This window comes from Perna viridis, chromosome 12 (assembly GCF_037379345.1).
Source record: "Perna viridis isolate PV_CMFRI_1.1 ecotype Kerala chromosome 12, ASM3737934v1, whole genome shotgun sequence".
Classification (NCBI taxonomy): domain Eukaryota; kingdom Metazoa; phylum Mollusca; class Bivalvia; order Mytilida; family Mytilidae; genus Perna; species Perna viridis.
The window spans coordinates 1,773,082-1,844,315 of record NC_142456.1 but is presented as its reverse complement, the minus strand read 5'-3'; the positions used below and the strand labels follow the sequence as shown (position 1 = coordinate 1,844,315).

The window sequence follows — 71,234 nt, the reverse complement described above, 5'->3', positions numbered from 1 at the left end:
TTAACATGCATAATCAGTATACGAAAATAGATACAATGGTGAATTTGTCAACTTCCTTTATGAGCTTGTACGCCGACGGATCAAATCATTTCAAATCTGAGCAGCAGATTTCCATTTAGAATTATAGAAATTACTTCATGTATACATTACAAAACAAAGGTTGGGGTAATTTCTACAAAATGTCCGCTATTTATCTTTTGAAATATGCAATCAGATAAAATGCCTGACTTCAATATTTTCCGAATTTGAATGAACTATCAATAACTGATATAAAGCGATAGTCTTTCAGTCAACCTTTTGTTAACTTCCGACGTTAAATCGGTACCGCCAAAGTGACAAATATTTGTTTTATCAGGTCCTCTTTACGTGGGATATGGTTCATAGAATGTTTATTTTTTTTAAATCAAAACAAGAAGACAAAAGACATGTCGATCTGAAATACCACAGACCGATTTTACAGCGGTTTTTAAACATTACCAAAATGATAATCTGTTATAAAATCAAGCAAAAATTATTATTTTAAGTAAAATTCCGGAAGTAATTAATATAAAATATGTCATTTGTACGATGCTAAATCAATTTACAATAGGCTTACGGAACAATTAACATTGTTTGTTGAGGGAGAGGGGAATGCTCATATTATATTCTCTAAACAGTCTGACAAAAGCCAAATATTCAGTACAGGGTTAAGGAAGGAAAGTTAAATGTTTTTTTCACACATTCCTTACAAGTCATCCCCATACCCATCCCTATTCCATTGAATGGAAAGTTTAGTTTACCTCGTACATGTCCTGTATTAGTAGCAAGATATATCGAGCTGAATGCAAAAATGGTAATCAAGGGAATCCGAATTCGAGCGAAAATCAAAGGAAAATAACAAATACTATACAGTATCTTTATTTTGATCGATTTCTTTTCAAATAATCATCCAAAATTTTCAAACAATTATGTGCAAATTCAACAAAAGAAATTCATGTTTCTATGCATTGTCTTATTTTAATGCAGAATAGTACAAAAAGAGATTTAGAGCGTAAAATAACTACCATTATGAATAAATGATTGTAATAGATATGCTATTGTGATTTATATTTCTCTCCCTATCCCCATTATTAATATCGTTCTGCCTTAGATAAAAAAAAACAAACAAAAAACAAAAACGCGAGATGTTACTTTGATCTTTTTGTCTGGTTGAAATCATAGACAAATTTCACTCTTACGTATGCACATTTAATTGATTAATATAATTTTTTTAATGTAGATTTCATACATTGACAAAAAGCACCTAGTGAATTTATCAAAATACATTAACCGGATAATACATGTTTCAGTGGTTTATCTGAACAAAGGATATATTATTCATTCTTATATATTTCTATATCATATATTTAGATCAAAATATATTTTCTGTACATACATAATGAATGATTGTTTAAATCTTATATCATTTACCCTTTATCACATACCCTACATCACACCCAGAGACTATATGGCATACCCTATATCACACCTCTAGACTATATCGCATACCATATACGACACCCCTAGACTATACGGCATACCCTATATCACACCCCTAGACTATACGGCATACCCTATATCACACCCCTAGACTATATCGCATACCTTATATCACACCCTTAGACTATATGGCATGCCCTATAACACACCCCTAGACTATATCGCATACCTTATATCACACCCCTAGACTATATCGTATACCCTATATCACACCTCTATACTATATCACATACCCTATATCACACCCCTAGACTATATGGCATAACCTATATCACACCTCTAGACTATATCGTATACCCTATACGACACCCATAGACTATATCACATACCCTATATCACACCCCTATACCTATATCGCATACCAAACATCACACCTCTAGACTATATCGCATACCCTATATCACACCCTTAGACTATATCACACACCCTATATCACACCCCTATACCTATATCGCATACCAAACATCACACCTCTAGACTATATCGCATACCCTATATCAAACCCCTAGACTATATCGCCTACCCTATATCACACCCCTAGACTATATCGCATACCCTACATCACACCTCTAGACTATATCACACCCCTAGACTATATCGCATACCCTATATCACACCGCGAGGCCTATATCACATACCCTATATCACACCCCGAGGCCTATTTCGCATACATTATATCACACCGCTACACAGAACACATATAATGTTTAGTTAAAACAAATGATATAAAGAACATGACATGACAAAATTTGTAACACATTCCGGTGGCCAAAGCGTTGATGTAGGAATCTAGTGTTCATACGGCGTGTGATAAAGATCTTGTCATGTACTATTCAGTATATATAACTACACATCATCTGATTTGAATATATTATATTATAAAAATTATAGATTCAAATTATGTAATAAATGATGTGCAATTTTTTTTTTAAAAATACGGACAATTTAGAGTGATGTTAGGTATTATAGAGACTGACTACAGGCAAAAATGAATATGTGTCAGATTAGGAAGTTTCTGATATTCTGGTACAAAAATAAATTCCTGATATGATTTATTCAAGGTCTGCTTTACAAAGTTGGAAGTTCGTCGCATTCTAAACCAAACTAATATTACGATATTTATTTCTATTTTTTTACACAAATTCTTAGTAGATGTATAAAGAATATAATACGACCGAATATCCCCCCTTTTTGTTCGTAAATTTAGAAATTATATCCCACGTAAAATGCTGAATATGATTCCATTTTCACAACTTTACATTTTAATCGCACATTGATTATATATAGCTTGCTAAAATCACCAAAATAAGCTCGCCAAAATTTCACCAAAAAATTTTTCAGCTACAAAATTTAAAATTGTTGCTTTTGAACGGGATTGTCCTGAAGTTTGATTGACCTAGTCAAAATAAACTTCCGCTCTTTTATTTAGTCGAAGTGAAACCATATAGTACGAATGGTCATTGTCTGCGTTAAAAAATGTAAAATCAACTGATAATATTTATTCCGTTCGCTACATTGTGTATGTGGATCGTCTTGTTTTCATGTGTTCACGTTTTGGCCATGTTTTTTTTTTAGATATTCCCGTATTTGAATCATTGTACTGATGACGCTTCGTTATTAGTGTCCATATTGTGGAAAATCCCTTCAAAATCTAATATAAAACAGCATTGTAAAATTGAATTAAATTTTCCTTGTAAACTTTACTGCACAAGTTTTAAAAACAAATTAATCAATTTTCAAAACAATATCAAAATTACTTTAAACTATGTTTCTGCTCTTCTTGTCCAGATTTCAAAGTTTGTCCAGACGCTGCTTCGGTAAATACACTACATCATCAATATGCTGCGTCGGTCTATACGCTGTATCGGTAAATACACTGCGAAAGAAAAATATTATGTGTTGTGCCTCACGCTTGAAACCAAATTGTTCTTTGCCATTCTTCTTTGAATATTGGATTAAACCATTAATTCAAGTTCTATTTTGTTTGTTATTTAGAGTTTCATCAATGATAATTCCTATGAAAACTGATTTATTCAACGGGTCATAGTTTTCCTTTCCTCGTTTGTCTACCCCGGACTTGACTTTTATAAGCAATTCGGCGGGTGTTTCTATAAAAGCAGAGGACGCTTACCCTACCGGTGCACCTGGTCCATGCTCCCAGTTTAAAGTGGAGTCCGAGTTGCTCATTTGCTTTTGTTACTTTGTATGTATGATTTTAGTTACTTTATGTTCTTTGTTGTGTATGTCTGTTTTCCATGTCTGGTCTTTGTCCCTGGATTACATTCTTTTGATTACCTTGGTTCCCTTGATTACTCCTATAACAGTTATTTCAAACAATTAACTAATAGGCGATAGAAATAATCAAAAACATGCTTATACTGTTAACACGCACATACACACCTGAAGGCATGGCACATTTTATGTCAGGTGAAACATAGGAGTAAAGTGTACTAGTAAAGCAACAGTTGATTGTTTACTACCTGCTTTTCCAGGATTAATCCATATTGTAGTATGATACATTTTTGACACATGTTTACTTATTTTTTTTTAATCAAAACTCTATCGAAGGTCATTATGAAATTACTTTGCAATATTTTATTTACTATTCCAGACTCAAATCTTGCCAGTTGATCTTGTTAAGCATATATCGGCAAACAATACTAAACGTCAGGAGATAATTCAAATACCTTAAAATCACCCGTTCCTCAAAAAACGCTTGCACTTATAGACAAGAAATGAAGACGATTTATCTGCATATTGTAGCGAATCGAATAATAGAAAACACACAGAAAAATTAAAACATCAGCAATATGAACTCCAACAAAATCTGGGGTGCTTCAGAAAGGTAAACATGCCCCACCAGAGGCACCCGCCATATTTGAGAGGTCAGGCATTACTTTACAAAGAATAAAATTAAAACAAGATTTTGTTTGTATGGATATGCTTGGATACAAGTGTACATGTAATATGTAATTGGTTTTGTTTCAGCGCTTCAACTCTATAGTGCGTTTTATAAATATATGTCTAATAATAGTGTTGTCCATGGCCAACAACAAGACTATCTAGTATGGTGATTTATCACGAAAAAAAATATTTAGATATCCGCGTGTTAAAATTATAATGTAGATTGATTTTAACTTATCACATTTCAGGATTTTAAAACATTTTTTTTTTGTACATGTATGCAAGCAACATGCAAATATTCTAATTCTACTGAAATCAATTGAATGTCCATGCCATTTATTTTCCCGACAATTATCTATTCTGTAAAAATGTGAATAATTAATGTCATTTATTTTTATTTGCGTTCTTGCTCCTAAAATTAGCAAACAAAATATCGTTGGCAAAGATATGGTGGTTTAAATTTTTGTCAAGTGGAAAAAAAAAGCTTATGTTTACTTTGAATTATTTAAAAATATCTACGCTTTGAAAGTTATCACATAAGAGATGATTAAAAACCTTGCCACACAAAAGGAAGTGTTAGGTTAAGTGTAAATTTTGTAAAAATCAAGCAAAATGGAGACAAAAGAGCAAAAGCATGCATGTAAAAAAAACAAGCTGAAAATACAAGTTAAGGATGCTTTTGCTACTTTAAAATGCCATTATTCGATCTCCACATCAATAAATTTAGTTTGAAAAGCACTAAAAATGAACATTTCAAGGGTAGATAACTAAAAAACCGCATTTTTCTAACATTCTGTTGAAACGATTCTGAGCAAAGGCAGTGATGCAGAGATCAAATGATAGCATTTTTAAGTATAGAAAGCATCCTTGAGTGTATTTATATTGCCAGATCAGTGGGTTTTTGACATGCATTTTTCTGATTTTCCCAATATGTCTGATTCTGAGTTGCTCATTTACTTTTGTTACTTTGTATGTATGATTTTAGTTACTTTATGTTCTTTGTTGTGAATGTCTGTTTTCCATGTCTGGTCTTTGTCCCTGGATTACATTCTTTTGATTACCGCTATAACCTTGGTTCCCTTGATTACGCTTACAAACACCCACGCTTAAGTAATGTCGTTTGGCGTTTGTTATTAGTTTTTTTTTCTATTTATCTTGTTAATTCGTTGTCCCTCCTTTAACTAAGTATATTAGGATATAGGTTTAGCATCATATGAAATGTAATCGTTTGTTTAAAGAGTCCACTAAAATCGTTTTCTTGTCTGTATTAATATTAATGATTTTATTTTTTCTTGACAAGACAATCAATTTATGTTTTTTTATTTATTTTTTTTTTTTTTTGTTTATAAGGTATTAGCTATAACAAATCATCTGTTAAGTACCATTCTGTGTAAGATTCAGGCGATGAGTGGCTCATCATTTTTTTTCTCAATATGGTCTTTTTTGCCTCAAACATATTCAATTACATCTCGAAAACAACTGAAAAGCTATTTAAATTTATCCCGAAGCTTTGGTGACGTAGATATTACTTCACTGCTTAGATAAGGAAAAAGTTTGGGACACTATACTTCTAACATTCTTCTAACTGATAAAAGCAACATGTTACCCCTCGATAAATTTTAAAATTGAAGTGTTTTGTAATAAAAAGCCACAGCAGGTCGATAAAGGTCCACTTCCAGAATTTATCGCATTCCTCTTCGTCAATGTTCGGAAGCATAAGCACACACTTTTCCGGCAATTTTCGAAAACGAAATTAACAAAAATTGTTAACAACAAATTTCCAAAAGAATTACCACAGCTGGCCTCAGGGAAGATTAGTGTATTTACTAACTTTGTTACCCTCTTGAAATAAATTATTATTATTATTATTATTATTATTATTATTATTATTATTAAAGTGCCATTCAACCATTTTAATATACTGGATATACATCACAGCAAACATTTACCCCTCGATAAATGTGAAAAAGCCAAAAAGGCCGATAAAGGTCCATATCCGGAATTTATTGCCTCTTCGTTACTAAATTGCAAGCAATCAAACCATTTTCTGTTCATTTCCTGAAAATTCAAAATTGTTAATATTCATCTTTCCAAATGAACAGTCGCAGCGGCGGGCGGGCCGATAAAAGTGCACGTCTGGAATTTATCTTTGTGATTGTTCGCAAGTTATCATACCTTTTCCGGTCGTTACCGGATAATTCAAAATGGTTTTCAAACGACGAAACAATTGAGGCAGCCTTCGTTTATGTTTTTTGAAATATTTGACTAAGTTTTGGCGTATTTAAAAACATATTTACACATAGTATTTATCAACATATATGCCCTGTAAGTCCTCAGAATGTTATCATCACTCGAGCATGACGGCTCTCTGGGCTGATAATATGACAACGGGCTAATAAAACATTTTATATCTAATATCCTATGTAATAATCTATATGTATTGCATACATCTTCGTCATTGATCGGAAGTTTTTATCAGCCTCTTTTTCGGTCATTTCCGAAATCAAATCAAATCAAAATCAGTCACAAACATGGATATTATGCAGGCAGCCCTTGTTATTATGCAGTTAAATCCCGTTACTATGCAGACAGCCCTCGTTTATATTCCAAAATATTTGACTTAGTTTTAGAAGATATGATTAAAAAATATTATCACATAGTATTTATCAAATAATACGCTTTATCAACCCGCGTTCATGATATCGTACGAAATGACTCTCGTGGCAGGTTACATGACCTCTGGCTGATATAGAACATGGTATGAAAAAATGTATTTCTTGTTTGAGATGAATCTACTGTACTTGTTGGACTGTATTATTATAAATTAATGATAGAGCAATGCAGAAAAAAAGGGAAATTGTGCATATGATTTATTAAATAAATGCTAATTTCTTGTTTGCGTTCCATTTAGGCTTTTTCGCAAATAAACCGATGAGTTGTAGTGCAACTGTTTACTGCTAGCCATCTGTTTGCCAGACCTATGTGAAGAGCACATTTTTGTGTTGAAATTGTAGGAGTTATCCAGTTTGTGTAAACAAACGGTTCATTATTTAACCAGATCCAGTTAGGTCCCAATCGAAAAGCTCCAATCCACCATTCCGCTGTAAAAAAAATAGAAAAAAAATTACGCGCCAAAAAAAGTATGGTTTCAAAAAACTAAAAGAAACGAAGTCATCTTAGAGTATACATAGATATATGCAATGGATGCCTTATCGATTGCTCTTAATGACCCCATTTTAAAGGGTTATGACAAACTACTGAAGATTTATCACGATGTCGCTGCACTATAAATGAAAATCGATGACCTTACATTTTTTTAAATGTGTTGAACCGGTAAACGTATTTATATAATGTAGTTCTGGAACAATATAATTTTGGGGCAAATTCACTTGCAGTTAAATTTTAAGCATTTATAACTTTCTTTCCCAGAGCTGAAAATTTGTCTCTGTAAACAAACTGTACTAGTAAAATCAATGTAGGTGTAATTAACTATTCTTACGGCTATATTATGCCGTTTAGTTTGTTGCTATACTCTTTCGAACTACATTGTCGCCATATCGGTTTCAAGTTGACTGGCTTTCTTGCATGTATAAACAATCTGAACAAGTTCATGCAAGTACGAACTTTCTAGCAAAGTCGTTCTCGACCAATCAAATAAGGTTATATGCATGAAGAATCTCATGATTAGAATAATTTATCAATGGATGCTTAAGACATGGAATGAATACATTCTTTCGGATTTCTGAAGCTCGAATCTACTTCTATTTTGAATCAAAATTGTAGTTTGATAAAACAATTATATACGTACTGTTAGGACTTATTCCATTAGTAGCAGCATTGATGAGGTTCTGTTCAGAAGCTGACGAAATACTAACGAGTGCCATGTTCATCTGACTACAACAAGTCTGAAAATATTGATCAATATTTGATTTGAATATTCATAACAATATCACGAGAATCAAATGATAATCAGTACCGAATCAGTGCTATGTTAAATCTTCAAGCGTTCTTAGCATGTATAAGCAATTACATATTTAATACTTATCAAGGAATTATTTTTATTATGAAAACGATTTTCAATTCTTAAAAAAAAATATTTTTTACTGTGATCCTTCAAATATTCATGAAATATAAATTTTACCTGAGCGTCAGTGAAGCTGAGCTTGATTGAACTGAATGAATATAGCTTGTTATTCAAAGTTCTCTCAGTTTTGCCTGCGTCCTTACCTACAAACACAATAAACATTAAGGAGGTAGATCTAGGGTAAGAGACACAACTCTTACAAATCATTGGAACGTTTGTATTTAGCATTTTACATCAATGTCATGTAAGGATCAAAGTAACTTGGAATGATTTCATCCTGTATCAAATGAAAGCTTGATATGCTTTGGTGAAAATAAATACGAAACAAACATATCATTGGTTTCAAGAGTAATGTCTCTTACCCTAGGTCTACCTCCTTAAGAGTATATGATACAAATAACAATAATGATAACAATAATAATTATAATGAATATAAATGCCTATATGATTTTGTAAGATGACAAAATGAACGCTCTATTTAATAGGTATCTACTACCTTAATTTTAGTTTATCTCCAAACAAAGTACATATAGGTTTATATGAAATCAAATAATGAGACAAACAGATACCCATTCTGTGTTCTGATATTTGAGGAAAATATTTGTTTCAGATTTTTGCTAGAGAGTCCCGATAACCATGCGTTTTGTATAGACTTACCGAGGAATAAGTGTCGTTATACAATGAAACATGTCTAAACCGATTCTATTTCGGAATTTAAATTTATTCGGTTCGGAAAGAGTTCGGTTTACCCAGGTTAAAAATACAATACAACTGATACAAAGGGACTTCAAAAATGTATATTTTAGACAGGTTTTCGGATTATAAAGGGTTTGGTTCGGACAGGTCTTCTTATTTTTCGGAGTTCTGTTTAGACAATCTTCACTGTATGACATTTTGCAGCAATGTGTAAAAGGTCTGAAAACATGTTTTTAATTGTACAAAAATAAGCACGGTTCAAAAGTTTAAACTCTTAATATGACCAATTAAAATTCAATTCCAAAATCATTATTTAAGACAATCCATTAGTATTATTCATGACAAAATTTGATAAATAACAATACAAAAATTTAATGTCCAAATGTATATGTTATATAACATGAAACATACATTTATCAGAAACAGTTGTCCCTTTCGTAGTAGTCGTAGTAGGCTTCGTAGTAGTCGTAGTAGGCTTCGTAGTAGTCGTAGTAGCCTTTGTTGTTGTCAAGCGATAGTACACTGGCTTTCGTGCTACCACAGGTGGTCTACGAACTCCCCATCCCCATCTATTATTACCCCAGACTCTATTTCTGTTCCATCCCCATGGTCTTCTTTGTCCCCATGTGTTCCAGAGGCCTGTATATTGTGTTATACACGTAAAAGTTAAATACGTTTTGTCCATATTATTAAGAAAAACATTTCACTACAATGTTTACAACTGGTATATTAATGGCTTGCAGAACTTTTGTACATATAAAATTCAGACACTGCCAATTGATTCATGATTTTGGAAGATTGCTTTTCAATCTCCTTAAGCATTAAGCACAACATTAAATGGGCCTGAAAACAAAAATGATGACTTACTGTTTTAAACATATCAGAAACATACATGAAAATAACACATTTTATCTGATATTCAAACCTTATCTTACTCTTGAGTAAGCATAAAGGCTCATATATGTGAAAGTAAACTCTAGTTGTTTAAAATATTTTTTAGACAAAATTTACTTACAAAATAGATGAATTCTTACCTTCGACAAGCCCAACACTTAGTAGAACACATAGAAGCAGCTTCCACATCATGATATCTTGTGTTAGTAAATGTCAGCCAATGATCATTTTTATTTTAAAAAATTCAGTAACATGTGTTGTAAAATGCTCTATAGTTGACACGTTTCCTGATGCATTCTTGAAAATTAAATTCATATCTATATCCTGAAAGAAATCAAGATATATTGACCTTTTTTTCTATTTTCATATATACTTTTTTCCTATGGTCCTCGTCTTTTGTTACTGCAGGAAATTAACTTTATCGGTTGGGGATCTCACAGTTATGTAGATGTTTAGGGAATTTACCGTATTTGGTTGGTGAATGCCCTATGTTCACCTACAGGGTTATCGTATTCTGCGTTAAAGGATTTAGTTATGATTTTTTGCTTGTATTTTCAATTTTTAATTTGACAGGATATGTATAGGCATAGCCTGTTGTCCAGTTCATTTGATTTAGATCAATGAAATATTTAAAATTATAGAATTGTCAACCACTCATAAAATGTTCCGCCTCAGGTAAAACGAAAGCAAAAAACCATATCAAAGCATCCGTGAACAATTATTGTTTTTAGTATACGATGGTTTCAGGCGTGAGTTGCTAAATCATATATAACAAAATAGAAAATTGTTTAAAAATAGAAAAAGTTTTACTACTGAAAATTGTTTGAATTGCTCAATACAAGAAAAGTATAAAACTTTTTTATGAGTAACTAGGTGGGTGTTTCTAGAAAAGCATAGGACGCTTACCCTACCGGTGCACCTGGTCCATGCTCCCAGTTTTTACTGGAGTCCGAGTTGCTCATTTGCTTTTGTTGCTTTGTATGTATATTGTTAGTTACTCTGTTGTGTATTTTTCCATGTCGGATCTTTGTCCTTGGATTACATTCTTTTGATTACCGCTATAACCTTGTTTCCCTTGATTACTCTTTCGCAAGTCACAAACACAACATCATACAATACTTTTAGTAGTTATGGCCTATTACAACAGATAAAAAACTCATACAGCTAGTATCTATGGTAACAGATAGAAAACTCATACAGTTAGTAGTTATGGCCTATTACAACAGATAGAAATAGTACAATAAACATATGACGGGTAACTGTAATATTCAAATAGTATATTTTTGTTATTTTTACATGAATTCGATATTGTAGTCTTATAACTATAGTTTTAAAATAATTCAATACGAATGTGGAGTACATTATCAGAAAGTTGTTGAATTGCTATTCAAAAGAATACTTATTTTAGATAAAAAGCTAAGTTTCATATCGCCAGGTATGATTAATTCATTGTATTCATTGGATTTGATTTTCGTATTCACGTTCTTTTTCTATCAAAGAATTTGAATGTGAACATGTCCGTATTTTAATAGCAACACGTTGAGCTATGTTCTCTATATTGTCTACACATGATGGTCTTTTTCCGATCTCGTATGTGTTTCTAAAAAATGAGTTTTGACTTTGTAAATTTTGAACCATAAAAAATCGCATTTCAATATTGTAGGAAAGAGTAATCAAAGGAACCAAGGTTATAGCGGTAATCAGATTAATGTAATCCAGGGACAAAGACAAGACATGAAAAACAAATATACACAACAAAGAACATGAAGTCTACTAAAATCATACATACAAAGTAACAAAAGTAAATGAGCAACTTGGACTCCACTAAAAACTGGGAGCATGGACCAGGTGCACCGGTAGGGTAAGCGTCCTCTGCTTTTCGAGAAACACCCGTCGAATTGCTCATAAAAAGTGAAGTTCGGGGTAGACAAACGAGGAAAGAAAAACAAAGTAAGAATTTACCTTCGGAAGTTACTGAATCAAATCGATAGTTCATTGTCAATACTAAACTGAGCATTATCTAACATTTTAACAATCGTCTACATTTCACAGGTTATACGTTCATTAGAAAGCAAATTCTCACTTTGCATTAATTATCTAATTGCATATAGTACCTGACGGGTTCCTATATATGATAAACTAATGTAGTTGCATCAACATATCATTAAAAAGTGACCGTGAGAACACTATGTAAATACGATTGTATGTGTATTTTGAACCAATGTTTTGACCTTCATACGTTGTAATATAAGATATTGAATTATCAAGATCCTTTAAAAATTTATCAAATATATACCGTTCTTCATATTTATGTTCCCCTCTTTCAACTAATGCCTAGCACATGCGAAAAACACACTTGAAATTATTTAATTAGACATTTGTAAACATAAATAAATGTGTATTTACCAGTTGCTTAATAGGAATGCTTAAGCAAAGTAAATATTTACCAATAGTATCATAAAACCGCCTAAGCATTGTACAAACTGAAGTGGTTAATTTGATGGAAGAGGTAGTGCACTGTTCTGATACTGTCGTTGAGATGTCTGTGACCTCGTTGTAGTTGTGGTAAGATGGTAATATGGCTTTCGTGCTACCACACGAACACCCTACACCAATCTAACAGAAACAAAATTTCTGTTACTGCCACAAAAGAAGTCTATACATACTTTAGTGTTCAACAGTCCTAAACATTTATTTTAACTGTAACAATCATATGAAGTAAAAGCATTCTCGCTATTTAATTAATACAGAAAAAAGACCCTCTGCCGTATTGTTTTAGTAAGCGCTTTCGGAAAGTACCATTCACTTATGAACCGAAAACAATGCGTGTACAAAATGATATTGATACAAACGAAGCATTAAATATCATGATTTATATCTGTCAAAGCTAATAATAACACTAGAAAAAAGATTACATATTAATGTAAAAAAAAAAAAGATGAACTTCATCTATTCCAGGTATTCTGTAATGTAATCATGTAAAAAAAATCTGTTTTAGCAATTGTACTCTCCCGTGGTGGCAAAAAGGTTTCAGCTTACAATAGCAAGTTCGTTAAACATCCATGAAACTGCCGAAAATTTGAATGATAAAATGTGTATTCAAAGAACCAAATACCAGTACAAAATGATCGAAGCATTAAGACAATACAGATAATCTGAATATATGGCTAGGAGTAATAAAGGGAACAATGGTTCTATCGTAAATCAAAAGAAGGAAATCCTGGGTCAAAGACTAAACAGACATGCACAACAAAAAACATTAGGTAACAAAAAAAAAAACACAAAAAATCAAAAGCAAATAAGCATATCAGACTCCACTAAAAACTGTGAGCATGGGTCAAGTCCGGGTAGAAGAAAGAGGAAAGGAAAACTATGACACGTTGAACAAATCAGTTTTCATGGCGCAGATGGATACACCGTAACGATCCACTAGTTCATGATGACGACCATAAACTTCTGTAGTGATTACTTCAATCTTGTAGCAATCTAACCCTCTTCAAGAAGCCTATTTGTTAGAGAGATCCACATTTTCATCCCCTAATGTGATACAAAAGAACGATAGTACAGTTACTATTCTGTTCTCCTTTTCTATATAAAAAAATATACTTTTGTATTTTGCATACATACGTGAAGTTATTAAGAGCTGTGTCTCCTGGTTGGACGACGACAATGTTGTGAAGTTCTGACAAAGTCTTCTCAATTTCGGGAACGTCATAAGTTAAGCATTTAATTATGTTGTCACCTAACTTTCTCCCAAGTATTGTTAACGTAAATGTACATAACTAATAGCAGACCTCTTGTCCAAAATGTTGTCATGAATTATCATCATGTAGACAAATTTAGTACCATAGAACTTGAGTTTTAGTTACAAAACATTTTTTTTTTCAAATGAAGTATTCGAGGTTATATAAAGTCATTTGTTGTGTTCTAAGTATGTAATGAGAGGTAACACTAATATTTTTATATGTTATTTAGAGTGTTGATAATGTCGCTACATACTTTTAAAATGAATAAAAAGTTTTCTTACTAGAACTTTGATGAACAATTTAACAAATTTTACCCTATGTCATAAATTTCTTTTATGTCAATATTTCAATTGATTTAAAAAAACCAATATAAATTCCATTAAAAACAATTAATTTTTCTATATGTTGCTACAAGATTGAAATAATCACTACAGAAGTTTTATGGTCGTCATCATGAACTCGTGGATCATTATGGTGTATCCATCTGCACCATGAAAACTGATTTATTCAACGGGTCATAGTTTCCCTTTCCTCGTTTGTCTACCCCAGACTTGACTTTTTATGAGCAACTCGGCGGTTGTTTCCAGAAAATCAGAGGATGCTTACCCTACCGATGCACCTGGTCCATGCTCCCAGTTTTTAGTGGAGTCCGAGTTGTTCATTTGCTTGTTTTACTTTGTATGTATGATTTTAATTACTTTACATTCTTTGTTGTGTATGTCTGTTTTCCATGTCTGGTCTTTGTCCCTGGATAACATTCATTTGATTACCGCTATAACCTTGGTTCCCTTGATTACTCTTGCAAAACAATCAACATAACAATTTCCAAAGAATCATAGACAACGTAGTGAGTTTGATAGTGAAATATTTCAATATCTAATTGATTACTTTTGCAAAAAAACACGCAACTGATTGAACAGAACCGATATCGTATGTCTTTCTTTTTTTTTGCATTTGGTATCATATTATATAGGAGTGGATATTTTCTTGTTATTACCAATTATAATAGAGTTAACAAACTAAATTAGAGTTATTTTCCCAGCAAAAGGTAACAAAATAGTCCTGAATTCATTCATTATATAGCCTTTCCTCTAAGTTTGAGATTATTCAGATAAAAAAAATATAAACAAGGAAACAAAAATGATATTTTTCTAGGGTGATTTCATGTTTTGAAGATCTTGGGCTAACTCTATATATTTTGCATCATTCTGCTACGAAAATATTAAGATTAGTCATGTTTTTTTGTGTGTTGGGTTCTTTAATACGAATATGAAGATAAACCACGAACGAGTTACTGCAGTTTACAGTAAAGATCTCGAGGTATAAAATTTACCCACATCGTCGTGTCTGTGTTGTGCCGCATAAAACAATGAACAAGTTGTGTCCTTATAGCTATCAAAATTGATTTCTTCTAGTTATCTAAAAGTCATTACAGGACGAAAAATATACATATTTTGACTAAATATATAGTGGTGAGTCTGTTTCATGGTCGCTGCCTTGGTTTGATTGCTAAGCACTGCGCAAAGGAAAACTTGTTTTCATTTTATTTGGGATCTTCAAAATAAACTTATAAATTGATTATAAAAAACACTTTAGAAAGCTCAGAACTGTAGAAAGTCAGATGATTTCTTAATCATCGTAATTTACTGTTCTTGTGCTGCTACCAAGTACTTTCTGGTGGGTAGGCGTGCAAAACCACTAACGATGTTACATTATTGTCGAGTTTCTAATTTCCGCTTTGTTTGTTTGTTTGTTTGTTGGGGTTTAACGTCCGAGCAGCAATATTTCAGCTATATTCAGACAATGAACATGAAATGGATGATAAAATGAACATGAAATGATAAAAAAATGATGGGTCACAAGGACAACAGGGTCGACAAATTTTGATTGCCACTAGAAAAAGGGGGATGGGTGAGGTCGGGCAATTTAGCCTCCTGTGGCGGAGCGCAAAGATTCCTACTCCTATCGAATACCACAGCAGGGTTCTTTAACGTGCGAGGAACGTGGCATCTTTCCCAACACTGTGCACCACTATGGTTTGCGGTCAGGTTTTCCGTATTATAGCCTGAAAACCCCAGCATGTAACATGCCAGGGGTACCCCATTCCACCACCTGGGGTACACATCCCAGTTGCTCTGTGGGCAGAGCGCCTAGTCCCGGCTAGGTTTCTGAGCAATATTTAGTCGCCTTTTACGACAAGCTTAGCGCTGCTTGCAGGCCTATTCTTTTGACACCCGGACCTGCACGGGACGGGTACATTCGCCAAATACAAGTCAGTGAACCTGTACAATGACTTCACTGAGCTAAACTTACCCCTTTAACGATCCAATATCAATACGATCATCAGTTAATGTACTCATTAATAGTCATATAAGTTCCTAAAATCAAGGATTTTGTCAATATAGAGCTCTTAAATGGTATAAACGTCCCACGTACACCAATTACCATCTCTCCATTCCCCTTTGAGAATTTTCAATTCCGAATAGAAAAATCTCCACTCCTCCCCACCATAGAATCCGCATTGTATGTTTCTTCAGATATTTATTTAATCATATTAAATTTTATATTTTTGATTTCTTCAAAATTTTAGCTATTATTTTCAATTAAATTTGATACATTTTTCATATCTATGAATATTCTTAAACTTATTTCCCCATTCAAAATCCCCATTCCCCAATCCCCCCGCCCATATACCATAGAATGGGAAGATTTCCCCATACTTATGTACGCCCAACTTGTAATCGTTTAGTTTTCTCTCCCAAAATATAATTATTGTTCATCATGTATATATATTATAAACGTGGAATTTACCAATACTCTGATTCCTTTAATCATCACTTTGAAACATATATTTGAATTCTCTTTATCTCATTTTTTTTAATTGTCAATAGAAGGTAAATATAATTTGAATATTGATTCAATAAAATTCCATGCAGTTATTCATTTAAAATGTTTGACTGTGACTCGGATCATATCGATTTTACAATTTTAGACAACCGCTCAACAGTACGAAAACACATTTGACACTCCACTAGACGTACCGGAAGAGTGTTTCAATGAGTGTCAATACTATATAAGACCCCGATTTAACAGAAATATTGTCTGCTACACATGAAAAATATGTTGTCAAAACAGCAGATAAATCCCCAAACAACATTTTTGAGATGCTGGAAAACATAAATCTGTGCTATCTTCTATTAGACTCTACCAAAGACGATGATTGTGATCTACCGTCTATGTGCTGCATTCTTAAAGTCCACAAGAATCCATTCAAGAAAATTACATAGCTGGATGTGACAGGGAGAAAACATCCACCATGGGGATTCAGAATGTAGTATGGTCTATGCCAAGAACTGTTTTTTTTTTTTGGAAATGTAATTTTAAGATGTAAAACAAATCTGCTTTGACTATTTTAACTTACCTCACTTTTTATTGATATGGTCAAGCGAGATACAAACTGAATTAAGTTGATATAATATTCGAAAATTTGTTATGTAGTTTTATTACATATTGTGCAAATTAACATTGTGCAAAAATGTTTATTTGCCTACATTTTCAAATAACCCCGAATGTGTATATATATATACATATATATCATGTTGCATCAACCTTTTGCATGAGTAAATCATTCATTTTATGAATTTTTCGGTAATGTTGAGTAATTTAAGTATTTTCAATTTGAGGTAAAAGATAAATTTATTTACTTGTAAAGAAACACCCACCAATCGGTATACTTTAAGGTTCCGCTAAGGGCAAATGTCAGTTGTTAATTTCATCGTTATTACCCAATAAAAAAAACTTGGCCAAGAAGTTAATTTTGTTACTATCTGTATATTTACAATGTTATTTGTATGTGCCACCAATTGAAAATGGTGTAATTATGAAAACAATTGTCGTTATTTTGAGAATAAAAAAACATAGTAGGTTCACTGCAGTACACCTTAAAATGATACCAAATGGGTAACATTAATTCATCACACCTTTAACTAGTACAAGTTACCACTTACATGTAACGAATTTCTGTATATCACGCGTCTCATGGTTACTTTCACTTTGAAGTCTGCATGGCAGAAGCCACCATTTTTGAAATCTTGTTTGGCAGTGTAAAAATAATCTTAAATCTCGGGTGATACTGAGCCAATTTGCCTGTTCCAACAAAATTTCACCCAAAAGATATATTTGCATTACTGTAACTAAAAAGTATTTATGATGATAGTCATTTTCATCAGAACCTGCTGTTTGCATCCTGCAAAACTAGATCTGTCCGAATAGAAAATAGATGTATCCCTCCTCTCTGAAATGTTTTGTTAAGTATTTTTAATTTTACATTGAAGTTAAGATTCTCCTTCTAAAATTTGAACATGCTCTAAAATGAAAAAAAGATTATCATATTCCTTAATACTACGTGTATTTTATACTACATTGTTCAACATTTTGCAGTTGCTTTATTTAACGCCGTATAACATCTGGTTATGTGTGAGTCGCTATTCGGTGAAGCCAAGGATGCAAACACAGAGACAAAATATGTTTGATAATTTAAAATCGGTGAGTATATGCAGGTATTCATCTAGTTTTTATTTACAATTGACTTCGATTTAAACTTTTTGTCAGGTTGTCAACGCAATCAGTTGCAACAATGCAACAACTCTCGACCATTTAAATGTTCAAATGGTTTCATGCCCCATCATCGGCCATATTTACCACGGTGTTTGGGGCAACTAATTTACTTCATTTAAACAATTTATTTTCAAAACTGAATTGTTAAGGTTTTAGTCGTAAATATGTATATAATTTAACTAGTAAACGAATAAAAAGTATTTCTATGATTCTTTGTGGTATTTGTTGGATGGACACAAAATGGATGGAGGGCATTTTCTTAAATGTTGTCATGTATTACATACAAAACATATAGGGAGGGCTGGGATCAAATATGAAATGTCAAGCCGGAACAGGCCTTGATGATGCCATAATATTTCTTGTATTATTTAAAACAAATGTTCTGGTGCTGCGCCGAAGACAAAAAAGGCATGACCTACATGTGAACCTAAATTTTCTCAAAACAGAAAAACAGTTTGATCCTAGCCTCTCTTGACTATAAGTGAATGGATTTCTTTGAAATTGTATTACGAGGTGATATACAATGTAACAACCATGGAAGAGTGGGATAGATTTTTGGACTTGAATCTTGTAGAAATTGGGGCCTAATGGACCTGAAACAAGCATTTTCCTTACGTACTTGTAGTAATTTGAAAAGAAGTGACTGGATCTCATACATTTTCTATAAGTTTATCATCAGACCACAAAAAAACAGACTGGGATTGATTTTTGTGGTTGTGACTTGAGCCCAGTAAGAAGAAGGGGTCACAAATGGGTCATGAGAAAACAGTACATGTCTTATGATTTCTGGTCAATAACTCTAGTGAAAGGGATGTGTTACTATGAAATTGTACCACAAGGTTCCATATATGCTCAGGAAGTTTGGGATTGCTATTTACACGTCTTTACTGGAACCATTTTGGAATAATGGCGAAAAAGTGATCACTTTGGTTCTAGTCAATTTTTTTATCCTGTGGCCAATACATGTTTATAATCATTAAAAAAATCATAGCTGTGTCTGGTTAAATGGTGTCTTACTTGCCCTATATGTTCATGGCTCAACCTCTGCAGTCGTATCAAGCTGCACCCTGCAAAGCAATTTCTTTGAGTTTATTTTCAAATTTGCTAAACAGACTGGCACATTTATATGCAAGATTCAAGGATTACAGTTAATGAAAAATGTTTTTAATTGGCTTACAAAACTTGTGCTAAATGAGAGGATCAGTTTGATATATAATATAATATAATTATATTTATTGGAATACAATAATAAAATATTGAACTTTCAGTTGTTGATTTTTTTTTATTTAGCGGAACCTTAAATATTGATCTGCCGTTGTAATTTAAATTCTCCGCAATATACAATTGGTAAAGCGGTACTATTTCTTTTCCATAGGCGACAATAGTGAAACTTTTGAGAGTAAAGTCATAACAAAACTGTTAATGTGTATCTATTTAAGGCAAAACAAAAATCGTATAAATATACATAAATATTTTCCAAAGCAGCATGTATTTTGTACAAGTAGAATAATATCAAATTCTGGAATTAATAAATTAAAGGCAATTTGGCACAATTTGTCCAATAACAACGTCGTATCTGGAAATATGAACTTAAGTGGGGTAAACAAAAGAACCGCCTAAAATAACAAAAAGTACCGTTCTACATATACATATTTTCAGTTTTCATTGCATTTGTGTATGGTACCCCAAAGATCTCAAGGTATTATGCACGTGACTATTCATTTACCTTATAAATACATCATACATTTTACATTAAGCTTTGTGTTTTTTTTTTCTTTTGAGTAGTTGGTACACTTTGAAATTATTCTTACTGAGTTTTATTTACTTTTATATACAACAACTAACAAGTAATGTATTGTATTAAATATAATCTTAAATTAAGATCATACAACATTTATGACAATTGTTTATTATTATTCATCAATTAATTCTAGAATCATTTTCTGTTTTACAATAAATTCTACAAGAAATCTTCCTACCAAAAAAATGGTTTACTGTTGCGTACTTTTATAATTCTCTTACAAAATTGGAGGTGCAGTTTAACAATGTTTTGTTTTCAAACCTCAGCGGCATATAATAAACTAAGTGTTTCAAGTGAATCAAATAGCTTCAATCGCAGATCAAGCGGGATTCTGATATTTGTAAATTTGAGACAGCTATTTTCTTTATTTCATCTTCCGTTAAAAGGCCATAAAAAACAAAATCAAACTGTGGTTCGAAACCATCTTGCTCTAAATAGCTTTCATTTAGCTGTTTAAAATCATATAATGCTTGTAAAGCTACTTCGTTTTTTTTTCATCATTCCTTTTTTCCACGACCATTTAAGATTTTCCATAAAGCTTTGTTTTTTTTTAGAAATATTTCTTAGATCATTAGCAGATTTCTGCTGATGGTCAACAGAAGGTTTATCGAGCGTATGTTTATATTCGTTGCTTGCCTGTATCATACAGCGCCTGTTCTCGGCATTGGAAAAAAAAACTGTTTCGTTTTCGTGTTTTGTGAAATTTCTTTCTATCCATGTATACGTTTACATTCCTGTGTATGGAGTGTTCATATCACAATTCATACGTTATGCCAGAGCTTGCCGAAACTACGCATACTTTTTGTATCGCGCTAGAACTCTAACAAATAGGCTTCCTGAACAGGGTTATGTTGCTACAAGATTGAAGTTTTGTTTGTTTGTTTTTTGGGGTTTAACGTCCGAGCAGCAATATTTCAGCTATATTCAGACAATGAACATGAAATGGATGATAAAATGGACATGAAATAAAAAAAAAAAGAATGGGTCACAAGGATAATAGGGTCGACAAATTTTGATTCCCATTAGAAAAAGGGGAATGGGTAAGGTCGGGCAATTTATCCTCCTGTGGCGGAGCGCAAAGGTTCCTACTCCTATCGAATACCACAGCAGGGTTCTTTAACGTGCGAGGAACGTGGCATCTTTCCCAACACGGTGCACCACTATGGTTTGCGGTCAGGTATTATAGCTTGACAACCCCAGGATGTAACACGCCAGGGGTACCCCATTCCACCACCTAGGGCACACATCCCAGTTGCTCTGTGGGCAGAGCGCCTAGCCCCCGGCTAGGTCTCTGAGCACTATTTAGTCGCCTTATATGACAAGCTTAGCGCTGCTGCAGGCCTATTCTTTTAACACCCGGACCTGCACGGGGATAGTCATCACTACAGAAGTTTTATGGTCGTCATCATGAACTCGTGGATCGTTATGATGTATCCATCAGCATCATGAAAACTGATTTATTCAACGGGTCATAGTTTACCTTTCCTCGTTTATCTACCCCGGACTTGACTTTTTATGAGCAACTCGGCGGGTGTTCCTAGAAAAGCAGAGGGCGCTTACCCTACCGGTGCACCTGGTCCATGCTCCCAGTTTTTAGTGGAGTCCGAGTTGCTCATTTGCTTTAGTTACTTTGTATGTATGATTTTAGTTACTTTATGTTCTTTGTTGTGTATGTCTGTTTTCCAATTCTGGTCTTTGTCCCTGGATTACATTCTTTTGATTACCGCTATAACCTTGGTTCCCTTGATTATTCTTGAAGTATTGATAATTCGCCGATTGATATTTTGTCAGCTAGGGACCTAGTATTCTAATTGGTTCTGACTTCCAGGTTGAAAGGTCAGGTTTAACTTCTACATGTCACCATTCGGTCTTCAACGATGGTCAAACCCACAAACAAGGCCTAGATCTTCGTGCAAATGCAAAGATAATCAGAAATGACGTCCACATGGCACATTAACAAATTAACGTGGTTTGTTAATCTCGAACTTTGTGAAGGAACTACTGAACGCCACAAACAATGAATAGAGTACCTTTGTATAGAGTTAATTAACATTTAATTGTTTAACATGAGAGTCAACATTAAAGCCAATAAAAACATAATTCAAGATTTGTATATTTCCTGGTAAAAGAGTCATCGCGGGAACCAATTTTCTACCGGAAATCAAACGAATGAAATCCAGGGACAAAGACCAGATAAGGAAAAAAGACGCACACAATAAAGAAAATAAAATAACAAAAACAATACATATAAAATAACAAAAGTCAAATGGGCGACTCGGACTCCACTAAAACATGGGAGTATGGACCTGGTGCACCGGTAGGGTTAGCATTCGATGCCTTTCTAGAAACACCCGCCGAGTTGCTCATAAGAAGCCAAGTACGGGGTAGACAAAAGAGGAAACGAAAACTATAATACGTTGACAAAAATCAGTTGTCATGGCGCAGAAGGATACACTGTAACGATCCGCGAGCTCATGATGACTACCGTAAAACTTCTGAAGTGATGACTTCAATCTTGTAGCAGTATTACCCTGTTCGAGAAGATTTATTGTAAAAATTCTAGTGCGATACAAAAAAAGTCAGTTACCGAAAACTCTGACATAACGTATGAGTTGTGATATGAAAATTGCTCATGCAGGTGCTGACGGGATGTTGCCACAGATAAAAGGAAAGGTAGTTTCAGAAACAGGAGAGTCAAGACTTATTTCGTAAAGGGCGTGTAGTAAAGGGAGAGGTATAGAATGGTGCTTTGTTCGAATGTAATCATTTCAATAACTAAAAGTTTCTTTTTTATGTATTATTAAATGCTTGAATCTTTACGAGTCAGGTAAATATAAACAAAAACGAATCACACTCAGTTAAAAAAACACACAAATTGACAATGTGAGCACATATAGTTTATGGTCAATTGAGGACAGTACGTCCGTTTCACAGTGTCAGAGGATGCAAACAATCAAGTTAGTTCAGAGTAACAATGGAATGGCGGTGGAATAGTAAGTTATCCCCCTTTGAACATCAACCCAGCAAACTTTGTTGCACTCCTCAAGTTGGAGTAATAATACTGCTTTTATTCTTCTGTATTTCTCATAATTTATACGACTTATTAACTTGAAACATATTGTTTAACCATCTTATAGCAAATTTCTAGTATGTTGATTGGTACGTTCAAGTCGTTACAAGTCCCATACACCAAGTAGTTGCTAGGTACAATGTAGGTCATGTTCCTGAGTATAGTTAACCATTTCCCCGTTGAATGATACTTGCAATAGCTTACACGTAGACAGTTTTAAGGCTGATTTTATTCATGAGTAATACATCGTTATTTCCTGACTATCAAGAACCTAAAGGAACCTTCACTTTTGTTTCTTATTTAAAAGGATTGATTGGAGAAGGCCCGTAAATAAATAAATGAAAAATTATATAAAAAATAAAACAACTACATTAAAGTAGACTTTAATTTGCTAAGAGTTCTATGAATTTACAATTATGTTTAATGGCAGCAAAATCCATCATCAGCTGATCCAACTTCGTTACAGAGACACTGTCGCTGATGTTTGGTTATCACCGGGCACACCTGCGGTAAATTACATCCAAGTCCTGCAAAATGATCATACATGTAAATTTTGATGCAGGTATATGAGATATTATCCGATGCCTATCCCTTTGCACTTTTGTGACTACTTTAATCGACATAAAATAAACAAATTGACAGCTTTTGATTATCGCCCTTTTATATTCGAAACATAATGAATTTTTGGTAAGCTATTAAGTATGTTTTGATAAAAATTATCATAATTGCAATTTTTCATATTTGTTGGCGTTTGTCGTTGTCACCATTTCTATAGCATTCATTAAATACAAAGGCCATAAACAAAATTTCTGTCGACAACATATTTGGGGAGTGAGGGGCAGTACTTGATTTCGATTTTTTTTTCTTTCAACAAGGCAATTCCAACAACACTATCATCTAAATAGTAACTTTTCAACATTTATCGATGTACATGCATTATATGTTTTTTTTAAATATATACTCATGGAGTTAAATTTATTTTTTAAAAAGTCAACCCTTAACCGGTACAATTTATAAATAGTGTTCAGGCTAATAACCTTTCAAAACCTGTATGTATGTATACCTACATATACTAGAACACCTTTTAATGTACTAAGTTGGATTTAGCAACAACCAATTTTAATCGAGCACTACAGTCAGTAGCTAAATGTAACTTGAAGAAATATTATACCTGCAGAATTACGGACAATAGTTATGGCTTTTCATTATCATACTTTATGCTTAGACTAAAAGAAATTCTCCATATTTTTGTAAAGTCCTTAATTTAAGTCTTGACAATAGTGTCATTGTTTCAGAAGTTGAAAGTACGTACATTGTATGTTGTTTTTATAATTCTAAACCACTGAAACATTTCAATTATATTACTGTGATGCAATTGGGCTTCAGATATTCACCTTTCTTTTCATAGAAGTCTAGAATATGCGACAGGGAAAATGATTTGATTTTGCTGTCGGTCTACTCATCCCTTAATGCTTCCGTTCGTCATGTCCGAATTTCAGTGTTGTTTTTCAGGCTAATAACTGAACTTAATGGAAATTGCTTTACAACCCCCCTTGCCCAAAGTCGTATGCACTGCATTAAAAATGGCATCTAGTATTTCAAAATTCACTCCATAAACGCATCTACTTTCTCAATTAGTAAGTTGCACAAAAGCTATGATGTACATTTCGTGAAATAACAGCCGTTAATATAAAGTTAATTATAATTTTTATTATGGTTTTAGGACTTATTAAGTTATTCAATTGCATCATTCTTCTTTCTCTTTCTGTGACTATCGAAAGTTTTCGACGAAGAACTGGAGTGAATTGACGTATTCGTTATACAACTGAATGTAAATTTCTCATATACAACCACTCGAGTTTATATTCCTACATCCTTTTTACATCTTAGCATTCTTACTTTAGTCCCTATCAAAACTCGTAAACATACCTGGCGCTTTCCTTGCGACTGAAATTGTGGAAAAACACCATTATTTATATGAACAATTGAAAAATAAGAATCAAGCTTATTATATCAGATCAATGGTTAAGACAACTTCGCAAGTACTTTTATCATTACGCAACGTAAAATAGATCTTCCACTTGTTTTATAAATTGGACCTCAAAGTAAAACTAAATATGGAAAGTGTAATTCTGCTGCAATTATATATAACAAGGCATTTCATTTGCTCGACTCAAGCGTACAATTCACAATATACCTGTCAGAGCCGGATTCGCAAATCATGCATGTATGAATATTACGTTCCATATAATTTGAATGAAATTGCATGAATTGATTGACTTACAAATTGACAGATATAGTGAAGATTTTGAAGAGTATTGTTGTTATGAAACGAATTTTGTACTACCTATTTGGCATATTCCCTATGTTTGTTTGTTTGTTGGGGTTTAATGTCCGAGCAGCAATATTTCAGCTATATTCAGACAATGAACATGAAATGGATGATAAAATGAACATGAAATGAAAAACAAGGATGGGTCACAAGGATAATAGGGTCGACAAATTTTGATTGCCACTGGAAAAAGGGGCATGGGTAAGGTCGGGCAATTTAGCCTCCTGTGGCGGAGCGCAAAGGTTCCTACTCCTATCGAATACCACAGCAGGGTTCTTTAACGTGCGAGGAACCTGGCATCGTTCCCAACATGAATCAAGATGACAACACCTTAACTTTCTTTTTCGGTAGGATTGGGTAGAGTGGTCAATTTGGATAAACGATGACCCTATTTGAATGGATGATGAGATTTGACGCTTTTCACCTCATGTAGAATGATTTTATTATGAGAAAGATAACTGTTTTGTATTTAAAATTTTTGCGTAGGTCCATCTGTAGTTTCACCATCACAAATATCAGTTTACCTAGCTCCGCTACGGGTCGTTAAGTTAATTCAATTTGCGACAGTAAAACTACAGATGGACGTCCGCAAAGTTTCAAATACAAATAGTTATCTGTTAAATATAACACTTACTTTTCTCTTTGTCTGAAATATTAACTTTCAAGATATAGTAATTGACATATCAGAACTCTACAGGTTTCAATTTATTTTAAACATTTTAAAGTTTTGATTTTAGTATTGGATACTGTCAAAGTGTAGCAAATATGTTCAATAAAGGTGCGTGTTTACCTATATAGTTAATGACTGGTATGTAAACTGGCCTGTATTTAGCCTCATTGTATAAAAAAGGCTGACCCAAAGAAAAATTTTACTTTCATTAATTTGTGAATAAATTATTTAACAAATACATGCACATAGTAGTTTTAAGATAGCTACAACATGTTTGTAAATACAAACATCAACATATTTTTGTTTGAACTAAAATCGAAAATGAAATATAATAATAAACTTAGTTATGGAGATCATTCCCCGTTTATTATACTGCATGTACTCACTGACTCGTTTACCTACAAAACACATGGCACAATTTATATCATTAAAAGGATCAGTAATTGCCAATAATGAAATTCTTTATGAGTTGGTGAATTATTCAGCATATATTAATGCAACAAACAGAAGGGTTTTAACTATTGTTTAAGGAAAGAACTGTTTGCACTAACAGACAAATACATGTTTGGTATGTCGTTGTTGTTCTCTTAATTTTTTCCTTTTTTTTTTGCTGAATCCATTTATTGTTGTACATGGAGAGTATCTCATATTTTCTAATTTTCAAATAATTCTAAAAAAAAACTAAAAAAAGTTGCGCATAACCAATAATCATATAACGAGAATGCATATATTGAATATATCAAAGAGAGAAGTAACCCCAACGGAAGGAAATGTATCACACCTTATGTTTCACAAACATTCATCTTTAAAATGCGTCATAAAATGTTTCATCAAGGAAAATCAATAATTTCAATTTTTGTTTAAAGGAACAGCTTGGATGAGGAAATTATTCAGAAATTATACATACGTAGATATTTAACATCTGAAATACAAAACAAATGTATCTGCAGTTACGTAAGTTAATTAATATGATTTTGAAGGTAATAATTTGCCGAAGGAAATTCAAAAATAAACAAATACATTGGTAATGACTTATTTCTATACTTTTGTCGTTTATATCTCTAAAAACCAGTCGTGATAAACTAATATATACAGTACCAACCCATACTTAATCGGTATGACATACAAACATGCTTACCAATAAAGCTCACTTATGGGTAGTCAATATATAATCGTTCAACATTCAGAAAATACTTAAATATAAATATTGGTGCCCGACACCGGTAGGTTAATATGAATGAGCAAGCTTTTTACATTAATTTTCTTATAAAAATCGATGTAAAAGAATAATCAAAGGAACCAAGATTCTAGCCGAAATCAAGGAAACTCATTCCAATGACAAAGATCAGACATGGAAAACAGACACACAACAAAGAACATACAATAACCAAAATTATGCGTACAAATAATATACGTAATTCGGATTCCACTGAAAACTGGAAGCATGGATCAGGTGCACCGGTAGGGTAAGAGTCCTCTGCTTTTCTAGAAACATCCACCGAGTTGCTCATGAAAAGGTGTCCAGGGTAGACGGAAGAGGAAAGAAGAACTATGGCACCATGAACAAATCAGTTTTCATGGTGCAAATGAATACAACGTAACGAAACACCCGCCGTGTTGATCATAAAAATCAAGTCCGAGGTAGACGAAAGAGGAAAGGAGAACTAAGGCACCATGAACAAATCAGTTTTCATGGTGCAAATGAATACAACGTAACGAAACACCCGCCGTGTTAATCATAAAAATCAAGTCCGAGGTAGACGAAGGAGGAAAGGAGAACTATGGCATCATGAACACATCAGTTTTCATGGTGCAAATAAATACAATGTAACGAAACACCCGCCGTGTTGATCATAAAAGAGGTAGACGAAAGAAGAAAGAAAAACTATGATATGTTGCAAGAACTGGCTATCATTGATACACCATAACTATCCACGAGTTTATAAAACGATTATGAAACCATAAAAATTCTGAAGTGATGACCTCAATCTTGTAGCAACATAATAAAATATTTAACTTAAGGTCAATATGAAATAAATGTAATTCATTTTGGTATTAGTTTGGAAAATAATAACCTCAGGGCCAAGATAAATATATTTTAACAATTGCATTGTCTTGTAATGGCTGCATTATTTAAGACACATGAAGCTTATGATAACAATACCTGCCAATATCAGAATTTGATCAGGGAATCCCTCTCCAGTACAAACGTCACATATCGATGGATAGTTGGGAAATACCTCTGTAAATTGATCTAAAAGCATTAATTTTAGGCAAAGTGTGGTTCTTTCGTGTTTTTTTTTATTTTTGAGTTTGCGTTTCTTTGGTGTGTGTATGTGTGTGTGTGTGTGTGTGCGCGCATAAAGGGTTGTATAAATCTGGTATGACCGTTTGGATTAACGATCCATGTTCATATGGGGAACACCTCACAGCTTACTTGTGAAACTTATAAAAGAAAAAAAATACACTTTAAATTTTGTCATACATACACATGTACGCTGCATTTATTGTACATAAACGACAGTCCAAACGTAGTCAATCAATAACACTAAGCGTAGTGTCCATTATTAAGCGTTTGGTTAGATCTACGTCACTTATTTATTTGAATATACCCCTCCCCCTTTTAAAAAATGGATAATGATTGTAGATGTATTTCTTCCATATCAGATATCAGGCTATGTTGTGTTCTTGTATAAAAGTTTAAGTATTTAGGTTTTCTAAATTATATTTTGATTTTAAAATTATGTTAAATTTTAACTTACTCCAGTCTGTTTTGTAGAAAAAAAGAAAATCCCCATTTCTATACGTTGGGACTTCTTTTGTGCATCTGTATCGAGCATGTGTTGTGCTCCCTTTGATATCAGCCCTTAAAGTCAAAATTAAGTAAAGTTTATTGACATAAGCAATGATCGACAGTTTTGTTTTGTTTTTTTCTCAAGGGTGCTTTCGTTTTGTTTTTTGCATTCTTCATACCGTACTTAAACCGTTCACATAGTTTCGATCAGTAATGGATGCACCGCAATTTCTGCTTAAATCATGGACAACCGATGCCTTATCCTATTTACTATTGGATAAATTACGATTGAAGTTAAGCCAATAACCAACCTAACATAACATAAAGATGTACATGTAGATAACTTTACCTTTCAGTGATGGTGTTAATAATTTTTATACATCTGAGAATGTTTTGAACTGAAAAAGTAATCAAGGGAACCAAGGTTATAGCGGTAATCAAAAGAATGTAATCCAGGGACAAAGACTAGACATGGAAAACAGACATACACAACAAAGAACATAAAGTAACTAAAATCATACATACAAAGTAACAAAAGTAAATGAGCAACTCGGACACCGCTAAAAACTGGGAGCATGGACCAGGTGCACCAGTAGTGTAAGCGTCATCTATTAAAATAAAAGCATTAAAATGCAAAAAGACAATCATCTTCTAATAATCTTTCTTTAAGTTGTCTAAACATATGTTACTTTAATCTTTTATTTTACCTTTCTACGAAGAAGGGGCCAGATCGAGCAAAACATTCCAAAACTATCTGAACCTCTCCGTCATTACGTATAGTTGCAACAGTTGGGTCAGCTCGACTACGTGTTCCACGGTTACCATTGTTATCTAACATGGGGAAGTATGTACGGTCCTGGTGATGACAGGGAAACGCACAAAACCCTTTATAATTAACAGGCGCTAAAAAGATATTTATGTCAAAAAGGAATAATTATCTGTACAAATGACCAATCACAGTCAAACTAACTTCCAATGCACCACCAACAACAACAAAACAAACAAAAACAAACAAACAAACAATAACTAATATAAACAAATAATGTAATTTTATGTTATATCTTTTTGAATAGATAACAAATTACCGAACATGCTAGTAGGTTTTACAGATCTGCTAGTACACATATTATCTCAAATTCTTGTAACCCTTTTTTGGTTTTTCATCGCCGTACTTATATGTTTTGCATTGTCGAAATAAATAGTATTAATAAGCAAATATGTTTAGCCTGTATAACCTTTTACCTTGAAAACGATAACTTTCATCACAGAAAGTACATGATAGTGTCATTAATAAACACATTCCTTCGCTAAATCCAAAGAGATCGTATATTTATGTAATATAATGTACCATATACATACATATAAATGATTGATTTAGAATATCATAAAAGTACATATATTTTTGAGGACCATTTGGGATATGTAGCAGCTAATATATTTTACGTCAGTCTGAATTATGAAAGATCAGATTGTGAAAGTTCTTACTATACCTCTTGTCTTATAGTATCTGTATCTTTGGTGAGCCATGGCTGGATTCAACATAGTTATAAAAACAGCCATAATAAATATTATACTGTTAAACATCTTCATCTTCTATTGCCTGCTATAACTAATATTGCTAAGATTTATATAAGTAACTGTTTAATACGTAAAATGAAATTGAATGCAATATATACTTCAGCTTGATCAACGTCAAAATGGTAATTTATTCGTAAATATGTATCTAACATATAATGTTATCATTTAAAACAAAAAACCAAAAAAAAAAAATTAACCTTACTACAAAGAAAACGTAACATCTTGATGTGACATGGAAATAATCTGTCCGAATCAACCAAGGCCTTTCAGAGTATTATACAGAGTAAATATCTGCAGTATTATAGATTAAGCATTTAGCACCACAGCGAATACGATAAATGACATATTATGTTTATAACAGAAGTTACCCTCTTTACAATTAGTGGAACATTTTCTAAAAGGCTATTGCAGAACCTCGAGATTGAGGACTTCAAGGCTAACTGTTCTTGCAAAAACTCTCCATTCAAATGTCGTCCTTCCAGTCACGTCGTTATGGGAGATTTGTCCATCATCAAAAACGAATCTCTTTGTAATATCCTTTCTAAAGGTCCCAAGTACCATGAACCGCACTCCATAAATTGGAATTATAACTTTAAAGTTCTTACAGATGCCGTGGAGGACTACGCAAGAATTCGAAAGATCTTTTGGAGACAATTAATTCCAGACTATAATCAGAATATAATAACATTAAAACCTATGATTTGTCAACACTGTACACTTCTATTCCAAATACTCAGTTAAAATCCCGACTTAAAAACATTATACATCGTTGTTTTTCGAAAAAAAAGATGATACACCTAGATACAAATATATAGTTCTTGGTAGATTCCTCATACTTTGTAAGAAATAATTCCAAATCATCTTCCAATTATATAGAAGAAGATGTTTACAAAATACTGGAATTTTTAATCGATAACATATTTGTTCATTTTGAACGCGTTTTTCAACAAGCGGTCGGCATTCCAATGGGAACTAATTGTGCTCCACTATTTGCTGATCTATTCCGTCACTCTTATGAGGCTGACTTTATAACTAATCTGATCCGAAAGAAAGAATATCGTTTAGCTAGATCCTTTAATCTCAGTTTCCGCTATATAGATGACGTGTTATCTTTAAACAATCCTAATTTTGGATACTACAGACACTATGAAGTCAGCCTCATATCTTGACCTACACTTAGAAATCGATGGTAAAGGAAAACTATTGACCAAACTTTACGACAAACGTGATGACTTTTCATTCAAAATTGTTAATTTTCCTTTCATCTGTGGCAACATCTCTTCAGCACCTGCGTATGGAGTGTTCATATCACAACTCATACGTTATGCCAGAGCTTTCCGAAACAACGCAGACTTTTTGTATCGCGCTAGAATTCTAACAAATAGGCTTCTGGAAGAGGGTTATGTTGCTACAAGATTGAAGTCGTCACTACAAAAGTGTTTCTAGAAAAGCAAAGGACGCTTACCCTACCGGTGCACCTGATCCATTCTCCCAGGTTTTAGTGGAGTACGAGTTGCTCATTTGTTTTTGTTACTTTGTATGATTTTAGTTATTCTATATTCTTGGTTGTGTATGTCTGTTTTTCATGTCTGGTCTTTGTCCCTGGATTACATTCGTTTGATTACTGCTATAACCTTCGTTCCCTTGATTACTCTTTCCTTGAAAACTCACATTTTGAATAGATCAACAATTATGGAATAATCTAATACGTGTTGATTATTTATATGTGTACTTCTTTATACATTATATGTGTACTTCTTTATACATTATATGTGTGCTTCTTTATACATTGTATATGTGCTTCTGTATACATTGTATATGTGTTTCTCGATGCACATGCAAAACATTACAATATGATGGCGTTTACTTAACTTTATGCACATGACATTATATTTAAGAAAAAAGGTTTTATTGATATGAATAAATATAATTTCAGATATAAGGAAGCGGATTTCTGGTATAAAATACGATTTTTTTATATCAGTAAATCTGATTTTATATTCACAAAAGAAATATATTATTTCCTTATCTGAGAAATATTTTTCAAATTATTCTGATTTGAAAAAAACTTAGTTTTCATATAAAATTATGAGTAGATAGGTAGTCAGTAGTAAGACCTTTGAAAATGTTGAGGTTGTCCATAAATTTTGGTCGTTACCTCCGCGGGACTCGAACTCGTACCGCTGTGACATCTATGGCAACACCGCCTGCACAAAGTTCAAAAAGTCCAACGCCCTAGACCACTCGGCCAGCTTGGCTATATATATACATTGCAAATTTGACAGTTCTAAAGTCTGAGGGAATTTTTCAGACCCATATATATATATATATATATATATATATATATATATATATTGCCCTTTTTCCCAGATGTGGTTACCTGAACATTAATTGCTCAGCTTTTTTTTTCACATCTACTCCTACTTTCAGGAAATCTTTCTTGAATTGGTCAAATTTCTAACATTTAACATATATGTATATGACTTCCCGTAAACGTCCGATATCGCTTTCATGGAATGTCATCGTTTAACCCGAGTACTTTGTAATTATTACATGTTTCATAAAAATGCGTTAGTACAGAAAGAGAAAATATTTCATCCTACTATTTGGGACATTGATAACCATCTGTTACTATTAATCGTGTTATGTGGCATTCGCCTATTAAACCTGCACATATGCGTTTATATAGGATGAGCAATGTTTTATATTCGTTTAATCCACTAATTCATGTACAGACATTTTGTAATTCATGATGACACTAAAGTATAATGGTGCGTGCATTTATTTGAAAATTTGACAAGAACTATTGTGTTTGCATATCTTTTGCAAATCTATCCCAAAGAGCGATAACTAACAGACAATACAAACACACTTTAATCTGACTAATATCTTGACCTTCAGGTCGAAATATGCAGTAGAGAATGATACCAAACAAAAAATTAATAAAACGAATTAACCCTTTGAGTGCCAAAGTTTTCTCTAAAAGATTGTCATTTCAAAAATGTTTTCCGAGCTGTAGTTCTATGACGTTTCGTCGTGCAACGATTGTATGACATTGCAATTCTGCCTCCGATAAGAGGAGTCAAGATGGTGGAATGAATATCACACACTTGTTTCCCATTACTATTTTTATTAAAATAGCTTTTTCCTTCATAGGAAGTCTGAAAATTTTGACAGGGCAGCTACATGTAAGCTAAATATTAAACATTAAAAACCAAGTACAAAATATGAACGTAAAGAAATGAAAAGAATTGATGCTACCTCACTTTACCTACATTTGTAATAGAATTATAACTTGTATTGTACATGTACATGTGATATTTTTTTCGAAAAAAAAAACATAAAAAAAGTAGCGAGTAGTATCAGAGAAATATGATTTCAAGAACAATACAATACACCCGATACATATAAAACAAATATTTTAGTTCTCATCCAATTGTCTTTTCATTCAATGAAAGGTTTAGGATGAGTTTCACCTATGCGTTTTAAAATATACGAGCATTTTCATCGAAAGATCTACCTTTTGCCGGCATCCATACCATAATTGTACTGCATCGTACAAACATTCACAAGCTTTTGACAAATAAAAAAAAATCAAATTTTGATGGGATAAAATTCGATAAAAATTCCAATCCATTTAATATAAGGACAAATACAACACAGATTGTGCCTTATTTCGGGCGTAACATTTTTGTTTTCACCAAAAGTGTGATTATTGGGATAGAGGCGACTAAGTTTGACAAATATCAATACACATTAGTTAAAAACCTTCTCATTTCTATTGCTACCACTTTACTTGTGTCTTGTTTTTAGATATAGAATTTACGTACGTTGTTAATCTTATCAAATTATGATATGTGTATGGAATCCTATATTGGCCACTCTTTTTAATAAAAAAAATCAAGATAATAAACCGAAAATTCAAGTTTAAAAAGAGTGTGTATCTGTGTATTCATTTGTGTTATTTTTAAATTTAAAATCTCACTCAACGAAATTGTAGAAACCACCTTATCCGTCCATCATCCCGTACGATTATCTCGGCTCTCAATGGATGGGTTTGTTTCAAAATTTGGTGTTGCTTTATAAAAATTGGACATGCGTTGTAAGTGATTTTGGTTGATCTCCGATAACAGCTTCCTGTATGAGTTTGGCTTGCCTAGAGAAAAACAACGCCTGCAGCTTTTTTTAATGAAGAGATTAGGACTAGACGCGTGGCCTTCGGTTCCGTAGAAAAGTATTAATAGACAACAAAAATTAATAAATAAACCAAGGAAATTTTTTTTTTTTTTTCAAAAAATCAAACATATATGTCTAGCTACTGATATAAATCAAATAACGACTCAACTGCAATCTTAAAAGACAAACAATTAATTGGGAAAATGAGGTTCATGTTAGCAAAGGATCATATATTTAAATGAATGCATGTACCCCGTTAATTGAATTCATTAACTCTATAACTAGCCATAAAGGGTATACAAGCATTTCATGAAGATAACATTTTACCGTAAAATGTTCGACTGACAGACTATCAAAACGTTTTTATGGATCCTCCCCGTTTTGCCTCTCAATATCACGTTCCGTCGTCACAAAGACCTTGATGCTGTGAAGACAAGGAAACAAGTTTTTGACGGGGCCAGTGTACCTGCCCTCTGGCACTGAAAGAAGTACTTCTTTGGGTCGATGATCGGCCCAGTGGCACTGAAAGGAGTACTACTTTGGGCCGATGATCAGCCCTATGGCACTGAAAGGAGTACTACTTTGGGTCGATGGCGCACAAATCAAATGTTTTCTTACAAACAAGACAAACGTTTCGCGTTAATTCGCGTAAAATTCGCGTAATTTCGCGACAGTTTCGCATTATTTCGCTTCGCTGTTAACGCATTTTTTTTTAGTCTTAGAAAATGAGCTAAATGGATTTTCGTACCTTGAGTGCCAAGGCCTTCCCTTTATTTTGCCAAGGTAGAATTTGAAGATTCAAATTCAAATATCCTGCTTATGACGTCGACAATAACCTAACGTCACAAGAAAGGGCACAGCAGCGGGATGATGAAACGAAGAAAGAAATAGACATAAAATATCCATTACTTGGCTGTTTTCGAATATATCTTATAATGTCAAGATGTCAACTTAGCACATATACGAATTGAAAATATTAAAGAAAAAAGTCAACAATGGGAATGAATCTTGCAGAGTACAATTCTGTCAGAATCTCGTTTTTGATCTTGAACTTTATGAAGTAAGCTTTTTATTCGGGACATTGAAAGGAATCATCAAACATTTTGTAAAACCTCTAGAAATTAATAAATGACCTTCATACCAATGTTCTCTTTTCCCTAATTAGTGAATACTTGGTGCTAGTACATGTGCGAAGATTAATTTTCATAATCATATATTCAGATGACAAAATGTTCTGTGCAATCGACGTCAATTTTGAGTCAAATCATTGTGCAATATTTGCGATTTTATCAATAATGAAAACATGCACACAATGCATCGTTGAAATTTATATAGTTTAAAATTTATCATTATTTGCTTTTTGGCTTTTTTTTTTGTTATTCCTTTTACACGTTTTTCTATTTTTTTTTCGCTGTACGAAGTACATGAAGAGGAGGCTGATTTAAGTAGATTGCACTGAAGGTAAAAACAAAGAAAAGTGAATAAAATGTGAATATTTGATCAATAGATAACGACGAGTAGAAATAAGAACAGAACTTGCAAGGAATTATGTTGGCGTTGTTTTAAGTAGCACTCCACCTAAGAATCATGCAAAATGTGATTCATGGTTGAGAAGCCTACATATTTTTATTTTTGATATTTTGTTTAAAATGTCATAGTAAACAGAGAGTAACATGTGGTTTTTCATACAACCCATGTTAATAGGAGATAAAAATATAAATGTTATATAGAATGCACTGTATATTTCCAATTTTAAGGGAGATAACTCTGTAAATGACACTCAAATACAATATAATCTACTGGATTTCCAACGTTGATTATCTCCTAAGAGCAGGCAGATATGAATGAATAATTAAACATTTCACACTACAGACCCATAAAACAACTTAATTACAAAAATAAAAATATGTAGCCTTATTTAGGATGTATCAAATCTATTGTGATACAAAATTTAGCTTTCGAGTACTTAACAAAAAACATTATTTTTAACTAGGTTAGAAAAACAAGATAGAGCAATTTCATTACCTGATTAATCCCACTAGTCATTCTTTCGAAATAAATTCAGATTAAAGTGCTTTGATAATTCAAATGATGGCATTAATGATATCTTCAGCTAAATTAATTCATTTTTCTTTTGAGAATTGGGAATAGATTTTGATAACTTAATGGATAGGTCTAATCACTCTTCATTCTGAATTGACAAGTTGAGTGATGCAAACTTGATAAAAAAGAAAAAAAAAAAAGAATGACGACAATTACGACCTAGATAAGTCAGTGACCGAGTTAAGCGTAACTGTGCCATAATTTTAATAATATCTTTGTACTTAAAGAATTAAGGCTTGCATAAGGGATTGATTAATACAGATGATTTAAAATTACTTGTTTCGGAATTTAAAAACTAATTAATTGGGTTAACTGTATTTTGGCAAATGTTTATGTTTATGTTTCGAACGAAGATTAGATATATGTGAAATTTAAAGAAACTTTTCTTTTATTGAACTCTGATTGTTTATGGATACCTCTTTCTTTTGTGCTGCATATTATGTATGAACAATGGGTTGGTCTTACTGGACGAATCGGAACGGCAGGTTCAACATCAAGCTCCTCTATAACGGGCGACGTTGGCCGTCTCGGGCGTCTCGTACCATCTACTCTGACATATTGTTATTTTAGGTAAAGTATTATTTTTGTTATTAATTTTGTATTAATGTATTTTATTTTGAGAAAACTTGATAATTTAATTCTATTTATGTTTAAAAATACTTAATTTATTTTATGATATTATATTATTGAATTTATATCTTATATCAATAAATTATGCTATTTTTAATTTAATAATTGTTATGTTTTAATATGAATTCTTTCAACCAAATACTATTGAATTTACATGTATTTATGAATTGAAAAATAAAGTCTGGTACCAACTACACTGACATATTGTTATTTTAGCTGCCTAGAATTAACAGGTACCAGTCCATATTGTGACGGCGTGAGCTATCCCCTACACTCTCACGGAAACAAAATAAAATACCCTACCATCCAATAAAAACACCGTCATAATACATTTTTCAGATTTTGCATGATACTTACAAAGACAGCTACTTAATATATACAGTCTACCTTGAGAAGCACCCCACACATCATCACGGTCAGAACTGTGACGTCAATGACATTATTCCAGAACAATTGACTTGCATAATATGTAGACAACAGATGCTAAGCTTATATATAGGTTCTTGGCAAAATACGGGAGTATGAAAAGCCTATTTATAGGCTCTTTGGCATGGTAAGGGGTAAATGGAAAATGTTTTAATGATTTTTGAGTAAATCCATGGTCTTATACAGATTTTTCAAATGATGTTTAATAACAAAGACAAACACCTGATACATACTGAATATTACATGTCAAAATCTGTATCACATGCGTATCACTCCAAGACTCCTATATCAGCCCAAGGGCAGCCAGCCCGCGGGATGATATAGGTCGAAGGTTGATACCACATGTGATACAGATTTGGACATGTCATGTTCATTATATCATATATTTTAACTATTCTAACTAATCTTAACCCTATAAGATCGGTGAAGGGGTGTGATATAAGGTATGCGATAAATGTCTAGGGGTGTGATATAAGGTTGCGATAAATGTCTAGGGGTGTGATATAAAGTGTTCGATGTAGGTCTAGGGATGTGATATAAAGTATGCAATAAAAGTCTAGAGGTGTGATATAAAGTATGCGATAAAGGTCTAGGTTGTGATATAAAGTATGCGGTGTTGGTCTAGGAATGTGATATAAAGTATGCTATGTAGTTCTAGGAGTGTGGTAAAAAGTATGCGATGTAGGTCTAGGAGTGTGATAGAAAGTATTCGATAAAGGTCTAAGGTTGTGTTATAAGTATGCGATAAAGGTCTAGGGGTGTGATATAGGGTATCTGATATAAGGTTAACGATATAGGGTTTACCACTTATACATGTTATAATGCATATACACAAAGGTGTATTTTAAGCTTAATATATGATATAATCGTAATACATCTACATATATTTGTATCATGTCCTACACTTGCTTTGTACATATGTATGCTTTCTACCTGTAGGTGTCATGCATAGGCCAGAACTGGGTTAGTAATAAAAGCTATACCATCATAACCCGTACTGTATCGAATTATCTCATGTATATGTACATTACCATTACATTTGTTAAAGATCTTATTTAGTTATAAATGTTGAAAGCAAAGGAATTCTTGTCTTAAACATAGGAAGTAGGGCACTCACAGGCGAATTCAGAAGTGCATACAGCCATGTTTGTGGGCAATTCAAAATTATACCTAACAGGTATTCAAGACAGTGTATGCGCATGTACATGTATTCCGCATTTTGAATCTTGTCCCCAACTTTTTTCAACAGAAAGTCACAATTTTAAATATTTTTCTACCAAGTGTAGTAACCAAAAAAATAACGTTGGTAGTAACTATCATTACTTTAGCAGTGCACTCACTTATATTTTCGCTTTTCATAAAGATATACATGTACATTAATACTTGTACATGGAATTACTGCAATGTTCTAATACTAAGAACAATGCGACTGGCTTGTTATCACAATAGTTAAACTCTCTGTAACTTTCTAGTTTGTACATGTATTTATTTTTAATTTTAATTTTTTCCCAATGTCTATATGCTTTACATGTAGGTTCATTTCGTTAAAATTGTCCTAATAAATGAACGTTATAATTTATGATAAACAATGTAACCGTCCCTTTTTGTCGAAGGTTAGAGGTTACCAATAACATCTTGATAAATTATTGTTTATTTATACTTCTTAAATGTATGTACATGTATCACTTTAGGACATTTGATTTAAGTCGGCATTGCATGGAAATATAGGTTAATATTGAAAAAGGTGATGTATTATCTATATTCCTCGTAAACATGACAACGAACAACAAGTAGCACACTCATAACAATGACGAAATGCAAAAATGTACTTTATGGCAAGTAATAAAAACCAACACAAATTTTGAATTTGCCGACATCCCGTCGTACGTGATAGATTAACAAAGAAAGGACGTTTTGTTACAAACCCAAAGCTTTTGATATTTTCAAACGCTTTTCTATGGAATCTACAATATAACCATCTTTACTAGTGTCTGACTTCCACCTACCATGTTAATTCAAACACCTATCGTTCACGTCAGAATTAGCTGCAGCTGTTGCTCCACCTGATCGAAACGATTGAAGGCCACTGTTAGACCCAGGGAAACTCTCTTAAGAATTGACACTCTAGCCGCCGTGTAACTCAGTTTTTTATTCTAAGTTTACATGTAGTGCCTGATCTATAAACAGGTCTAAACAAATAAAAATCTGAAAGCATCTTATCTTCAAAACAGGCCAATTTGATCTTAAATACATGCTATATGGGCAAGCGACTGTGCGAGCTTTTGAAATAAGAACTTCTGAACTCTCTCTGTATTGAGCAGTTTTACTCTTCTGAATATTTAAGACCAGGTGTGGTTCCTGAACCTTAACATCCGAAAAACGTAGGGAATTGACCTCGTCATATCTGAGGAAACCCAAGTAACTCAAAAGTATCATGCACAACTGTGTTAAATCTCTGACTATGAGAAGATCTGATAAATTTATAAAATGTTCACAAAGGATTATTAAAGTATCAGTTGTAATTGGTTCTTTTTTGTCAATTTTCTTTGGTGCAACCATTTTGGATGATTCGAGTAATGAAGTTTTGAAAGTGTTTGTTGTCGGATCTCCGAGTCCGTTGACTTCATGTGCCAAGTTTATGTCATAAATCGCGTTGTATACGGGATGAAAAGTGGAACCATTGTTCAATAAATGAGTCAAATACGTGCTACATGTACAGACTGAACTGGCATTGCATTATGACCTTGTGCAGTAATGAATAGCTCCCATCTTTTGAAAGAGTTAAAATAGGATTTCACAGTATTATTGCTCCTAGAGTTTATTAATAATTTATACATCTTTGGATAGAGTTTAAATAGATAACTGTTTTATTTACCACGACTATTCTGGCATGCCTCTTCTACTGTGCTGTTTAGTTTGACCCCTGTTAATGAAATAAATAAAATTAGTATCAAAGAATTAACATCGGATTCTAATTGCTAACAATCTAAATTTCAACAAATGCTGACCAAAAACTGCACAATTTCCTCCACCCGGTTTTATCAAGTTTTCACCATTGAAATACTTGTAATCTACTATGAAATCGTGAAATCTGTCATATCTGTCCACGATCATAGGCCAAAATAGTGCAGATTTCCATTCGGGAATGACAAGTGTACAATAACAATGTTCCTGTCGCATTTTGTTTACCACCTCTGGAATTAAACTAGGAGGAGGGGCTAACCAATTATTATGTCCAGTCCATCGTAAACTGAACGCATCTATACCTGATGTTCCTGGGCACCAAAACTCTAAATTGAATAAAATGCATTTGGCATTGTAATCGTGTGCGAATCTGTCCACATCATGTGGACCGAAAATACTATCCAAGTATTGAAATATTTCACCATGTATTCCCCAATCATTACAATCGAAAGTTCTGCTCAGTGCATCAGCATGTTTGTTTGATTGCCGGGGTAACCATGCTACGCTTAAATTGATCATATTCCTGCTACAAAATTCGTGTATAAGCATGATTATTTTGTGAACTAAGACCTATTTTTCTGCTACCAATATTCAAAATATATGTTATATTCATGTTATTCGTGAAAACTCGGACAAATTTGCCACTAGAAAAATATTCAAAATTCAGATAAATTATCCAAATTTGCTTCAAGTTCTCTCCATGTCGAACTTTCGACTTTCTCTGACACTTGCCGTGCATCTCTGATGGTTCGTTCTCTTAACCAGTGCATCTCTGATGGTTCGTTCTCTGAACCAGTGCATCTCTGATGGTTCGTCCTCTGAACCAGTGCATCTCTGATGGTTCGTTCTCTTAACCAGTGCATCTCTGATGGTTCGTTCTCTGAACCAGTGCATCTCTGATGGTTCGTCCTCTGAACCAGTGCATCTCTGATGGTTCGTTCTCTGAACCAGTGCATCTCTGATGGTTCGTCCTCTGAACCAGTGGTCATATAACCACTAAAACCGGAGTCAGAACCATCACTATAAACCTGTATATCTTGGGGCTTGTTATATGTTAACTGACACAACTGAGATCTTATCTCATTTAAGCTTTTAGTCTGTTGTTCCCAGAACTCACATTCTAAAAATACTTCTGTACTAACTAGTACTTGAGCTCTCCAGCTTGCTCTACTTAAGATGCATTAATATAGATACCTTGTTCTCAGTCTTGACTTGTCCCCGAAAACTGGTTGCAGAGATATCATTTGACCAACTATACTAGCAATAAATTTAACAAAGAACAATCTCTTGCCGTATTTGTACTGATTACTGAAAACTGACAAGGTGTTTAACAGTTTCTGAATTATCTATTCAGTAATTTTCAAAATACCTCCGTCATGTTCCAAACAAACCCTCGCCATTATAAATTTTGACAAGACAACCAGTTACATTGTTGGTAACAAAAATCCAAATTTCTCTGATTTGATCCTATCATTAACATAGAGAGCATTTACTAAATCCCTGCTACCTCCTAGATATATAGGTATGTATCTAGGTACATAATAATTTTTATACCTTTGCTTCTCCAAAACTTGATTAAATCTCTCTCTACTTTCGTTAAAATATATTCGCTTGACGACAAACCAAAAGGCAAAAACTGTATATTTATAGTAGTTATCACCCCACCTAAAATCTAAATAGGTTGTATCTTCTGAGAAAATGCTTATGAAAAAATAAAATCACATTTCTAAAGAAATTGCCTGGCTGCTTTTGCGTCTTTGTATTTGTGATTATACCTTACAACATGGGGGTTTATATGTCTAGCATCCAATACTAATCTCAATTTACATCCCTTATTATTAGCGACATTAAGAGGATTTACAACGTGTGGTTTCTTTGACACTTTTCTGACAATTCAGAGTCGACAAATTTGGGGTTTTCTCTTGCGGATTTATTATTGCTTTACTCCAGTTTCACAAAGTATTGTACTAAAAGGGATCTTATATCGGTTTTCTGTAACATCTACAACAAAACTCGTTGCAGGAATTTTTTTCCACATTTTTTTTCAATATATTCTTTTAAATAACCTACACCTTTACCGTTAACCATGTTTTTTTTATTATTATTCGTAGTATGTGTATTGCTCATTGATTGCAAATAATCACATGATGTCTGTTCGTGTGAATTTAAATCTAACCAACCCGAATCTATTTTTGTCTATAGTTTTATACATTTTTCTGATATACTTTTATGAAAAGAAAAAAAAAATACTTACCTTGTTCTTTCGATCAGCAGCTGCTTTTGTACAGTTCCTAACCCAATGCCCGAAACACATGCAATAAAAACAGCGACATGGACGTGCTACAGAAGGAAGAACATCGCTGATATTAACTGGAATTGACTCCCCTTCTTGACCTGGCTCTGGATAAGGACCGGACTTGCGAGATGTTTCAGTTCTACGTTTCAACTCTTCCGTCTTTAATTTGTTGTTCGCTCGCGTCTGTGCCTTGTAGATTCTCTTCTCATCTTAGGAATCTTCTGCTAGTGGATTGGAGATATACTCATCCACGACACGCCATCCTGAATCGATGAGTCGGCTAATTTAATAAGTTTTTGACGATTGTTTTACAATTTTACCTTCATAAATCTATCTCTTTGCACTGTCTATCTTTTTGGGTGTAAATTCATCAGCTCTGGCTAGTTCTGAACGCGCATCCCTCATTTTAACGAACACCTTCTGGTTGTGCTTGTACTGTTCTTTATTGCCGTGTTTTGTATACGTTTCGTTCATAGTCTCATCGATTTTCGATATATGTGTGTCCGAGAGCGCCTTCTGATTTTCGTGAATCAGAAAACACCGAGTACTAATATAGGCTAGAAACCACTAATTCCACTTTCCATAGGCTTCTATGCTAATTTCACAATATTCAATGGCTTCTTTGGACTTTACCTTAACTTTAATCTGCAGAGGACTATATATCAGCATGATTCTACATATGTCAGCTCACAATCCTCAGAATGGCATGTGGGGTTAGCAGACTTGCAGTACAGTACTGGTCACTGGAAGTGTTTTTACAAGATAGGGGTATGTTTAGAAATCATAATGGAGATTAGGTTTCACATCACAAGAAGCAAAATGCACCTATAAAATGTACAGAAATGTTTTTCCTTTCAGAAACTGTTTAAATTTTTAAAATAAAATGAGAACTTTTTTCACAGCACTGCGTAGAACTATTTTTGCGTACGTTCCAAATACTCATTGGTTGAATTGGTGGTCTGTAACCTATATGCATATCGACAATATATTATTCTCCCGCTGTACTATTCGAAACGCGGGAAAATACAATTAATTGATGTTTAATGTAAATATTAAATTATTCTTTATTGTTAGTTAAGCGACACAATTGACCGCTTAGGAAATTAAATGAAAGATATAATATCTGATATAATATAGACCGATTTATACGGATTGTCATGTCAAAAATTGGGTCTTCATTAATTCTTTCGTAAAGGTTTATTTTATGTATAAATGAATATTACCCGTATGAATGTTGCATTTATGATCAGATTATTTACTTTATCATTGATTAGAATAGTTATGTGTAAGTCAAAACCCACTCGGGCCCGAAAGCCCAACGGATGACTCCTTTGCCAGAACAAAGTACATCTTTACCTAAAAATAAATACAAAGGTACCATGTATATGTATCAAAACACGATATTCTTCGTCTGTCCGTGCGGTCAAGTACGTGTATTTTACCGTAAAATAATAGAACAAAGAACGTATATTGTATAATTGAACAAATGCACCAGGGTATAGCAGAAGTACAGAACAAAGAGCGTGACTGTATTGTAAAACCGGACAAATGCACCATGATATAACATAAATACTGTATCTTCAAAAGGCCTTCAACAAGTGTACACTTCTGATAAGCAATGAATTCCACTGTAACAGACCGATGACAAACTAAAACGTAATATAACGACAAAAAGACACATAATTTAAAAAATGACCAACATTCCCTGAGCGGTGGGGTTAAACTACATGTAGTTTTTAAAGGTAAACTATGAGCACTTTTTTCCCAAACAAATTTAATTAAGTGGTTAAATGATATTACAATGCATGTTGAGTATTTGCTGTGTACTTTATTATAATTTCTACAAAATATTTTTCAACGTCGACAAGGAAGAATTAACATGATTAATACATGTAGTCGTATTACGTCTTGAACTTAATTAAACATTTACCGTGTCATTTGAGGTTGATCGATATTCATCTTTAGCTTTTTTGCAATTTGTTCATTGTAAGTATTTCACTTTTTGATACCGTCCACGTGTATTAAGAGCCATAAAAATGGTTTACAATTGTATGATATAATCAGAAACAGTTTCTATTCCAGTTTTAATACGTTATTGTAATAAAACTAAAACCTTCTGCAGAAGCGAAATCTATAACACCCAAAATAACCAAATAATATTGCTGCCCTTATATATCTCTAATTTCACCATTATCTACAATGTAGATAATAACCTGTCCACCGTTTGAAGCCGCTTTAGAAATTAAATTGTTTTCAAAACACCATCTAAACTTCTATTGAAAATAAATAATCATTTACGCATTAAAAACTGACCACATTGAATAGTTATTACATTAGACAATGAATGTTTTCTACGTAGTTTATTAAAAATAAAAACCCTAAGTTAATTCATATGTATTGGAAACAGTTACTAATGTCAATTGTAGCTACTATATAAGTCCGGTATATTCCAAGATACACTCTTAGCGATTTCGTTTTCGGTAACGGAGGGTAAATAATTCTCACAAAATGTCTGAAGGAGATCTAGATTTGGTTAACAGAGATCCACAAGGATTAAACGCACATCTTGGGGTACGTAGAAATATGTTTCTACTTATTGCAAAATACATGTATGGAGAAAATGTTAAGAAACTACATTATCTTCCACGATATAATTTTTGAAATAAAAACATGATAACATTACACATGTAACAAAGGAAAGAAAAAAAACTGAAGTTGTTTTTGTGTTTCTTCATAAAGCAAATAAAAACATACACCCTGCAATTACTCATGTCGACAAAAAAAGTCATGTTTCACAAGGTGTAAATTGAATTCCGAGGCTGTTGAAAACACTCAGGATTCGTCAGAAAAATTTCGTAAAACGCTTTTACTTCTACGCAGTGCTTAGTAAGTGATAACTGACAAATTATTCTAGAGTTTCTTATTACAAATTTATTAAGTCGCGGCAACGTACATTGCTCGAAAATGGTATTGCGCATAAATTCGGGGCTTTGAAAATTGACTCTAAATAAATTGTCACAATATAACTTTTCAGACTCTACACTTCAATGATATTCTCGCTGAACCAGATGGTATCCACAGTATCGACTGCATCTGGAGATGTTCTTATATGTGCTTTAACTGCTGGAAGAAGCTATTCTATAATATCCTTACCCTGTTCTATGGAATTTACATCTCGGCCTGGTGGGGCGCAGAGTTTGCATACATTGCTTTTTTTCATGTGTGGCTTATATCTCCTTGTATGAAGGTCTGTGAAATTAATTGCGGACTTTGCCAGAGAATCTATACTCAGTGCGTAAACTGTTGCATGGTGCCGTGCTGTGAAGCTTTTGGAACAGTCTTCCATCTCTTCAAAAAGTAACAAACCTTACCAGATAAATTCATGAAAAACCATGACAGAGTAATTTTCATGTAAACAGTGTTCCTATAACGATGACCAAAACTTATTATTTATTGTTATGAATGATGTCATGCCATACTCATGTTAATACAGCCTTATTTTGATTGCTTTTTCTGTTCTACGCCGAATTCATTAAATTATTTGATAATGAAATTGACACAAAAAATAAAGTATTTACGATGGCGCATTTGTTGCGTTTCTCTATATCTGTTCCCTTTTGTTTTCTTTTTATGATGAGGAAAAATACTTGAATATCAATAGATTAAAACATGCACATCTAATGCTTAAAAAAGTATATCATCAAATCCAATGAGTTGTCGTGCTTAATATAGTATTACCTCCAGTCCTGAGTCGTACAGATATTTGATAATTGACAGCCTCCAATTTTTTTTACAACGTACAATGTACATGTTTGTCTTATATATATAAAGCCACATAATAAATTTGAAATCGATCTATTTAATTGGAGCCGTGATTTTTGTGACGGCTTTTTCTATAATTCCATAGAATAAAATATGGCAAAGATCTGCAAAACAGGAACTTAATACCGGACAACACGCAAATCCCCAACAACATCTGCCCCATCTATATATAAATCCACACATCAATTACTTTTCAAGTCAATCCAATCATTTGGAGCAGAGATGATTGCAGCGAAATTCGGACGGACAGTGTGATTCCAATATACCACTTACTCGTTGAATTGGTATATTAGAATGACAAGATCGCACAAGGGTGGCAATGTAAAAACTGACTGAAACCCCTTCAGAAAGCTTTTAACATATTTTCATAAAAGAGACATTGAAGGTTGGGTTTTTGGTATGTATTTAACATTGTCTGAATTGCATGAAAAAAGTACAGAAAAATTCCCGTCAAAATATGTACATAGTTTTATACTAAAGGAAGTCCATTTTTAGTGAGGAAAACGGAAACCGGGAATTTGTTAAATACATACATATACATGTATCAATCTAACCAAACCACAAAACAACAGCCACACCTGGAGTTAGCCTTAGACTGGCCACTCAAACGTCAAACTTTTAAACTTAACCATTAACTAGTTAAAACCAAACTTCTAAACCACAAAATCTTAACAGTCTTAACTAGGGACTTGTGTAACTAATACAGCGGTGCTGAATTACATATAGTGTGATAGTCCAGAACTCTTCTCTATGTCTAGCAAATGGTGATAGCAACATACACAATAACACACCCAAACTACAGGCAAATGTATGTTGATCTCCTTAAGTAATTTGATATTCCCAGTGTTAAAAATGCATACCTAAACAGATTGTAAAATTATGACCCAACTAAAATATGGCTTTCCTATCAATGTAAAGAATGATGAACTAAAAGATATCGATTTAGTTTTTAATAAAAATGAATGATCGTTTCACATAAGGGTTGGTTTTATCTTCGACAGCCACTGAAATGAAAACCAAATATATATATACATGTAACATAAAAACAAACCATGAATAACGTTTTTGCTCTCGGGTTTTTTTCTTTTATTTTAGCAACAAGAGGACTTGGTGTAGACTAACACTTAAAGGAATGTATGTTCTGTATAGTAACCTAAAGCGTGAAGTGGTTGTCGTGATACCCACATTAAAATTACATTTTTTGTAACTAATTTAGATAAAATGAAAGTACTTTCTCTTGCATGTTTCAATGAATCAATTTCTTCCAAAACTTTCCGCGGAGCCCCATGACTTTTTGGTTTAGTTTCGTTCACGTTCAGCCACAAGGAAATGTGTGGAATCTTATATTTTAGGACCACAAAGTCGTCTTTTGGGGTGTTGAATTAAAAACTTACGAGCAGGTACCAAAACAGTTGTGCTTCATAAATGCATAGAAAGCACTATTGGGATAACAGCTTCCTACTTGCTTTTGGCTTTTGCAATAATAGGATGGGAACAAGTCGCCACAAGGAGCTACAAAATATTGTCGTGCAGTATAAACTAACAACAAACTAAACATGTCTCAACGCCAGTGTTATGTGTTCTTCAATCCTAATTCACGTATATGTTTTACACTTTACTTTTCGTTTTCCTTATTTTCTTTTTTGCACGTATTAAGTTTTATGAAATAATGAAAGGCAAATTTAATAGAAACAAAGTTTAAGGAGGTAGTCCTAGGGTAAGGGACGTAACTCTTGAAGTAACTGATATGTTTGTATCATATTCAATTTCAACAAAGCCCATTCAGCTTTTATTTGAAACAGAATGAAATCAATCCAAGTTACTTTAATGCTTACATGAGATTGATGTAAAATGCTGAATACAAGCGTTCCAATGATTTGTAAGAGTTGTGCCCCTTAATCTAGGTCTACCTCCTTCAAAGCCAATTAATTTGTCAGTCATATGCTAAATGTCACTTTTTGTATTTTATTTTTCGGTTTTTTAATCATGATTTTTTTATACAAATATAGTAAATGTCAGACCCTTCCATAACAAAGTTATGGGTCTATTGTATATCATCGCTCACATCAAACAGAAAATATTACATAGATGGCAAACACATGTATCCTGTTTCGTACACATTCAGTATTAAGTTCATTTTAAAGTATAATAAAATCATACCAGGGGCGGATCCAGGCCGAGCGATTGGTGGCAAGAGGATTTTGAGGTAGAATTTGTGAAAAATCAAGATTTCATGCAAGACATATAGTTGAAAAAGGGAGGGGAGTTCGCCCACTACATATGTAAGAATCCGCGCCCCAGGGTACATACTTGATGTAGTTGTCCTGATGGGGGCAAGGTGAAGGTCGTGGATACTGATAAAACCTAGCTGTAGGAGTGTTGTGATATAACTCTTTGATGCGTTCATCATAGCTTCCTACAAAACATGACGTAAATCAGACAAAATGTTTTAACTTACACTCATCACGCTAACGAACACGAACATGCAGTTTCATTTCAATTTCAAAAAATGTACTATGTACACGTGCATGCTTCATTGTAAACCGGTCATTTTTTTCTCGAAAACAAATGATATTCTGTTTGGAGTAAGCGATAAAATTCCCTTGCAGGTATTTCCCCCAATTATTCAATTTGACTCGTAAACATCGAAAAGACAACATTGTCAGAGTAAAAATTCATATCTGTGAAGTGTATATTTGGCATACCAGGGGCGGATCCAGGATTTGATTTTAGAGGGGGCGGGGCGTTAATTGAATTAAATGTCATACAAAGCAAGGCAAAAATATTATGAAGTAAAACTTGGGGTGAACATTTTTTTTTCTTACCGATTTGAGTGGGGGGCGTAAGCCCGGCACGCCAGTCCTTGTATCCGCGCCTGCATACGAAATTATTTTTTGATCAATGTTTTTACTTTTAATAATGTTCTTAAAAATTTGCTTTAACCCGATCACAAATTCCAAATGTTACAAATACAAAATTGTGTGTTACCTCTGGAGTACTCCCTTGGCCAGAAATGGTCATTCCTGATGATACATCTTTAATACCGACAGAGTTACCATTACGTGTGATCGTCACAGTTCTACCCAGTATTACTTCCTGTTTACAATTATTAAAAAATAGTTCAATTATCAGCTTTGCTGTATTATTACATATAAGCCTTGAGGAATTAGACGTTTTATTTTTTTCAATTAAAACATTTGGAAATTGATATCTGTCCAAAAATTGTACATGTAACCACTGCATTATGGTATTATGTTTGCCTCAATAAGATATACAAACATAGACTAGACCTAGAGTGAGGAAGGAATATTAGTCTGAGTATAGGCATAAAAACTAAGGCTTAACAGAAAGGCGATATTAACTGCTATATATCATAGTGATTGTATTTGCTAAACAGGTACCCTATGTTTACATGTCTCTTATCAAAGTTTCTGTTACATTCTGTTATACCTACGAATGTACTGTGTTGAACGAGATTTTTAGATATATAATCTGCAATAGATTTCGCTGCTTGCTCAACAATAACTTTTCCCGCCGCTGCAAGTACTCCGGTTTGTTTCTTTAGAACGGTCCTTTCTTCTGCTGTTTGGTCATGTGCATATAGCTGTATCCCTGCTACTACCGTGACAAGAAACATAACTCCTATACAAAGAATAAAACGATTATAACCTTTTTAGTAATTACATTTACTAGTGGAATCATACTTACCACTTTATTAAAAATTAGCCACAAAAACAAGCATAGCAGGCTCTATATTAACTGTGTTTTAAATTGTCTTGCAATTCACTTCCAATTTTGTTATTTTGAAGAAGCTGCCAATGTGGAATTCATTTTGACGGGAAAAAAAGCTTTAAGTTGGATCATCTCTCCTTGCATCCGATCATGCGCACATCGAGTAAGTGATCTTTCTTCCCTAGTTTCTAGAAATCACTTGAAGGGCATACAAAGAGTCGAACCACCGAGGAATGTGAGCCGACGCAAGTACGATTTATATACTAATAAAAAAATCATGACCTATAATTGACGGCTGTCTTTAGTACGTGTGGCATAAGCAAGACTAAAACTCGTCTGTTATTTTCGCTTTTTTTCCATAAATATTATGAAACAAATACGACGAAAATGTAGAATGACAATTTCCTGAGACTAAAGTAGTTGACCAAGTTTTGAGGCGCCGGGGTTAGATTTGGACTCCGTGTTACTCAAATGAGCCTGAAAAAAGTTTGAATGATTCAAGCTTGTGTGGCACATGTTGACATCGCAAGTCATGTTTATATTGATAGAGTTACAGCACACGACCTGTGATTCGTCTGACACACAATAATTTCAAATTTCTTGTTAAGCAGCCAATCGTTTTGCTCATGTATGTTGGGGGTGGGGGTGGGGTAGCGGAGAGGGCTACAATGAATGGATATGCCATTTAAACAAATCATGTTTGAAGAACAGTAATACGAATCATTTACCTATGGTTTTCATGATACTTCCCAGTACTTCACTGCTCTCGAAATCAATGTGTTACACCTCTCTGAGATAACCCTTCGTTTCATATCATCTAAGAGTTTGATAATAATTCGGTGTCAAATTGTTGGCAAATGTTTTAACATGGTATGTGCACTTTTACTGTTTGGTGCATTGACTGCAATCTCTTTCGCCGAGAATGAATTAAACTTTTTAAGCGAAGCTCAAAGAAAAAAATTGGAAACTATAGATGTTGGAAAACTTACAGAAAATGCACAGAAAGTGATAAGAAAGTATAGAACAGCCCACGTCAGTAACCCGGATGAGTAAGTAACTTTACGTTTGGTTGGGACAATGAAGCAAATGCGTCTTCTGACTTCAAATTGGTCAAAAAATCATAACAAAGTAAAATAAAAAAAGATAAATAAAATGATTTTTCTTTAGTGATACAATCATCTCGTGGTGTCATATATTTCAGTCTGCCTGTTAGTTTGTAATTTGTAAATTTAGGAATATAAAAGAAAAGAAGGACAATCTCAAATGAGATTTTTTATGAAGCCAAACCTGGTTTTCCTTGTGTGTGTCTTATATTTGTCATTCTTCTACTTTTGTTGTCTTTTTTTCTCCTATTTTATATTTTTAGAGAGAACTGGTGCTGTAAGATAACCCCAATGAAGACGATATTTACCACGTCATCACAGTTGGTTTACATCCGGGCCAGTCAACAAGCCAGGAGACATAAAAGTTGTGGATTTCTGGGATTATCACGATGTACAAGATACTACACAACTTATGTGTAAGCTCATCAATAGAAAAACAAATAAACAGACATAACCAAAAACAACTATGGCTCGGGCAGCATCTTACAGTCGAATATTGAAAGATGAAGATTCGAATTTGTGGTCATCGGTAGAGTCGCCAGCATTTCAATGCAAACTTTAAGTACCTCTTTGGTTTGGAATATGAATTTTGTAATCAGAAAACACAATTAACAAACAAACAAGCAAACAAAATTATTTCAATAAGAGCGAAGAAAAACATAAAAAAAATATATTCTTTTACCTTATCTTTCCTCTTTTCTACTGCCTTCGACAGTTTGTTTTTTAACATGATTCACTTGAATTCACCGATAGATCTAAGCCACTGTATAGAACCGTGTTTCACACAAAAAAGGTACCAACGACATGTCCTGATTCCCTTCTGACCTGCTGTAATGGATATACATTGATAGCTCAGCATTGTATACGTAAGTACAATTCAGGGATAGCTCTACCATATTTGAAGATTTGGATGCGACAATCACAGATTTAACGGTCATAAACGGAGTTTAGTGGCGTCTTATATGAGGAGAGGGGGTAGTTATCTAAATATAAGACGACAATTCTTCAAATATATCACAGCTTTTGCCAATCCAATTCAACTGTATATTTAAATACCTGAAAATAAAAATCTTGAAAAATGTCTTAGCAAACATCAAAATAAATGGACTTCACGAAGTTACCAAAGGAATCAGACGTTACAACAAATGTTGTATTAGTATCTTACACAAAGTACATTGTTTTTATGCATGTACATGTCGGCCATTGTTGAGAACTCATCAAAACAATATGGTGGCATTTTAAGTTAGCTCATTAAACTATACCTGTTTTTTTTTATATTTTAGCCAACGACAAAATAAAAGATATTCACCAGGATTTGATTACACTGAATGGACAGGGTGTGCTAGGTTGAAAAAAAATCAGCGAAACCAATTTTTCAGTTTTAATTTTAGTTAAGAATTGGCGAAGTGCAATAAACAAAATATGCACATGGAAAATTTATGTTATTTTTCAATAGACAGTTTTTTTTCATAGCCAATCCTTATAAATTAATTTTAAAACATATTTTTATCTTTAAACATGAGAAAAGTAGCTCTGAATTTAACTGAATATGGGCGTGTCAATATTTTTTTATCCATTGAGATATAACAAAATTTTAAACAATCAGATTACAGTATTTATCTCAAATTAATTAACATCAGAATAACAATACAGATACCCAAAAGGATAGTAACTGTATTTGCCCGTAAATATTTGAATAATTTAAAAACAAAGCACCTGCTAAGCGAAATGTGTGGATGACTATCACATTAGCAATAGACCACATCTCCTATTTTCATATTACTTTAAATTATTCCTGATTTTCTCTGTTTCCGTTTTCCCATGCTTCGGGTTTAAACAGTAGATTTAGTAGTCAATAATCTGCAGTTGACCTTAAATTCTAGCATTGCCTATTCTTTTAGTTTTAAGCAAAGTTCACTGAAAAGATTCATCCTGATGATAAGGCAGATGATACGTAAACGGTTCTGCTTCTGATACAGTTTCAAAAATCGAAACAGGTATGGGCTTCATAGATAATCCTCAATTGAGATTATCCTCAAATCTTCAATTTCAAGTGATTTGATTGGTCGAAAGTTTAGTTGAAGAAGGAATTGGGAACTATTTCAAAATAAGATTCTTTATAAAACCAGGCTCCGTAGGTTTAATGCAAATTTTAAACAAATTGATTTATTTAACATCAACATCTGCTTTGTATTGGACTTCGTGCTGTCAGTTGTTTGCTGGGAGAGGGTGTAAAGTTTCGTATTTTACGTTATACGTTTTGTTCTTTGTTAGTCAGCGTTAGTGTTTCTGGTTTGGTTTTGTCATGGGGCTTCCCCCTGCTTGTACTTAAGGTAATACTTTTTCTTCTTGAGTATTTGTTCCTTATATCAGATATTCAGAAAAAACGTATTTTTCAAAAAAAAAAACAAACAAACAAACAAACAAACAAAACAAACAAACAAACAAACAAACAAAACAAACAAATAAAAAACAAAACAAGTAACATACAAACAAACAAAACCAAAACATAAATAAGATAATAACACAAACAAAATGAGATAAAGAAAAATAAAAAAAAACAAAATACAAAACAATGATTTTTTTTTTGTTCCCAACATGAAAAAAAAAACATTTTCTCCGGAAATTTGAAACTCATAGATCTCAAAAACTGCCTGTACATATATTAAGCTCAATAGTCCAAACAAATCCCCCCCGCCATCTCTTATTATTTATATCTAGGTTCCTTGATTTGATTTTTTTTGTTTGTTTGTTGGGGTTTAACGTCCAAGCAGCAATATTCCAGCTATATTAAGACGGTGAACATGAAATGGATGATAAAATGAACATGAAATGATGAAATAAAAAAGGATGGGACACCAGGATAATAGGGTGGACAAATTTTGATTGCCACTAGAAAAAGGAGGGTGGGTAAGGTCGGGCAATTTAGCCTCCTGTGGCGGAGCGCAAAGGTTCCTACTCCTATCGAATACCACAACAGGGTTCTTTAACGTGCAAGGAACGTGACAACTTTCCCAACACGGTGCACCACTATGGTTTCTGGTCAGGTTTTCCGTATTATAGCCTGACAACCCCAGCACGTAACACGCCAGGGGTACCCCATTCCACCACGTAGGGCACACATCCCAGTTGCTCTGTGGGCAGAGCCGCTAGCCCCCGGCTAGGTTTCTGGGCACTATTTAGTCGCCTTCCACGACAAGCTGCAGGCCTATTCTTTTGACACCCGGACCTGCACGGGGCTCCTTGATTTGATAATCTGCGGCTAATTCTGCAATTTGAGCAACGTATTGGCCGACATTTTCAAAATTCAAAGTTGTCCGATTTTGACGAAAGTTAATATCTAGGTTATTTAAGCCCCCTGAATCTAGAATTTATGGCTAAATTTGCAATTTGAAGTACATGTTGGCCGCTATTTTTAAAATGGCCGCCACCCCGGTAAAAAGTTGTTCGATTTACGATATGTCTATTTTGATTATAACTCAACATCAAAAGAGTAATCCAGGGACAAAGACCAGACATGGAAAACAGACATACACAACAAAGAACATAAAGTAACTAAAATCATACATACAAAGTAACAAAAGCAAATGAGCAACTCAGACTCCACTAAAAACTAGGAGCATGGACCAGGTGCACCGGTACGGTAAGCGTCCTCTGAGAGCATGAATGAGAACTTTTATAACCGACATAAGGTACATTAATAGCTAGCTATACAGTGCATGCATACATGTAATTTACACTGACAAAGCAATAAGACAAACAGTTATAATAAGACAGACACATACAGCACACAGACATAAATAGCAATTTTTAAAAGAGCAAATCAAGCAATGGAAATAAAATCAAAACAGGCAGTCAACAAAACAAAATAAATAAAATCAACAAAAATATGGTTTCGGGGTCGCTGCTCCAGACATGGATTAACAGTCGCTACAAACAACACAAGAACATTTTCCCTCCCAGCTTGAAATCATGGCTTTGAACTGATTGAAGTTTGAGCACTGCCTGGAGTTTTCGAGCAGAGAATTCCACAGTGGTGGAGCAGCGTACCTGAATGATTGTTTCCATTACCTTGCTGTTTTAAGATGTGGTATCTGTAATAAGTTGCTGTATCTGAAATTGTACGAATGAGTTAATTTACATACTAAATCAAGTAATACAACTCGAGCCTGATCATACAATATTTTAAAAGTATCTAATGCCATTACTCGGATACGTCTTACATGTAACGTAGTCATCTTGGCCTTTGCTAAAATATCATCATAAAAGGAGTTATAATCAAAATAGACATATCGTAAAGCTCTTTCTTGTATTTTTTCTATTTTCTTTGTATTAGTCAATGAGCAAAAGTGCCTAGAAAAGGGGCAAAAATAAAAATTTTACAATATAAAAACAAAATCAAATACAAAAACTTTAACGAATAGGGCAACAAAAAATCTGAAAGCAACTGATTAACACATCATGTTTACTCAAACACAAATATTAATAAAAAAATAGTAAAAATAAGTCATAAAATGTCGAAATAAAAACGGTCTTTTTGCAAATGCCAATATAAAAATCAATGATTTCAACATGCATATTAACATAATAAGGTGAAACGTGGATTCTTTAACCTTGAACTTTCTAAAAGAACTATTTAAGGCCACTGGCATAATAGAAAAATGGGTGGAATAAACTGCCTACTTAATCAACAGGATTTAACCTTTATGGGACTTCCTTAAATATTTTTCCAGACTACACGTAAAAAGATTTTGAAAAACAAACAGTAATATTTAAGTACCTTATATATTAGTTTGCATTTCTATGATAAGATCTGCAAGTGCGGCCTTAATATATTCGTTCTTATTCAGCATTCCAGTAGACATAGACACTGTATAAACGACAAACTTTATCCGACTTACCTATTAATAGCAAAAGTTTGATCATGGTTTCATTATGTAATTATCTTTCTAAATTACGCTGAATTATCTGCCCTGTTGGCCTGTGACAATGATGTCTACCATTGTCAAGGCATAGGCTCTGTTATCAAAGACACATCTGTATACTCTAGAGATTTGCCCATAACATTTGAACCAGACAGCATGATTTCTGTTTAATTGTCTGTGATTATGTTTCTTCATATCAAATAATAAAATGTAAAACTAAGTGCAATAACCAGAATCACTAAGATGCAACTTGACTATATGAATGTGTATGATCCATTGATTTGTTATTATTTTTTTTATTCTAAAGATATGAGTGGTGATTCATGTTTAGAATAATCTATCCAGTCTGGTTTAATCTAAGAATAACATAGAATTACAATATAATAGAGTGGACAAGAAGTATGGCAACTCAAAAAGGGGATTTCAGAGGAAATATATCAATTGCACGTTATTTTGTGTATTTTTAGACTTTTTTTACATTTACACATCTGTATTAAAAGCAATAAACAACAAACGTTATACAATAACATGCATTCTGGTCTTTATGATGTAATACTCAGTATTCGCTGAAGACTACTAGAACTCTATAGTAATTGGTTTGAGACATATCAAATAAATAAGTGATGTTAACATGTAAAGCGTTAATTCGTTAATTAGATTAGGACTGACAAAAAAAAATCATAAAGAAAGTAACAACCGAAATAAATTATAATGCACAAGTGATGTTTTTTTATAAAGCTTCATTTTCCATATCTTACTTTCTCTAAATATAATTAAAAAAATCGATTAAATCATTTGATCGAAGTGTTTTCGAGCAAAAATCATGACCAAAAAAAAAAAAAAAGAAAAAAGAATACTGTTTTGCATTCTTGTAAGTAAGTATACTCTAACTACGGTGATTCAATGATAAGATAAGTTCTCCATTATGTCTTCAAAATATAGTGCACCAATGATTGTTTATTTAACGTTTTTATTTACAATTTTTGGAGTCGTTACAGCATCTTCTGATATTGAAAATGTCATTATATCATTTGTTTACAATAATAGCAATTCAAATGAAAGTTTGATGAAATTGCGATCGGCGAGACTGGAGGATTTACCATTACAATTGAGAGATGTTGTTCAGAACTCTAAATATGGGTAAGTTCGTATACATGTACACTACTTTGGGAATTTCGACATCATTTTGCAGTGCCATTGATGTCAACGCTGACTTTGCTCATGGGATCATGGAAGAATTTAGATTATGTATAACGCTATGTACATGTATTACGGAATTTTCTATGTGTTACATCATTGTAGTCGATTTAAACAGGCCACAAAATCACATTGGTTGCAAGCTTCTCGTTATGACCACAACAAGAAAAAAAAAGAAAAAAATATCTCAAATGATTATTATTACTTTACATGTTCCCTTTTTAGAGAACACATGTGCTGTAGGAACAGACCAGTTACTTTGATAACAAAGACAAGGCAGGTAAAACGGGTGAGCATTGAGAAGACGGAAGTAAAGAAGGAGTCGCACAATTGCGGATTCCTAGGAACTGGGTCTTGTGAAACTTACGGATTTGTGTACAGGTCTGTAAAATTGTAATTACGATTTTCAGATGAAAACAAGTTTCACTTTCATACTGTTTGTTTTATGATGATAATTGACTACTTGACATAAAGGTCTGGTGCAAAACCTTTTGTGAGTAGTATTTCAAATAGGTATTTCCTATGTTTTAAATTAACATTTCCTAATGTAACCATATTCCTATTTCGATTCCCACACAATCAAAGTTAGTTTGTTTAAATTCTTTCATTGTTTTCAGTTCTCTAGATATAAATTAAGTGTGTATTAATCATCTTATTGTTAACAAGTGTTTACAAGACGGAAACATTATACCGCATCAAGAACTATTTTAGTAAAGTAGATTCCTTTTATTTGTTGAAGGGTATACATGTTTTGTTACATTTTAATGCACTATTCGTAATGTGAAACTTTGTTTTGCAGACAAGTGATAACGTATGTGAGAGAATACTTTAAGGACATTAACTACAGACAGTGCCCGGACAGACATGTAGTTTGTTGTAATTATTACATAATGGTCTCAGAAAAATGTGTTCGTAAGTACATGCCATATGCATATTAATGTCTTGGACATGTAGTCATAAGATTATATAAGACAGGTTGGTGATATTTATTAAAAATTGGTTCCTTAAATACTTGTCTGTTTGTTGATACATGTTGCTAATTTACCTGTCATATGACTTCAAGCATGTAAAATAAAATATGGTTTCCTGATTTTAAACTTCATTGATTTTTACTCCATATATTTCGATGTTCTATCGACCACGTATGTAAAAAATGTAGCTCTCCAGTCTAAGTCTATGCGAAATATTCTTTTATCCTGTATTATATGTTTGTACCTTATAATATGTTTTGCGGTTGTTAAACGATTTTTTTTTTATTTGTAGATTTGGACGATTTGCACGCTGTAACCCAGGAAATTGTTGGGTAGATAATGGTTTCAATAGTGAAAACGGAATAAAAAACAATATTTCACGAACTGTTTCACATATCATTATAGTGCTGTTTTACACATGGGGATAATAAGACCTAATTATACACCATGAATATCGACCATATTTAATGCTAATATTTTTCGTACCAGTATTATTTATATAGAACAAAATGAATAAATGCGTGTTTATGCCTTATCACGTTATAACAGTAGACCATAATGTAAACATTTTAAACAACAAGCTTTTAAATTTGGTTATTTATTGCTGTTTTGTTTTTTCCTCCTTTACGCATTTATATGTAGAAAGGTAACAAATACAACTGGACAATTTCACATTAGATCAAGTAAGTTCTTCTGTTAAACATGAAATGGTGCCTCTGACGAGGATACCATGTTCCTGTGAGATATTTGATCGGAAGTTGGCAATAACGAAGCAAAAATAAATATTATGTCCATTATAACTATAACAAGGTAATATGGTGTAAACAAAAAAAAAACAAAACACAAAAAAAAACCTATTTGTTTTGTCTTGACATTTGATATGAAATCAACAATTTAAACAAGTGTCACATCTCATTAATTAACTCTATTTTAAGAATCCCTCAAGACAATCGTCCCATCGGATGCATGTTCCTATTTCTTTGTTGTGTATGTCTGTTTTTCTTGTCTGGTTATTGTCGCTGGATTACATTCTTTTGATTACTGCTATAACCTTGGTTCCCTTGATTACTCTTGAGTAAATTTCATAAATATAAATACTTCCACGGAATTGGCATTTTGAGCACATTTTCATATAGAATTCAGATATGTTTTTTTACAATCTGCATACGGAAAAGGGATAAGTAATTATAGTCTTTTCTGTACAAATATAGATATCTTATTTAGGAAAAAACCCGAGTATGATACATTATAAACAAACTTATGCATGTCAAGTGGTCTGTATCTATTCATTTTTTCTTGCATGAGTCACATACTGTCTTATATTTATAACGACTGCGACTTAAGCACTTGAAACATGACCAAATTGAAATTATTCCATCGATGACAGGATATTGGATCAACTATAACAATCTGCTTACAAATTAGATTGGTCGACGAAACAAAAATGTAATCCTTTTAATAATCACTACAAGACGACATGAAGCGACAAAAAAGTCTATTTCACACTCAATCATATTTAGGTTATTGAAAGAAGAATTTATTAGACAATCAAAAATACTGTAGTTTGTATGTGTGTTTGTGATAAAGGAAAACTACTGAAAAAAATTCCCTTCATCACTTGCGTATGGAGTGTTCATATCACATCTCATACGTTATGACAGAGCTTGCTGAGACTATGCAGACTTTTTGTATCGCGCTAGAAGTCTAACAAATACGCTTCTGGAACAGGGTTATGTTGCTACAAGATTGAAGTCATCACTACAAAAGTTTTATGGTCGTCATCATGAACTAGTGGATCGTTACGGTAGTGTGTCATGGTTGTTTTTTCCTCTTTTGTCTACCCCGGAATTGACTCGGCGAGTGTTTCTAGATAAGCAGATGCTCCTTTTTTTCAGTGAAGTCCGAGTTGCACATTAGCTTTTGTTACTTTGTATGTATGATTTTAGTTAATTTATGTTCTTTCTTGTGTATGTCTGTTTTCCATGTCTGATCTTTGTCACTGGCTTTACATTCTTTTGATTACCGCTATAACCTTGGCTCCCTTGATTACTCTTTCTAAATTTTTGAAATGTATACTGAATAATGCAAAAATACATCACTGTTTATACTTTATACAAGGTACGTTTTGCTTTATCTGAAATCACCGACTGCAAGTTGTAACTATTAATAACAAAATTACCGAACTGATATGATCTTGGCAGTAGTCATAAGGAATAGTTAAAACGAAAACACGTATAACAAAAGGCTATTTCTAGGTAAAAATAATCTATGTTGTGAAGTGGCTCAAATTAAACGTCAATAAGAATAATGAATATGTGAGCCCAAATTTTCGGCCTTACGACCTTCGTCAGGGCAAAAAGTCTTACAGATAAAACTGTCAATCTCTACCACAGAGACAATGTGCACTTCAAAATAGATCTTGGACATTATAAGATATTTATCAAATTGAAGATGAAAATTCCTAAAAGGAAACGATGATTAAAACAGGATCATGGTGACTAAAACTCCTCGTTGTCGAACATTTCATCAATGGGGTGAAATGACAAATTGTAATCCTTAGCCACTACACGAGACGACATGCAACGTCGTTCACAAATTCATTATTCTTTTTTGTAGGTTAAAACCGGAAAGTTGGAAATCAACGCAATAGTCCTGATTTGGTACAAGCATTTAAAAATGATAAGTGTGGTTAACAAAGTTTTATAGCTGGCTCAAAATCCCGCCTAGCTATCGCTATAGTTCATTTCACTGGTGTATTTTTATTGTAGAGTATATTTTGCCTTATAAATATTAAATTTATTCTTTCTAACAAAAAATTCATACTATAATAAAAATTCGAAAATGAAAACAAAAAAATCCTGGGGTCTGTTGTTCAACTTGTCATTACAATTATCGAGTAATTAATTTTAATAAGTCATTAAAACTTAATTGAGTGATTAGTAAATCAAATGATTAAATTTTGTTGTTCAACTTAATTTAATCATTGCATTTGTTAATCATTGTATTCAATTTTAATTGCATGATTAAAATACAAGTGCATCCCATAATGCATTTTAAATATCAACTTCTGGCACTTCCTGTTACTTTAATATAACCAAATATTGATAATGTAGCATATATTACATTTCTATGTGACAAATACAAGTTATAAAGTAAAATAATGTACCAAGACTCATTTCTGAATGGTTTTGTAAAAACTTACACTTTTTTCATAGTCTTGCATTCAAGACAAGAGTATTTCATATTGTGGTACCTAAGTACATGTTATTGAGATTACATTCACTTTAACTTACTAAAAGTAAAACTTTTAACTTTTCAAACTTTGTTTACATTGTTTCAAGGTCAATTGGAGATAAGTCCTTACCGGGTCCTACTAAAAACACGATTTTGACTGATTCATTTTTGCAAACTGTGTAAATGGTGTTTTAATTATGTGGTTAAAGTTTTAATTCAGGTCCAGTGGGTGAATTAAATTTAATGACACGATCAGCATGTTTAATGATTCGTTAAATTCAATGACAAGTTGAACAACAAGTCAATTACATAATTAATTTGAAACAGTTGATTAAGGTATTTTAATTATTATTAAAAATTAAGACCAGGTTGAACAATAGACCCCTGAATGCTAATATTCGTCAGTGTGGCGAAAATGTTGTATGGGTTTGAATGTTGTTAACACAAAATATATGCATGATTTCTTAAACTTTATTTTTCAAATGCAATTCACCCAACTACTAGCCCTGCATCAATAAGCGCTTGCAATTCTGGTGAATTGGCTGTCTTTATTTCTGGAAACATAAAAAGTTCTTAATAGAACAATATTCGTAAATTTCAGGATTTTATTTCTAGTTTAGGTTACGTCAACTCTGTTTCGTAACATCAATCTACATATATCCACACCCTAGGAAAACAAAACAAAACACCGATTCATGTTTTACATGTAGACAATATTGTGGTGTTAGTGTTTAGCGGGTTTAGGCCCTATATTTTGTTTGCTGATAGCAGTATCTATTTAGTGACTTCATGAATATAAAGTTGATCAAGTAAATGTCCAAAACTTACCTATACATTGGCTTCCCATTTTCTTGTAACCATCACAACAAATTGAGTGTTCCGGTGGACAGGATCCCTTTTGTGGTACTAGCACTGTAACATTCTTAGGGACAAGCTCCTCAACTGTACTTCAAAGTAAATAGAAAATTAATGCTTCTCCGCGAATACTTAAAATAATTCATATAAATCGATGAGGAACCACATTAAACATTGAAGCAATTCTAGACAAAAGTAAAGTAGTATAAAAGGAGAATAAACTGATCCATACAATATTTTATTCTACAATGAAACTACAAATTCTTGCCAAGTTAACAGAGTTTAAATGTCTCATGAAACAGAAGGATGGTATTCAACATTAATTGAGTACATGTTTGACACTGAAGCTGTTTTATTTTCCTAATACTGTGAAAGTACTTTTAATTCGTGGATACCATTTTCATGGATCAAGAAAGAAAACAAGTTCGTGGATTCTTGAATTCGTGGTTTTAATGTTTTCAGTAAATACATCAATGGGAATCTCTTATTCGTTGGGAACTAAATTTCGTGGTTTGCTCTACTCACGAAAACCACGAAAATTGATACCAATGAACAAAAGTACTTGCACAGTATTTCTTGCTATAAATCAAGTACCTTTAACCGTTCGTAGTTCTACATTAAACAATTGTATAAGTAAATAGAGCAATGTTTGTCAGAATAAAGCTAGGTAAAATAGGAACGTCTAAAACACGCATGTAGAAATCACTGATTTCATAATATAATTTTACTCAAGGAAGTTATGATATTTGATCTTTGAATCATTGGTTATGAGTGCCAAAATTTGTTTGAATATTTTCACTAAGTTATCTTCCTTGAAATATTCATTTGCATTGAATTGCAGTGCAGTTATTTTTGCCGAACACAATACAGACAATCCGCCCTTTTCTCTTGGTACAAGTATTACTATATATATTTTTTTAAATACAAAGTGTTATCTCATAACATATTTCACCGACTACCGCCTGATTCTTATCACTTACACTCGTACTGTCTCAGAAACCTGGCACATTGCCGTAAATAAGTCGTATGTAAAAGGTTGCTCTCCTTCGTGACATGGCCGCAATTTATCCGTCAAAACAGTTCTTTCTATAGTTTTGTTTTCTGTTATATATTGCTCTTGGGTAACATTCAAATATGTGTCTTTAATCTCCACCTCACAACAAATGTGTGATCTGCAGATGCAAAAATAAAGTTTGATTCTATATTGTTCTGTCCAAGTTATTGTACAAATAAATAATATTGCAAGTTTGAAATAATTGTTTCTTTTTTTTTCGATTACTACTTGTATAAATCTTGCGTTTAAATACTTACTGTAGTTGCGTGTTACAATTTTACATTGTCATACAGAATGAATTATGAAAAAATCTTACTCGCTGTAAAATACTAGAAGTTGGTTTCAACGACGAATTCACATATAATAATAATTAGTCATTTAACTTTACGTTAGAAAAGGCTAACTAATTCTACAATTTTAAGAATCAAAACGTATCAATATTGTCTTAGATTGTTAGTACATGTTATATTATTGTGCATACAATCCTACCTGTCCCCACTTCTTTTCGCATGATATCCGTTTATTTCTACAATACAAAACACCAAACTCCCAAGAAATACTAGTCTAGCACGGTACATTGCCAAAGATAGTTTATTGTAACTTCTATTCTGTATCTGATAAGATTATAATCTTCATATGCGCAAATATAGTTATCGGTATTTAAAATAAACTAGAAATGATTTAAGTAATCAATTGATAAGTATTATTTTTTATGCTTTGTGCAATGGATATATATAGCCTAGCTGGCAAAGTGGTCTAGGGCGGTGGACTTTGTGCAGGCGGAGTTGCCATAGATGTCACAGCGGTACGAGTTCGAGTCCCGCGGATGAAACGACCAAACATTTCCATCGCCAATTGGACAGTTCTAACATCGTTGGGAATTTTTCAGACCCTTCTATAAGTTTACGTTATCTTACCTGTTTCAGTTTGTTCCGATGGAGCAGTGTAGTGATTAGAGTCGTCACATTCTGATACATATATATATATATATATATATATATATAGAAGGTTTTGAAAAATTCCCAACGATGTTAGAACTGTCAAATTTACGAAGCAAATTTTTGTCGTTCCCTTCGCGGGACTCGAACTCGTACCGCTGTGACTCCTATGGCAACACCGCCTGCACTAAGTCCAGCGCCCTGGACCACTCGGCCAGCTAGGCTATATATAGTTGTCATAGATGTCACAGCGGTACGAGTTCGAGTCCCGCGGAGGGGACAACAAAAATTTGCTTCGCAAATTTGACAGTTCTAACATCGTTGGGAATTTTTCAGAACCTTCTATATATATATATATATATATATATATAATATCATATGATCGCGTTTTCATGAGAAATATACATTTTTTAGACAAAGAACACCCACATTGATTTCTACATTTAATTTGCCACCAACATAACAGGCCCATCACCTATGTGTGCTCTAACTCCAGAGATCATTTGGGAAATATAGATTTATCGTTATTTATTAACAGCTATCGAATGAGGTCTACAATAGCGATGTTGTCCTGTTATATATGAACATATGGACTATTTCCTTAACTATCTTACTTTTCCTGTATGCGAACACAGCGGTTTAAAAAGCCCGACTTAATCTGGGTCAGTTTCGGCATGATTTATGAAGTTATTCTCAAACGGCATTTCTATTAACAAATCTGCATCTTGCACACTATCTTGCTTTCTTATTTCAATAATGAAATCAATTCAGATAGCTGAAAAAGATTACTTAAACCTCACTTGAACACGAATATTGTCCTATACAATGTATAAATAATACAATTTTAAATTGCGCCTTGTCTTTGCATTTCGTGCCAATGCCCAAACCCATTGAGGTAGGCTAGTTTTATAGTACGATCAGTACCAAGATGAAAAAAAACAGAGCAAAAACATTACAAGATTCATAAATGATTTAGAATTTGTTGTATTATCTAGACCTGTAGGAAAACAATCTTTAAAGATGTTGTCATACTAATATTGTTGAAACATGAGCAGTATGTTTGACTATTTTTGATTGAGTGCAATGGTTGGTATACTTTGTGGAATGGTTGATTAATTTGCCTATTAATATGTACATATCTTTTATTTTTCGTGTTTCGGTTTCACATTATACCTTAACATCATATAGTTTTTGCTTCTGTATCCGATACGTAACAGTTTTATTTATCTTGTCTTTGTCCCTTACATTCATTTGATTACCGCTATAACCTTGGTTCCCTTGATTTTACTGTTTGACGTCTATGCTACATGCCACACTCATTGATACGAGTGTAACTTATACTTATCTTCTAACTCTTATCATTTTGTTTTCATTTACGACGACGCGTGAATGTCTAACAATGATTAGGATAATCGCCTTACTATTTGTTTATGTTATATTTTTTACTTATTCATCCGCTCGTGATCTGACAGAGGAAGATATTCAGTTTCTTGGAAGTCTTCGATTCGATGACTTACCAAGACATTTCCAGGTGATGATAAGGAAGAAGACCAGAGCAGGCGACAACAGGTTTAAAATATATTTTATACGCTTTTTGACATTATTTTTGTTCGGTAATGTCAACGCAATAGCTAGAAGTTTATGTTAAGACTGATAATATGAATTTATTGAATGAGGGTTATAACAAAATTACTGCATGCTTATCCATTTCATAATCAAGTCTAGTCCGAAGTAAATCTGGAAAAATAGATATTACACTATCGGAGCAGCTGGTACCGCAACGGTCCCGACTTGGTGCAGGAACTTCAAACGAAATGGTGGGTTAAATGTAGGTTTTACAGCGCGCTAAACATTCCATTTCGAGGGGAGTATACCAGTGGTGATTAAATAGCATTTGCATGTTATTGTCATAAACGTTAAATCAGCGGTCACATCAGCACAAACAACAATTTACAAAAACAAGATATCATTACTTATTGTTTTAGAGGAAACTGAGTATTTTTCAACCAAGGATTGATATCTAAAAAATAATTTGAAAAGAGACCTTTTAAGACGCTTTTACCCATACCCCTTATTCAGGAGTCTGTTACGCATTTTTTATGGCGTTCAAGGAAATCAGAGAGGTTAATATTTGCTCTACCTTAGCGAATCAATTGTGAAATATAAACACCATATGCAGAGTAGGAGACTGTAATCAAGGGAACCAAGGTTGTAGCGGTAATCAAAAGAATGTAATCCAGGGACAAAGACCAATAGATGATTTGATATTGCAGCACGGTAAGGTAAATTTATGATCTTTAAATTAAAGTCCTCTCCTTCATCATAAATCTCAATGCCGATGATCACTTTTGTCAAAAAGACTGTGAATAAGATGTTTCTGTAGTCTTCTTTATTTTGAGCTCTGATGGATATATTAACGGTAACCATTTACCAAAAGACAGGTCATTGATGGAAATACGTCATCAATATATCTGTATATTAAAGGATTTAGCATCTTTTATTTTTTTATTTTTTACGAGGCTCTGAAGGAATTCAGTCACGTATGAATATATAAAAATAAATCAGCTAGGGGAGAAGCACAATTAGTGGCTATTGGAATGCCAAATGTGACAAATATAATATCAAATTGAATGAGGAAATCAAGCATAATGCAAACCTGCTTTTCTGTGTAGCACACTTTGCCATTCTGCGGCAATATGTGGATTTGTAATCAAGAACAACATAATTTTTTGAAACATCAAAAGATTTACATGTATGAATAAGTCCTTTCAAATGAGATTTCAATTTATTATATGGTTACGTAGTGTAAAGGGTTGAGAAGTCAAAAGTTCGGGGACAACTAATTTCCGAAAAGTCGCGAAGTAAATCTTTATAATTTCTAAGTATCCATATATATTTATGCCACTACTTCGACAGTTTAAATGCGATAATTATAAAAAAAAATAATTTGTTCGAGTAAAATGAAGTATTGGTGGATTTATCATTAACATTATACTTTTTATTGTAGCCTCGACATATACTGGTGGAAAAAAAAACACAGGAAAAATGACGCTAACTCTAGTAATTTTTTGCAGTTGTCTTCCTGCTGCGCACGTTCCTTAAAAATTCATAGGTAACATTTTTAAATTTATTTCAGCCACTGGTGTTGTAAAGATGACCTTAATACTAACGTCAATTTCACAAGAGTTACAATGACCGAGATGAAGTTTATGAAAGAATCTGTAAAAGTAACGGCTGGGTCACAAAGCTGCGGTTTTCTTGGCACCAGTAAATGTCAAACATACGAAGTTAGATATGTGTAAGTCATATCAATTTGTCGTTGTTCATAACTACTATCCTAATACAGGTCAATTCTTAAAAAACGCCAGGTAAATTCGATTCTAACGAATATCTGATTTCACACTATTAAATCCGTAGTGATCACAAAAAAAACTCAATTTCTATCATTACTTGCAAATGTTTAAATACGTAAAAAACGTATTTGTGTGTGTATTTTGGGTTTGATTTTACATTGAAGGTGTGATAGAAGACCTAATGTGGATAAACATAGCATCAACAAAAAACCCAAACAGATAAATAATCTATATATTTCACATATATTATTAAATGCATTTATATCATGCTAGATTTGTCTACAGATAATAACAATGAGCTTGTCATCACCTTTATTTTCATCATGTGTAGGAAATCATTGACAAACATTCCTGATAAACAAATAATAAACAAATGTGCAATAATTCAAATATAAATTACTATAAAATGAATTTGGTGTCTTATAGAGAGAAACCAATTTATTATGTAAAGACACAACTTGTTCCTAACCACATGCTTTGTACAGACAGAATGTTAGTTTGTTGTGCTCACTTTACACTTGTGGCAGAAAATTGTATGCGTAAGTAGATCTGTAGAATCAATACGTGTAAGCACAATATGTGGCTTGGGATACCTAAAGTGAATATTGGAAATTACGAAATATGTTTAAATCCTTCAACTATCCAATAAAAAGATCACAAAATTTAAAATTAATTATGGAATTAACTTCGTTAAGTGTACGTTTTTGTAAGATTCAGGTAAAATGGGAAAAAAATCAGAATATGTATATCATGTCTGTCAAAACCCCGCTGATCTGACAGTCAAATTACATTCAAGAATGATTTCTCTATTTAAAAAAAAACAGTGTTCAATCTCTGAATCATTGGATTTGCTCAGAAATTTTTCAATAGAAACTTAGAAAAATGAAGATTTTAAAAGAGTTATCTGCCCTTGAAATATTTATTTTCAGAGCATTTGAATGAAATTGTAACTCAATGGTCCAGCGTGATGCGGAAAATCCTGTCTTTTTTTCCTTGATACTGTTGGTGCAAATAATCAAATTACCCTATCAAAATGATAGTTCTTTTCGTATCAAGTTTCACATTCTACCTTATTTTTGCAGGGATTTACACTTAACTACAAAACAAAAATGAAATGAAATAAAATAAAATCAATTCACATACTTAGAACTTAACCAATAACAACAAAAGTTGAAATAACAAGCTTGGTTCCCTAGATTACTTTTGATAGTAAAGCAGTGAACGCTTACCCTTTCGGTGCACCTGGTCCATGCTCCAAGTTTTTAGTGGAGTCCGGGTTGCTCATTTACTTTTGTTACTTTGTATGTATCATTTTTAGTTACTTTAATTTCTTTGTTCCCTTAAGTACTCTTTAACAAGGTGGGCATTATCCATATACAATATTTGGGTTTTGTAGAAAAAAAAAGGTGTATGCGGCTCAATGCCATGCTTCGCATTCCCTTTCGCAGCTAATTAAGTCTAACACATACGCAAAAATCATGTGTTTGTCGACAATAATATATACTATTTTTTATACGGCAACGCAACTGCAATATAATTGTTAACAATAAAGGTAGTATTTATTGTGCCCCGCCAAGTTGATTTCATATTGTTACATCGAATGCACAGTGAATCTGGGGTTTCATATCAACCGTATATATTCATGAGCTTGAATTGTAATTACGTGTTCACAAATACAACAGAGCTATATTCGAAATCTTGTATTTGTGTATTAAGACGACGATTGCCAGTAGCAGTATTAATACGAATAATGACTAGTTTTGTGTGTAGTCATCTACAATGTGACTTTTGAATACAATGTCGTTTCCCAAATTACAGTAAAAAAACAAATATTGTATCAAAACCAATTTCTTCATATTCTGTTATTAACATCATTTATAACACAAGTAAAGAATATCTAATAAAACGATGTTACTTAAAACAGATTTTGCCTGTTAAAAATAAATACATTTATCTCTTTAAGATACGGAATGAAAAAGAAAATATCAATTAAATTTTTTTTACATAGTTATCTAATTTATTTGGAAAAAATCAATAAAATATAATGCATTTACACGTGTATACAATTACAGACAGTCTTACAGAGAGAGGAATTAGACTTGATATATTCCAAAAATTTTCAGCATTAATTTCTTGATTTAAACTTTTATCTAATTAGTTGGGTTTTTTCTTTCTTTCATTTGTCACCGCTGAAGTCATTGGAAATTCTTATTATGTAATATGTTTTATTAATCAAATAAAGTAACATGGGAAAACGTGTATTTAAAACCAAATACAATTGATTGTTAATTGTAAACCAAGGAAAGAGAACTCCATGTTATAACCACACATTAATGTTTAATATTGTATTTATAAGTTTTTCCTTTTCTAGATAATGATGAAATAAAGGACAAAGAATTTGTGAACGGCCTTTTAGCACTCCAGAACGCTGGCTTACTCACGGTCGGATAGGATGGAGCAAAAATAAATGTTTTCAAAGATTCTGTTTGGCCGTTATTATAAGCATTTACAAGAAATTACAAGTTCATGTAAGTTAAAATATAAAACAGGACATGTAAAAATATAAATACGCAGAGAGATAGGGAAAAACAACGTCAATGAATTGTAAAAAGTTATTTTAAGCGTAAAGACAAAATTGAATTATTTCAGGTTTCAAGAGGTTTCCAACAATATTGGTCGTCTTTACTTAATTTTTGTTCCATTCTTTTTGGTTAAAATTGGGTTTGGTTGGGTGCTGAGAATTGTAATACA

At 33.0% G+C, this 71,234-nt stretch overlaps 8 protein-coding genes, 1 long non-coding RNA gene and 2 pseudogenes across 10 annotated transcripts; 5 read left to right on the top strand and 6 right to left on the bottom strand.

Moving 5' to 3' along the window:
* Nucleotides 1-7,279: 7,279 nt before the first annotated feature.
* Nucleotides 7,280-10,342, bottom strand: LOC148600727 (uncharacterized). The gene is made up of 5 exons (XM_088555284.1): nt 10,237-10,342; nt 9,614-9,841; nt 8,564-8,649; nt 8,231-8,327; nt 7,280-7,523 (listed from the first exon to the last, which is right to left on the bottom strand). The coding sequence occupies exons 1-5, from the start codon at nt 10,286-10,288 to the stop codon at nt 7,330-7,332; spliced, it is 657 nt and encodes a 218-aa protein (XP_088411410.1). The 5' UTR covers nt 10,289-10,342; the 3' UTR covers nt 7,280-7,329.
* A 16,880-nt stretch (nt 10,343-27,222) lies between these two features.
* LOC148600726 (uncharacterized) lies at nt 27,223-30,935 on the bottom strand. Its single transcript, XM_088556275.1, has 5 exons — nt 30,617-30,935; nt 29,834-30,029; nt 29,095-29,198; nt 28,497-28,574; nt 27,223-27,254 (listed from the first exon to the last, which is right to left on the bottom strand). Exons 1-5 carry the CDS (start codon nt 30,714-30,716, stop codon nt 27,223-27,225), a joined length of 510 nt encoding a protein of 169 aa, XP_088412401.1. The 5' UTR covers nt 30,717-30,935.
* Nucleotides 30,936-37,407: 6,472 nt separating this feature from the next.
* Nucleotides 37,408-39,090, top strand: LOC148600725 (uncharacterized). Its single transcript, XR_015917186.1, has 2 exons — nt 37,408-37,553; nt 37,953-39,090. It is a non-coding gene; the product is annotated as an uncharacterized LOC148600725 (long non-coding RNA).
* A 672-nt stretch (nt 39,091-39,762) lies between these two features.
* LOC148600724 (uncharacterized) lies at nt 39,763-40,876 on the bottom strand (annotated as a pseudogene).
* Nucleotides 40,877-40,997: 121 nt separating this feature from the next.
* Nucleotides 40,998-45,258, bottom strand: LOC148600723 (uncharacterized; annotated as a pseudogene).
* A 439-nt stretch (nt 45,259-45,697) lies between these two features.
* Nucleotides 45,698-46,819, top strand: LOC148600722 (caveolin-1-like). Its single transcript, XM_088555450.1, has 2 exons — nt 45,698-45,870; nt 46,334-46,819. The coding sequence occupies exons 1-2, from the start codon at nt 45,808-45,810 to the stop codon at nt 46,658-46,660; spliced, it is 390 nt and encodes a 129-aa protein (XP_088411576.1). The 5' UTR covers nt 45,698-45,807; the 3' UTR covers nt 46,661-46,819.
* A 1,237-nt stretch (nt 46,820-48,056) lies between these two features.
* Nucleotides 48,057-56,897, bottom strand: LOC148600720 (uncharacterized). Of its 2 annotated transcripts, none has more exons than XM_088555466.1 (6): nt 56,858-56,897; nt 50,576-50,763; nt 50,110-50,217; nt 49,432-49,537; nt 48,516-48,633; nt 48,057-48,125 (listed from the first exon to the last, which is right to left on the bottom strand). In XM_088555466.1, exons 1-6 carry the CDS (start codon nt 56,880-56,882, stop codon nt 48,110-48,112), a joined length of 561 nt encoding a protein of 186 aa, XP_088411592.1. In that variant the 5' UTR covers nt 56,883-56,897; the 3' UTR covers nt 48,057-48,109. The 2 variants fall into 2 exon arrangements, with proteins under 2 accessions (XP_088411592.1, XP_088411593.1); XM_088555467.1 differs by lacking the exon at nt 56,858-56,897 and adding an exon at nt 51,582-51,717.
* LOC148600721 (uncharacterized) lies at nt 51,721-53,392 on the top strand. The gene is made up of 4 exons (XM_088555470.1): nt 51,721-51,902; nt 52,220-52,372; nt 52,710-52,822; nt 53,240-53,392. The coding sequence occupies exons 1-4, from the start codon at nt 51,721-51,723 to the stop codon at nt 53,305-53,307; spliced, it is 516 nt and encodes a 171-aa protein (XP_088411596.1). The 3' UTR covers nt 53,308-53,392.
* An 874-nt stretch (nt 56,898-57,771) lies between the features above and the next one.
* LOC148600719 (uncharacterized) lies at nt 57,772-59,429 on the top strand. The gene is made up of 4 exons (XM_088555469.1): nt 57,772-58,021; nt 58,304-58,459; nt 58,878-58,990; nt 59,342-59,429. The coding sequence occupies exons 1-4, from the start codon at nt 57,807-57,809 to the stop codon at nt 59,383-59,385; spliced, it is 528 nt and encodes a 175-aa protein (XP_088411595.1). The 5' UTR covers nt 57,772-57,806; the 3' UTR covers nt 59,386-59,429.
* Nucleotides 59,430-62,740: 3,311 nt separating this feature from the next.
* Nucleotides 62,741-64,840, bottom strand: LOC148600718 (uncharacterized). The gene is made up of 4 exons (XM_088556391.1): nt 64,682-64,840; nt 64,119-64,310; nt 63,112-63,230; nt 62,741-62,837 (listed from the first exon to the last, which is right to left on the bottom strand). Exons 1-4 carry the CDS (start codon nt 64,768-64,770, stop codon nt 62,773-62,775), a joined length of 465 nt encoding a protein of 154 aa, XP_088412517.1. The 5' UTR covers nt 64,771-64,840; the 3' UTR covers nt 62,741-62,772.
* Nucleotides 64,841-66,475: 1,635 nt separating this feature from the next.
* Nucleotides 66,476-70,966, top strand: LOC148600717 (uncharacterized). The gene is made up of 4 exons (XM_088556572.1): nt 66,476-66,699; nt 68,267-68,428; nt 68,910-69,022; nt 70,855-70,966. Exons 1-4 carry the CDS (start codon nt 66,530-66,532, stop codon nt 70,932-70,934), a joined length of 525 nt encoding a protein of 174 aa, XP_088412698.1. The 5' UTR covers nt 66,476-66,529; the 3' UTR covers nt 70,935-70,966.
* The last annotated feature ends 268 nt before the right edge of the window (nt 70,967-71,234 follow it).

What these genes read in the sequence shown, in the direction of transcription:
- LOC148600727 (XM_088555284.1), bottom strand. Translation starts at nt 10,288, where the DNA reads ATGATGTGGAAGCTGCTTCTATGTGTTCTACTAAGTGTTGGGCTTGTC. An exon ending in AAGTGTTGGGCTTGTCGAAG is followed by an intron (nt 9,842 to 10,236) that starts GTAAGAATTCAT and finishes CACAATATACAG; the next exon opens with GCCTCTGGAACACATGGGGA. An exon ending in GACAACTGTTTCTGATAAAT is followed by an intron (nt 8,650 to 9,613) that starts GTATGTTTCATG and finishes TTGTGTTTGTAG; the next exon opens with GTAAGGACGCAGGCAAAACT.
- LOC148600718 (XM_088556391.1), bottom strand. Translation starts at nt 64,770, where the DNA reads ATGTACCGTGCTAGACTAGTATTTCTTGGGAGTTTGGTGTTTTGTATT. An exon ending in GCGAAAAGAAGTGGGGACAG is followed by an intron (nt 64,311 to 64,681) that starts GTAGGATTGTAT and finishes TTGCATCTGCAG; the next exon opens with ATCACACATTTGTTGTGAGG. An exon ending in GTTTCTGAGACAGTACGAGT is followed by an intron (nt 63,231 to 64,118) that starts GTAAGTGATAAG and finishes TTTACTTTGAAG; the next exon opens with TACAGTTGAGGAGCTTGTCC.
- LOC148600720 (XM_088555466.1), bottom strand. Translation starts at nt 56,882, where the DNA reads ATGATCAAACTTTTGCTATTAATAG. An exon ending in TCGTTCAACACAGTACATTC is followed by an intron (nt 50,218 to 50,575) that starts GTAGGTATAACA and finishes AATTGTAAACAG; the next exon opens with GAAGTAATACTGGGTAGAAC. An exon ending in CATCAGGACAACTACATCAA is followed by an intron (nt 48,634 to 49,431) that starts GTATGTACCCTG and finishes AATATTTTGTAG; the next exon opens with CTCCTTGTGGCGACTTGTTC.
- LOC148600722 (XM_088555450.1), top strand. Translation starts at nt 45,808, where the DNA reads ATGTCTGAAGGAGATCTAGATTTGGTTAACAGAGATCCACAAGGATTA. An exon ending in GATTAAACGCACATCTTGGG is followed by an intron (nt 45,871 to 46,333) that starts GTACGTAGAAAT and finishes ATAACTTTTCAG; the next exon opens with ACTCTACACTTCAATGATAT.
- LOC148600717 (XM_088556572.1), top strand. Translation starts at nt 66,530, where the DNA reads ATGATTAGGATAATCGCCTTACTATTTGTTTATGTTATATTTTTTACT. An exon ending in ACCAGAGCAGGCGACAACAG is followed by an intron (nt 66,700 to 68,266) that starts GTTTAAAATATA and finishes AATTTATTTCAG; the next exon opens with CCACTGGTGTTGTAAAGATG. An exon ending in TGTGGCAGAAAATTGTATGC is followed by an intron (nt 69,023 to 70,854) that starts GTAAGTAGATCT and finishes TTCCTTTTCTAG; the next exon opens with ATAATGATGAAATAAAGGAC.
- LOC148600719 (XM_088555469.1), top strand. Translation starts at nt 57,807, where the DNA reads ATGTCTTCAAAATATAGTGCACCAATGATTGTTTATTTAACGTTTTTA. An exon ending in GTTCAGAACTCTAAATATGG is followed by an intron (nt 58,022 to 58,303) that starts GTAAGTTCGTAT and finishes TTCCCTTTTTAG; the next exon opens with AGAACACATGTGCTGTAGGA. An exon ending in ACTTACGGATTTGTGTACAG is followed by an intron (nt 58,460 to 58,877) that starts GTCTGTAAAATT and finishes TTTGTTTTGCAG; the next exon opens with ACAAGTGATAACGTATGTGA.
- LOC148600721 (XM_088555470.1), top strand. Translation starts at nt 51,721, where the DNA reads ATGGTATGTGCACTTTTACTGTTTGGTGCATTGACTGCAATCTCTTTC. An exon ending in AGATACTACACAACTTATGT is followed by an intron (nt 52,373 to 52,709) that starts GTAAGCTCATCA and finishes ATTCACCGATAG; the next exon opens with ATCTAAGCCACTGTATAGAA. An exon ending in GATAGCTCAGCATTGTATAC is followed by an intron (nt 52,823 to 53,239) that starts GTAAGTACAATT and finishes TTTATATTTTAG; the next exon opens with CCAACGACAAAATAAAAGAT.
- LOC148600726 (XM_088556275.1), bottom strand. Translation starts at nt 30,716, where the DNA reads ATGAAGATGTTTAACAGTATAATATTTATTATGGCTGTTTTTATAACT. An exon ending in TTTCTACAAAACAGACTGGA is followed by an intron (nt 28,575 to 29,094) that starts GTAAGTTAAAAT and finishes ATCAATTTACAG; the next exon opens with AGGTATTTCCCAACTATCCA. An exon ending in TCAAATTCTGATATTGGCAG is followed by an intron (nt 27,255 to 28,496) that starts GTATTGTTATCA and finishes TTTGTATTTCAG; the next exon opens with ATGTTAAATATCTACGTATG.